Below are 61,763 nucleotides of genomic sequence, written 5' to 3'. Positions count from 1 at the left end.
ACCTTTTCATCCTATGAGTTCAAGCTCATGGGTGCCTTTAATTTGAGTTTAACTTTGCTTTTATTTAGCTATCTCCTACAGTTCTTCTAAGATGAAAGGTGGTACTTACAGACAACACTTAAAACAATATTTATGTCAACCTGTTGTTACACTAAGTTTGAGAGAAACCAGTTCAGGGTGGTGAAGAAAAACATTATGTAATATGGTTCAGCTTAAGTTCAATGGACTAAATTGGTTAGACAGGTCATCATCCCACAAACTAGAGCAAATAATTTGGAACAAGGAAAGTATGGTGGCTGTTTTTGCTAAGGAGTACACTGTTGGATTTTTATTATAAACAGTTAGGTATGTACATAGTGTTAAAAGCTCTGAGGATTTTTTGTCTTAAAACTGTGAATGAATGTGGTTGGTCACAGCACAGTACTAGGATGCAAAATGCTCTTGGGAACTCTTGGAATAATTAAAGAATGGTGACAGGATAACACCCATTCCATTTCTTGGTGAGGAAACAATATGGCTATATATTATAAATTATGGCTAATTATCTCACATCCTGTTTCCTCAGAGCCCTAAACATAGGAAGCCTTTTCTTCTTCCAGATATTCAATATTGCTGTTAATAGCATCTTTCATTTCTACAGTGGGATGTATTCCAGAGAATTACAGTCTATCTCCATGGTGCCCAGTCAAAGTGTGACCAACAACCTGGCATAACAAGAGAAAAATTCCAGTCAAGACCATTATAAAATTCCTCTGATCCTTTACAAAAGGGTTGCTGCTACCCACAAAGAACTGAGAAAGCCTGATGTCCCAAGGCTTTGTCCAAGATCTTCAGCTTCAGAGCTAGAACATACTTTATTTGAACAGGAAACTCCTGGGAACTGACATATTGTACTAAACATAGAATACTGTCAATCTGAAATGTGTGCTATCAAATTTTATCTGATCTGATCCCATCCATCTTTTTAAACTCAGTTTTCTCAAAAATTAGGCCAACAGGGATAATTGTATATACTTTACTAAATGGCAAACGTGGCCAGTTCTAATGTATACAGCAGAACCAGTAGCAACTGAGCAGTACCTTTGAATGAATTAGAAGACAAAGAAAACTCACCAAAAACCAACCAACCAACCAACCAACCAAAATATCAAAGGAGAGGCTTGATAACTTTTTTTCCAACATGGTGGCTAGCACTTGTGACTCTTGGGTTTGTCCTGTGTAGGGCCAGGAGTTGGACTTTGATGATACCTTGGGGATCTCTTCCATCTCAGAATATTCTGTGATTCTGTGATTTACTAAAACAAACAGAAGAAAAGGAAACAGAACAGTTGTCTATACTGTGACTGACTATACTTTCAAAAAAGATTTTTTTTAGGTGTTAGACCATATTTTTATATTACCTTTGGCTAAAAAGAAGTCTGAAATTCCTCACCAGTCTGTGTTAACTCATCCCACTTACTTTTATTTATAGACTATCACACTGTATTTCTAAACAATGACACTTGCAAGCAAACACATACTGCATGTAAATAAAAAACTAGTCTCTGAATCAAAGTTTTTAAAACAAGAAAAAACTAAAAGCTCTATCACTGAAATAATGTTCTCTGTGCAGCCAAGTATTTGAGGCATTTTGACAAGAAAACATACAATCTACTTACTTGGAGATATATATATATAAATATATAGCAGAATTTCAAAATTAAGAATTCCCTAAAAAGAAATGAGAATGCCAGTACCAAAGACAGACACTTCAGAACACCACATTATTGGAACAATTAACTAATCCACTTAGTTTATTTTCCGTTAACTGGGGCTTTTGTTGCATAATATATAAACACAAGACAAATTAAAAACAGAAACAAAAATTTATTGTTGGAAAGAGGGACAGACAGAGTCCCAAAAAAACCTCTCTGAAAAAATTACCAAGCTAACAATTTTTAATTATTTCAAAGTTAAGAAGAAGACAACATCCGACACTAATTTTTCAAGAACAACTGCTGCCAAATCACTCTGGTTTCCTTTTATAGGAAAATATCAAGCCCCTTGAATAGGGCAGACAAAGAAATTACCATATATTTGATTTTAGTTGACCTTTCAATGTTGTTTAACCTAAAAGAGATTGAAAATTAATTAAAAATGTAAAAGCAAGTAAAAATCTGTTTCAAATAGAAAGGGGGCAATCTGATACGAGCACTTATGGTGGACAGGGATAAATGAATGGGCTTCTGATGCAGTAGGAAGGATCACAGATAGGAATCAGTACAGCTTTTCAAAAGTATAAATTTTAAACTAGAGAAATGGCCTGCTTGAGGAAGGAGAGCTCCACCACCAGAGATCTTGAAGTACAGAAGTGTAGGAGCATCATACACATGACTGACCCTGCATGGGGCAGAGAGAGTTAATGAGCTCTGAATAAACTCTCAAAGTCCACCTTTTTATACCATTTGCATATATCTACATTCTTTAAAGCTCAAAATCCAACAGCCCAATAGATGAATATTTTATTAATTAAATGAGCATCTGAAATTGGACAGCAGAAGTATTATATCATAAATAGTTCTTCTGTTTCCTGGGTATAGCATATTTCAGTGGTTTAACTGATGAGTCCCAACAGTGTTACAGCAGGAAAAACAATCCACTATACTGAAGTTTTTTCACTCCTCTCTTCCAGAGACAGAATGTAGTACTGGCAGCTTCAAAACCCCAGAAATACCATTTCAGGTTCATTACATTGAAAAAAGTAATAATAAAAGTAATAATAAAAGTAAAAATAATAATAAAAGTAGTAATAATTATAAAAGTAATAATAATAATAATAGTAATAGTAATAATGTCACTTACCTGTGCCTTCACTGCAATGTTGTGTTAATGGCAAATGGTGTAGGATGGCACAGAATACTTCCAAGTTAAGAATTTAAATTCACACCACAAATAAGCAGTTGTCACTCTTCTTACATTCTGTCCCACAGCCTGCTCTTACTTAATTCAAGCTCCCCTCTGTACTCTGTGACAATTCTAGTTTCTGCTCTCATGGATAACTACCATTTTGTCCTCCAGGTGTCCCATGCTTGACTCATGCCTACTTTCATCAAGCATCACCTCCCCTCCTTTGCTCTACCATATTGTGGTCAAAATCTCTTTGTCAGTTCTGCCATCATCTCCCCCTCTCCCTCACCCTAATACCTGTCTTGTTTCTAGTATCACACTCCCTGCTGCTCCCCTCTCCAGATGACCATACCCTCATTCACACTGTTCTCCCTGCATGTTTTCCAGTTTTTCTCTGGTACCTCTGGCTTCCGATCATACTGAGCTGTGCCACGAATATGGCTTTGCTTGTGCTTCCACACCATGCTGGCATCTGGAAAGAAATGTAAGTTGGTGAGAGGGTCTTTTCAGGGAAGTTTCTAGGTCCCATGGATACTGGAAAACTCTGAAAATGTGGGCAGAGTAAATCTCCCAAACAAAACGCAGGGCATGCACAAAGGGCCTCCAAAGTACCACTAAAAATTGTGTGTCTCCTACAGCCTGAGGTTTACTCATGGTCTTTCAGCAGAAAATTAATATCTAGCTGGAAATGAAGAAACAGCCCTACTCATATCCACCTAGAAAAGACAATAGGCAACAGTAACTGCCTCTACTAGTCCCATCCTTCACCTGCAAAGGATTTATGGTGTGGTGTCTACCTTGACTAAGGATAACCTCTGCCATCAGTCACTTGGAAAAGCTGAAGCCTTCAGAACACATTAAAACAGACTATAATGTTTTTACCACTGTAAAACATGAAACCAAAATTTTATCAAATGTCAAAAATCACAAGATTGGCTCCCAGATATTTAGATTTTGAATTTAAGATTCTTCCTTTCAGCAAAACTGGCTGGTGCTGACAACTCATCCACTATTCAGAAATGTTAACAATTTCTGCATCCATTCCTATCAACTTTGCCCCAACTAATACTTATTTTCCTGCCATCTTCATCTCAATTCCTAATGACATTTCAGCTATCCCTTCAGGTCAAATCATCCTCCTGTCTTGATTTTTGAGAAAAATACTAATGGTTGCATGAACTACCAATAAATTTAGGAAAGTGCCTGTATCACAGGGTTTGCTGAGATTAGTAGAAAATCAGAGTTCATGACCCTCTTTTTCTATACTGCTGTACAAAACCTAAACTCCTCACTTCCCCTTTCAGCAGGCACAGAGCCCACAGAAGGAGAGACACCTCAGGCTCACCTTTGGCAGATCTGACCAGCTGCTCATCCTTGACAGACTGCTTCTGGGAAGAGACATCCAACTGGACAGGACTGTCCTTCAGCCCTGACTGGACTGGAAACATCTGCAGGCTGGAACTTCGTGTACACATAGGAAAACTAAAGACATATTTGCCAGAACTGGCAGGAGGAAAGTCACAGATGTCTGTCACACTTTCCCCCCATCATAAACAGTGTACAGAACACATCCATCTCAAAAGGTGAGTGAGAGAGGGCCAGTTGTGTGAGTAGCCATAAAGGCCAGTGCTGGGATGGATGTGAGACAGACAATCAGAGGATCAAACGAAAGTACAGACAGCACATCAGAGGTGATGAGTGTTTCTCTTTGCATTCCTCCCTCTCACAGATATTTCTCTTCAGCTTGCCTGGCTCTTCTGTGAAACATGATCTGTGCAGCACAAGTGGGTGACAGCAACATCTTCATGACTTTTGGCAGAAACGGTGAAGTCCAGCCCCTCTCTGCACCTGTGAGCCCCAAGTGACTTAGTAAACATTTTAATTAAAAGATTCAACAGTAATAAACAGTAACATACAGTAGCTGTGTACAGTATGCCCTCCTTGTGTAGTCAAAACACAGCACTTGTGTTTGTAACAAAGCTTTCTTTAGTGCCAATTTTCCTAACACCTTATTCCTTTATTTATATAATCCCATTGAAGAATTTGAGGAATTTATTAACCTTAATCATTTTAAAGTCAGACTTACTTTAAACATTTAATCTCCATTCCTAAATCTATGTTTTCCAGTATTTTTCAACTATAGGAGTAGTCTTACTTCTTATTACATTTCCCTGCAGCCTTCCAATAACATGGTCTTTTCCAGCCTTCCTGTCACTCTTCTTACATTCTGTCCCACAGCCTGCTCTTACTTAATTCAAGTTCTTCTGATATGATCCCAAGTTAATACTCTCTCAGCAATCATGCCAACTAATAAGGTATCATAACTCTTGATAAACTGACACATTTTACCCTATTCAGGCCGTGACCTTCATTGTGAACACAAGGAGACACTAAACCAAGCCTGCGTATTTGGGGTGTGAAAAACACCAATCACTTGTTTCTAAAATTTTAAAAGTTTAATAGTAATAAAATGGTTACAAAAATAGTAACACAACTAGAGTAATAATAATTTGGACAATTTGAATTAGGACAATATGAGACAATAGAGTCAAAGAGTTACAGATGTCTGGTACATTTTTCTGGGCAGCACGAGTCTGAAAAAGGACACCCGTTAACAAAGGATTAACCCTTAAGAACAACAGCCTGTTGCATATTCACACACTTCATACATGATACATAAATTCCATTCAAATACAGGATTCTGTCTGGTCATCGTCAACTTCTTCCTCTGAATCCTAACAGCGCCTTTGAGGCGGGAATAAGTTCGTTTCTTCTGATAACAGGGCAATAAATTCTTGTTCTCTGAAAGATTTAGGTGTCCTGTGGCTGCTATCTCGCTGCGAGCTCCTTCTTCAAAAAAAGTATCCTACATAGCATAGTTTCTATTTTAACATGTTTTATAACCTAAAGCTATATTGAACACACTACTTAAAAGAATTAATATAGCATTACTTTCTAACAAAACACAACACATATAATATTCATTTTAATATTTGCGAAAAGCCAATCAGAAAATACAGGCATTTTTCCTGCCGTTTGTGGCTATAGCAGGTGCGCTGCCCTGGGGGTTCAGCTGCGGGCTCTCCGCGGCGCTTCCCACCCTCCGCCGCCTCTGAGCCCGAGCTCCGCTGCTCTGGGCCTGGCAGCGCTGTGATGCAGCCGGAACGGGGCAGCGCAAAGAAGCGGCAGCTGCGCTGAGCTGCTTTCCCGGCTACCATAATGAGGACGTAGGGCACCACGGCAAACTCTTTTAACATAAGTGCCTACGGAAATGTCGGCGGATGAGACGTCACCGTGTCCGTGCGCCCGCAGGCCGCGGCCAGCACGAACCGCCGCTGACTGCGCGGCGCCGTGGGGCCCCGCGTACCGCTTCCACTCCCTGCGGGGCCGGACCGACGCCGCCCGCCACACCCTCTTGTGGTCACGGGGCTCCGTCCAGTGCGCCTGACTGAGTTACAGCGCTGCAATTACTGCTACTCACAAAATAAATTAAATAAATTAACGTTTGGCACTCGGGGACGCCCCGCGTCGCAGAAACATGACGTCACCGGCCGCGCAGCCATGTGTCGGCCGCGCCCGCCGTGCCGCCACCAGAGGGCGCCCCCGCCCGCGGCGCGCGGCCCCGCCCCGCCTCGTCCCCGCCCCCCGCCTCATTGGCGCCCGGCCGGGGCGGGGCCGCCGGTCACGTGCCCTTCCCCCGCCTTCCCCGCCGGGCGGTGCTGGAGGACCTATCCCATAATGCTCCCTGGGGGCGGCGCGGGGCAGGCTGCAGGCGTCTCTCTGTGCCGCCGGGGCGCCGCCTCTGCCGGAGCGGAGCAGCGCCCCCGCCCGGGCCCCGCCGGCGCTGCCGCCGCGCTCCCCGGCCACGCGCGGACATGTGGCGGCGCGGCGGGCGCTGAGCGCGCGGGACCCCGCGAGCCCCGGCAGCCCCGAGGCGGCGGAGGGGGCGCGGGCAGGCGGACTCGCCGCTCTCTGCGGGGCAGAGACCGCGCCGGGGAACGCCGCGGCGCCAGGTGAGCACCGGCGGTTGCTGCCCGCCGCCTCCCTCGGGAATTTCCGCGCGGCGAGGGGAAGTGCTCGGGGCCACGGGCCGGGCGCTGGCGGGCCGGGAGGGGAGGGCAGGCTGGAGGCGGTGCGGTCCCGCTTCGGCCGGGGCCTTCGCCCCCGCGCGGAGCCCGCCGGGCCGGGGCGCTCCCGCCGCTCGGTCGGGCTGGGGCGGAGTTTGCTGCCGGCTCCGGCCGCGTTTTCCCCCCTTCCCTCCCCTCCCCACCCCTCCTCGCCGCCCGCGTCGTGGCGCCGAGCGGGAGCCCGGCCCGGCCCGGTGCTGGCGCTCGGTGGCCGCGGCGAGACGCGGGTCCGGCTGCCGTGCCCGCCGGCCCCCCTGGGGCGGGAGGGAAAACAAAGCGGGGCGGCCGGGGCGATCCGCCGGCCCGCTCCGTGCCGAAAGCTTTTGAGAAGCCGCACCGGGAGGAGCCGCAGCCCTGCCCGCTGACCCGGGAGCCGGGCTGAACAAAGATACGGCCCGCGGAGCGCCGCCGGCCCTCTGCTCCCGGTGGGGTGGGCGCACGACCGGGCGCCTGGAGCTGTGAACACCGGCGGGTTTTGCTGGAGGAGCGGCTCCTGCGAGCTGAGAGTTGCGGAGGAAGTTGCACGGAGAGGCTCAGCTCAAAGCCCAGCTCTGCTTTTGTGCTGCTCTGGGATCGCGACTTAGACATCAGCAAAGTTGCGCAGGGGGAGCGCTGGAGCCTGGAAGCAATTTACCGAGCCACTGAGATAATCTCCAGTTCTTGAATTTTATAGTACATGGTGTCCTAGTTTCTTTTTTTTTTTCCCCTTTGGTGAGTATTAAAGAATATTATTAGCCTGAGCCCAAAATGTAAGTCATCTTTGACAGTCCAACTTCACATTTATAACTTCAAAACAAAGCAGCATTGTTAGGACTAAAATCTGTCCCCGCCCTCTCACGATGTTTTGCTCTTAGACTACTAATTAATTTTAAAGTCTTAGGGAGAATGAGATAACAGAGAGAAAGGCCGGGTAGTTACCGTGTGTTTAGTATCAGTAACTAGGTGCTGTTGGCAAAGAATAATTTATTTAAAATGTCAGGAGACAGTTAAGGCTGTGCCCATCTAAGTAATTATTATATGATGGATTGAAATGTCTGTGATTATTGAATAGCTGTTTTAAGTTTGGAATTTTATAGCTTCAGTAACCTTAAAGGGAAATCTAGCTAACTGAGTGTCCAGTGTGAAGTTTGTAGATCACTGATGTGTTGGGGGCTTTTGATTTTCTTTGCAGTGGATCATAGTTTTAAGTATAATCTGACTTAAATTTTACTATGTAGGTGTTCAGAGCCTTACACAGGGGAGAGTCATTTTGTCATGATTTCATTTGCTCTTAGCAGAAATAAGCTGTAGGCTTCTTGAAATGACAGAGTGACAAAAACTTGCTGTTATTTGGTTGATTATATGTGATAATCCATGTCTCATCTTTTTTAACTGGAAAAGCTGTATTTAGAAACTCATAGTATTAAAAGAAAATGAATAGCATCCTCTTTAGTGGCATGGAAAATACTTGGAAATCATCCCAAGTAGTTTTTCAAGTATTTCCTTTAACAAGGAATACAGTGTTTGATTTTGTGATTGCCTAAGATGAGACGTATTGGAGGTGGGGAGGCTATTTAGGCATTTAGTCAGAACATTACATTTTTTTAAGCTTTCTCTTCAGCAGTTTACATTTGCTGATGTGTCAGCTTTCAGAGTGACAAATTACACAAATAAAAGACTATGACACTTTTTTTTTTGTGTATCACTGACCTTAAAGTCTGCTTTGGAATGAGCAGAGCAGGTAACAGCTTTGTGCCTATGTGAGGAAATCTGTCTCCCAAATGGTCGTGGAAGTGAATGTTGTTTCTGACCTTCTTGCATAGCAGCAATCCTGGGTTGCCTAGTTTTTACCTCATTTTGGGTTGCCTTTGGAAACAACTCTCCAAAGTTGCATGGTATATGGTGAATGTTTTGGCCGTGATTTTATGGTTCTCCATCACATGTGAAGGTTGACTTTGTTGCATATATGCAGATTGTTGAGTTTGACCCAGTGGGCAGTTGTAAGTTTATCTTATTCTCCAGTTAGTCAGCTATTGCCTTGGAAACATCTAGATGAGGAAGAGTTTCTCTGTGCTCTCAACTGGCTGTAGTTTGATGCAGTTGTTGCATGGCTTCCTGCCCCTGGTTTTATAAAACTTGCAGACAGTTCTGCTCATCATACAGGATTGCTCTTTTCAGGTTACATGGTTTTTGGTTTTATCCTGTTACCGGGTTTCTTTGCAGAATCCTCTCAGTCTTCTGCTGTCCCAAGTACTAAAAAACCTGTGCAAAAACTTTAAATTACTTAAATTTGCTTTATATAGTAATTAAAGGGTAATTTATCTTTCAAATAATGATGTATTTAAACATACTTTATATTAATAGAGGTGGAAATACCACTGCTGGTAAAAGCTTGTAGGGTTGACTTGCCATACCTACAGCAAAATTCTTGAAGACTGGCTTTCTGTCAGTCTGCTGTTCAGTGTTCAGATTTTCTTTGCCAACAGTCTAAGGTGAGGGACAAAAACTGTCTTTCCAGGTAATACCTATAAAAAACATGCAGAACAATTCCTCATGATGGCTAAACTGACTATTCAGTGCTGTCAAGCATTGTTATCAGTTTTTCTGAGTGAATTTTTAAATGGTTATAGTTAATGTGCTAAACCCTTTAAAAAGGCTGAAGTAGATTTTATAAATCATGACATTGTCCAGTTTTTCTGCCTTTTTTTAAATTACAGGTTGGAGGTAGAGTATTAAGCATCCTCTGTACTCATCAATGCCAGCGATCTCTAAGTGCACATGCTTTTGAGCGCTTCAAAACAAGGGCTGTTCATGGCTGTTCAGCAATGTAGACACATTTTGTTTCATCTGTTTGTACTAGTCCACCTTGCCCTGAAAGGCAGTGAGCTTGATTGCAGGGTCTGTGTGCAGTGATATTGTATCTTCCCTAGTTGTTTAGTCTTTTCACCCAGCTGGTGAGGATATGGACACAATTTGCAAGAAAGTTGCTTAACTTTGATACCCTGAACCGATTGATTCTCTTCTGTAGCAACATAGCTACAGTCATGAAGTAGCAAAGGGAGGGCCCTAGCTGTAAGATGGAAGGTGAGTGTACCTCTACCTTTCTGTTAGCTAAAGCTGCAGCTCTGCTGTCTCAAACAGCTGTGTTTGAGAGGTTTGTCACCTCTGCATCTGGCTCTGGTGAAGCACCAAAGGCCTGATGAGGGTGATGCCTTGGAAGGGCTCTCAGGTTGAATGTACATAATCTGTAAGTGCCCCACACCACATCCAAAAAGTAGTTTTTTCTCTGCTGGGAGCTTTAAAAAAAAACAACCAACTGTGTGGGTTTAATTCAGCCTGGCTTTTAGTGGAGGCAGAGGAAGCCACAGAGGCTGGTTCTGAGAGAGAAGCTCTGTGAAACTTGTACTATGTCCAGCAGAGCCAAACCCTGAAGGCTCTGATGGTGGCCATAATGGGTGGCCTAATTAGAGAAGCGGGTAACACCTCTGTGATGACATCTTTAAGAAAAGGAAAAGCCATGCAAGGCAGCTGCTGGGGCCATGCTGCCAGGGGCCATCCTGGCACCACAAGTGGCCACACAGCCAGGACCGTGCAGCCAGGGCTGTCTGGGCATGGTCTGTGGTGAGCTGTGCTTGCTTGGCAACTTTTAACCAGCCATGCTGCAGGCAGAAGGGCAGGGGTGGCAGCAGCTTCTCCTTTTTGGTGCCCTGCATGAAAAGAGGTGCTGAATGGAGCCAGCGGCCAGTGCTGCCCATGCAGTGCTGGAGGGGACACATGGCTGACAGCAAGGGGCACAATGGAGCAATTCCCTGATGTGGAGCCCAGATGGGATCAACCTTTCAGCACTACAAAACCCCGTAAGAACTTTTGGATTGGTTGAACTTGAGAGCAAACAAACCTACAAATAACAGTTCTCTCCTGAGTCAGAGAAAAGGAAAAGGTAAAGACACGTGAGGAGAACACAATGGAGACAGTAAGGTCCTTGAAAGGAGGGAGTGGGAGGAGGAGGTGCTCCGGACATCGGAGCTGAGACTTTTCTATAAGCTGAGGTTTTCAACAAACTGTTTCCCTGTAATTCATTAGGTTCATGGAGGGATGTAGAGGTCTGCTTGCAGCCCATGGGAAAAGGTGCTCATGCTGGAGCAAGTAGATGCTGAAAGGCTGTAATCTTGTAGGGAGCTCAAACAGAGAGATAAAGGACCCTTGCTTCCAAAGTAGAGCAGCTCATCCTCAAAAGACTAGCCCCCTTGAACTAATGACCCACGAAAAACAGTTGTGGGAAAACTATTTGCCTGTGGGAGGAACTTGCTTTGCAGCAGGTCAGGCAGGACTGCCACTCGTGAAAATTAAAACCACGCTAGAAAAGTTCACAGAGAACTGTCTCCTGTGAGGAGCACCCCGTGGCACAGCAGATAAAAACCAAACTCCTTTCCCTAATCAAACTGAAGATTCTTTTAAAAAATAACAAACTGACTAAAGACACCCATGTTTTGTCTCTGCTGTTGGTGGGAAGGAAGGAGGGACTGGAGGGAGGAACAAGGTGTTCTAGAGGTTTATCTTAGTTCTCAGTATTCTCTTTTAAGTCTGTTAATAAATTTTCTTTATACTGTTTAAGCCTATTTTGCCCCTTAGTGTTTTCTCCTAATTGTTATCTCAACCTATGAGCTCTTCAGTTTTTCTTTCCCCTTCCTCTTGTCAACTATAGCAGAAGAGAATGAGTGTATAGTTTTTGTGGGTGCTTGGCGTTTAGCCAGTGTCAAATCATGACACTAAAAAAAAAAATTAGGAAAGAGGAAGCTGCCTCTTCTTGAAAGATTTAACTTTCCTATGTCCTTTTATTGCAGTGCATCAAGTTTCCTAAAGCCTTGCAGTTGGAGAAACAAATCAAATATAATTGTGGAAGTTGTCACTTCTAAACTTGGGAAATTGTTAACTGACTTCACAAAGGACTATCAAAATACTGCATTTAATTTATTCAGGAAACAAATACATACACACACCCACCCCTATGTAGGCATTGTACATCTATGTTTTATATTTGTGTTTGTTTTGCTAGGTTGAATATTTTCACCTATTTATTTTTTATTAGCAGGTTATGCTATCTTAAAATTTTATTTTGATGAAATTATAGTATTGTTCTTTCTTTTTTTTCCTCTGTGAGAACACAGAATTGGAATTTGAACTCAAAAGTATTCTGCCATAGCAAAAATGAAAAAGTAACATTTTAATTTTATGGTTCTGTGATTGGTGGTATTTCTTCTTAACTTACTAAGATTTTCAGATTTTGCCTGTGCACATATATATATAAATATAGATGCGTGTGTGAATAAAAGAATATGTAGAGAGAATTGGGAACTAGAAATGTTTTCCAGTAGCTGTTTTCTAAAGCCTAATAAACTGCAGTATCTGAGCACTTTTTCTAAAAGACACTAATAATGTCTCCATGTGTTTTGTAGTTTAAGGATTGGTGAGCTCACTTTAAAATGCAATGGTTAGGGGGGAAATTACTGCTTAACCGTGATCTGCCTTTACAGGTACTATTTATGAGTAAACCTGAGTGATGCATTTAGTGGTATACTTGAAACTTTTTCAAGCAAGTACAAAATTGCTTGGAAATGTCAATTGAGTTAACCCTTGCTGTCTCTGGCTTGCTGCCTGGCTTTTGTTAGACTGCCAGCAGTAATAAAGAACGTGAAATTCCGTGTGATCAGTGTCTGATAAAAGTCTTCATCTCTGTCCATATCAATACAGGCCAAAACTGGAGCAATGAAAACTTGTGCTTTTCTTGCTATGCCACAGGAGAGATGGAGACACTTACATGAAAATGAGTTGAACTGATATTAAAAATCTGGATGTTGAGGTAGAATCTGAAGGTAGGCTTGTGCTCTTAATTGGCCTGCTTGCTATTCAGAGTGAATAACTTCAGCAGTTCTGGACATAGGAGGGGCAATGAAATTCTCCCATGCTTTCCATATAGCTACTGAATAAGCACTTTCTATATGCAGTTTTGCTTATCTAAACCGTTCTTAGTTTATCAATTGTTAGGTAAGAGGTAGTGACCATTGTGGATAGATGGGTGTAACAAAAAGTAATTGCAAGTCCTGTGAAACAGCTGGAGGAAATCAATCTGTTAGGGCTACCTTGAGCTCATTGGAGTTTTGGTTTAGAGATGTTACCAAATAAAGATACTTCTAACGGAAGTAAAATATATTCTTCTCTCTAAAGCTATGCAGTTTTGATTTTTAAGATGCAATTTCATCTAAGCAAGAAAGGTACCTTATGCAAGTCTTGGATAAGTTAGCAGGTTCCAGTGGTTATTTGTGGCTCTTATTCTGGCAAGAAACTTTGAATGACAGTGGAGTTCCTGGCTGTGGGGAACTTCTAGTGTTGTTAACATGGAAAGCTTAAGTTCTTTTTGCAATGGCATAGAATAACAATTGTAATAAAGCCTATGTTGGTCACTTAAGAATTCACTGTAAAGTACTGTTGTGTTATAGATAATTTCTTGATGCCATATATAGGGTGAAGCCAAAAAGGGGATTAGCATGACTGTCTATTAGACTCACTTCACAAATTGGAAGGAAAGGTGATGGAGTTCAGGTTATATTTTCCAGCTCAGATCTGAGGTTGCCATCTTGCATTAGTAGTTTGTTACCTTTCTTTGCATTGATGTTCATATTAAGAAGGACCTTTTCTTACAAACCTGTCTTCTGTTCCTGGCTGGGGTTTTCTAACTTTATTTTAGCTGTCTTGAAAGTTATTGCTGAGTAAGGACTGTGAAAACAAAATCAACAGTAATTGAAACTTCTTACTCCCCATCTATTTGCTACTTCTGAAATGGCATTCAATGCATTGTTATTCTACAGATATTGTTGGAGATTTTGTACAAAATACAATTACGCTTAAAATTATTATAGTAGTAATAAATCCTTCTCAGGCTCTCTTTTTCCACAAATACAGCATTTCTTTTTGTTCACGTTTTGTCAGAGGTTAGCGTAGGTCTTTGACCTGAGCTTATGAAATGCTGTTATTCCAAGCAAGAAGGAGCTCGAGGACTGTGTTTTTGACACCATAGCTTTCATCTAGTGTGGTTTTTTTAAGTGTATGCCTCAGAGAGGCAACATGTGCTTTTAAATGGATATGTTATTTCTTCTCTTTTGTTTGTTTTTGACTCAGTGTCTGTATATTTTACTTGTAATGGTAATTTTTTTTTGCAGAAATGCAATTTTTAAAAATTGTGGACGTGTCATAAACATGATACAAGTCTAAACCCTTGATTTGATGTTTCAAATGAAAGAACAGCATGCTTTTAATGGAGGACTCAAGTTCAGGGTATTTTTATCAAGGCTGTGTCTATCGTTCTATGCAGTCTTCTGTAGTTCTTTTTATTTCCCATGAAAGTTAAACCATAAAGTTATAGGGAGCCCTGTGCATTACATAAATTTTGTTAAAAGAATGTCCTTCATTTTGCAGGGGTTGAACATGCAGAAGCTAAAAAATAGGAGTACTGTGGTTTAGGTAAAAGAAAAAATAGTGGTAGTCTGTAGTTGGACAATTACATTCTGTTTTTCTTCCTTTGCTGCATTTGTCCTTTTTGTCTACAGCTTGAGATGCTTCTCTAATCACCTAACACTCTTATTCTGTTTCCCCATTACTTTTTGCATCTTAAATATGCTTCTTGCTGCTGCCCCAGAGCTTTTAATTTGAGCTCAGTCTTACTCCATCAGTTTTGCCCATCATTTTTCCTTCCCCTCTTAAAAAGTCTCATTCGCTGCTTCTGTCTTTGCAAGGTCTCCTGGTTCAGCTCCTGCATCCCTGATGTTTGAGTCTGGCTATTTGGGTATGATTAGGATGGTATTAAGAAAAATAAAGATAGTCTTTCTAGTTTCTTTAGCATCAGAGAGATGACTGCAACAAGTCCTGCTGTGTTGCCATAGCAGTGGCTGAAGTATGCTCATTCATCTTGTGGGAATGTTGTATGTGCTGTGTAGCAGTGGGATAGGAACTTCAAATTATTTGTGTATGCTTAGCACGGATCAAGATTGTGGGGGGAAAATTAAATGCAACGACTAGCAAAGATTTACTGACTAAATACAAACCTTTTATTCCCCCCAGATCTGTGACATGGCTCTATTTGGAAGGGTTACGTGTGTGGAAATCATGTTCTTACTCTCCGTGACCCACTGCCAAATATTTGCACTTTGGTGGAAAGCATGAAAATGCTAGTGCTTCCAAGTGGCTAGAAAAAAGTACATTAAAAAAACAACCCTGTTCTAGGAAATGGCAGAGCCATTTTTGCTGACTTTGGTATGTAATGCTATCCCTTCCAGCTGCAAAAGTATGCATGTGACTAAGGAGCCTGAACAGCAGAAGGCAAGGTCCTGAGTTTAAGCTGATTGGATTTAGTTGCTTAAACCATGTGCACTTTGAAAATAGTACCTAATGCCTAATGAGTTCCTGTTATTTGTAAATTTCAATTTCACTCAGTTTAGTCACAGACTACTATGAAGAAACACCAAAGTGCTGAATTCTAGATTTTGTGACAGCGTATGTACGTTATTTTCTCTTTAATATTTTTTGTATTATGGTAATTACTACAGTATTTCAGTGATTTGTTGTCAGGATATGAAATGTTGTGACTTAGCCAGTGGCAAACACGTGTTCTTCCTACAGGGTGGTTGTGGTGTAGTGCTTCTTCTGTTGAGCGTCTTATCATACACATGCATGCACAGGAGAGACAGCAGCACAGTGCACATTGCTTTCTCTTCAAAATACTGGCTTGGAAAGAAAAATAAGGTGGGCTTTTAATTTCTGTGAATACATATTTCATCACCTTGTATCAGTATTTAAAAGGTTTTATTCATCCTGTCTTCTGTATAAATGAAGCTGTTTTTTCCCAAGGGACTTAACTACAGCTCCAATGAATGTTTCTTCCTTATGGCTATTATGAGCCCAGCTGTGCACTTCTGTAAGGATTACGTCTGGAATTGACTTGTATAATTCAGAACATGTTTGGGAAGCAGTGTTATCTGTGCAGACTTATTGAGGAATTACCCTCCAAGATTGCCTTAGTTTAGCATGTAGGGAAGCTGCACAGCTTTGCCCTTTTGCATTGTCAAGAGCTGACAGAGGCTTGAGTAACATAATTTGTCCTCTAGCAGAACAGGAAAGAGTTTTCTCACAGACTTGAGAAGTGTCACTAAAGAGGCAGCTGGGACATAAGCATAATTTGATATTACAGGTTAGATTGATCAACTGGGAGCATATACTTTGAATCAAATGAAGCATTGTGACAACTTAACTCCCCTAAGTGCCTTTTTTTGTTTTTATTCTGTTCCTTGCTGACTGGCAAGTTTAGCTTTATCTGGTTTTTTGGTCTGCAAATTGAATTTACCTAAACACAGGGCCATCTTGGTTGTCAGTGGTCACCCTGAAACACACTGATAGTATAGAGGTGCCACATAGTTATACTTTGACATGTAATGCCACATGGTCTTATGAGCTAACCTTACTGCTGCTGCCAGATACTGAAAATCTTGTGGGATAGTTGATGTACAGTGACTTGTGTACTTTAGCAGATTTCTCCACAGTTTATTATCGCCTTTAAAACAAGTTCAGGAGAGATCCTAAACTTCTGCTAACCATTCTACCTTTTTACACTGTCCAGTAAACAGAAGTTCAATCTGATTTGTAGCAGCACTTCAACACCCAACATTCTGTAAAAGACATGGTGTCCTCACAGTTTGTAGAATATTCTCAAATATGTGAGGTCATATTAAATGGCATTTTTCTTACTACTCTTATTTTTTTGCTTAAGTCTTGCAGGTACTCTTTTGTTAAACTTCATTGAGGAGCACTGCCTATTCCACTGATTTGACAAGATCTGTACTGCAGGTTTTTGAAACAGTTTATAAGCATTATATATAGGAAGGAGATTACCATGTGTGTGTTTGTGTGTCCACTGTAAGGTTCTTTCTTAAAACTCTTGATTTTCTGGATGGTCAGATAGGTTGCTGAGGGATAGTCACTGCACCTGAGTCACTGCAGCAGTTCTCAAGCACATTTTGATGGAGTTGTGCCTGCCTTCCCTGTTTAGGAGGCAGTTTATGGTGTTGTCCTGTCTGGTGCTGACTGGACATGAGTGAGTGTTTGCAGCTGCTGTTTGTGTTGTTATTGTTGGTTGGGCCACAAAAAATGAACACATTGATTTTAGTAGGTACATAGCTGTAGCCACAGCATCTGTAATTGAGGTATACATGTCAGTATCTTGCTGCTGGATTGTGGAAAGTCTGAGGATAATATCCACTGTGTTGCTTTGGGTGGGGGTGGCTTTTTTTTGGTTTTTTGTGTAGGGAGGGAGAAGAGCAACAGACAGCAGTGTGCTGTTTAGTATGGTATAGTTCTAGCCATTTGGCTTTGGTAGTTTCCTCCTGTGACTTTACCTTGCATTTTCATGGACCTGGCAGCTGATCTAGCTAGGTATTGCTGTGTCCTTGAAGGGGGTGCAGTTTGACAACAAAATCTGAGCTTTTTTTGCACCTTACTGCTGTCAAAAGGGGCAATGCCTTTTTATGTCTTCCCTGCCTCATTCTGTCACTTGCAATGTCTTTGGACCCCTATGGCTCTTAGTGAGTCTGCTCACCATCACTGGTGGTGAGAAACATAGCTGCTTCTTTGGGTGGCAGCAAGCTGTCAGCTCTCTTGGGTAATTGCATCCTTAGAGGGTCTGGAAAGAGTCTTTAAATCAGCAGTATCTCCTTGCCTGAATAGCAGTGATTCTTTCCAAGACACTGGATCTACATGAATAGGCTTAAACCACCTATAGAAAAAGATTTCTCTCTTTATTCCCCAAGGCAGAGCACTGGTCTTTCTTTCTCTTCATCTTTGTTGGTTCTATTGGATTTGATTTGGGAATGCAGACAAGGTGCAATTTGAGCTTACAAAGAGTAAAGATCCTTTTTAAAAGCTTGCTTTTGAGTGCCACTGTAGGTTTTATTCTCACTAATGTGCTGGACCAAGAGATTTTACTCAAAGAAGAAAATCCAGGATAAGTGCTTCCAGATTCTCAATGTAGCCCTCATTTATTGAAGGGCAAACAACATTACTCAATTGTCACTTGAAGCAAGTCTACCTTCCAGGCCCTTCTGACAAATCAGATGTTTTTCCAAATAAAAAATAAAACAACTGTGAAGGTGCTTGATGTATTTAGACAAATACCCAGTAATGTGGTTTTTTTCCTATTCTGTTTTTTGGTGTATGTGTTACGTTAGACATAGTAATACAAGTAGGTCAAAAGCTTTTCAAATGTTCAACTGCTCTTGGAAATTATAAGTTTTCTCAGCCCATCTCTTAGACAGCATACAAGTTCTGGCAAAATGTTTAAAATTTTTCATCAGCAGCTGAATGTGTTCCCAGTAATGGTCCAGAGATTAGGATGAGCCCGTATGAGGAGCTTCAGAGGATACATGTTCTGTCATTAACTACTAAAACTACAATAACAAAAACCACCACCAACAAAAATCTGGTTTTGTGAATGTGACTAGTTGTTGAGGTTTGTTTTCTTTAAAAACATATTTGCTGAGGGAGTGGCTTAAACATCTTTCCCAGGTTTCTTAATGACCATGAAAATTAATAGGGAGAAACAGTCCTTCCTACTACTGCCCAAGAATTTGATGGGACTAAATGGTGTTATTCTTGTTAATTAAGCAAATAAATTCTGTGGACTAAATATATGTCTGACTGTTGTTTCATAACTGAAACTGATTGTTTCTTGAGTTATTAAAAAATCAAAATACAACTAAGAGTCCCCCAAATCCTTTTAAAAGTAAAATATTTTTAATAGTAACAGAACAGTCTAAGTTAATGCTACTCTGTTAGTGCAACGTGTATCTAAAAAGCCGAAAGTTTGATTACCATTGTTTCTTGAGTTAAATCTGTTGCAGAAATGAGTAAGTGCAAAATGATGTCCAAGATAGCTTTCTCACTGGAGACTTCATTACATGTGTTGATTTCCATCCCCCCTTCCAGCTGAACTGGGGTACTTGTGTGTAGACAAGTCTCTAGACTGTTAGTGTGGTTGAGGAAGAGTGCCTTTAGTTGTTGCATTATATTTACAGGGTATAAAGAATGGTTGTAAAGACTTTGTTTTGTAGTTAGGCAAAAAGGAGGCATGTGCTAATTTCATGCGTCGCTTATAACTAGGCTTCTGTAATTTTTTTAATCCAATGCTTTTTCTATGTCTATTTAAGATTATAATATAATACATCCATTGAGAAATTAAGAGGCATGACTTTGAACAAACCAAGTCTTTTCTTTCCACATGCACAATGAATTAGTGTTGAAATACATCTGTATTTTTAGGTTGTGAGTTGTATGAAGTAGTTTGTGTGAATCACAGTTGTACTTTTATGATACAGGAAATAGTTTAATGTGGGCATGGTACTTAGTCTGCTTTATGGAGCTGTTTAAATTCTTCATGAAGCTGAGTTCCTCAGATGGAGAGGTACAAATTTGTTACCACAATCTACAGTCAACTCTCTTTAAGAACTTTTGTTGGCAGAAGCATTCCATGAAAACAAGAACAGGAATTTAATTTCCTTGGAAGAGTAGCCTGGAAACGTAAACATTTAAGGGAGCAGGGAAATGAGGTAGTATTGTGTACATGTGCTAGTGTTTCTGATCACTCTTCTCAGTTTAATATACTAGAATACCTGTGTCTTTATGCAAATATGAAATAAAGTAAGATATTTCTCTTAGAAAGCAATTCCATTGAGAATGTCCAAGCACCAGAAAAATACCATCTTAGCTGTAATGTTGTCTTTAGACGTTCTTAGGAAGGATTCTCTAGAGTTTGGAGAGGGGTGCGGTTTCTTGGTGGGGTTTTTTGGTTTGATTTTTTTTTTTTTTTTTTTTTTGGGGTCAGCACAGAATTCACAGAATCACTGATCTTGAAGGAGACATTCACGATCGTCAAGTTCAAACCATGTGCTAACACCTCAACTAAACCATGGCACTGAGTGCCACATCCAGTCTTTGTTTTAACACATCCAGGGATGGTGACTCCACCACCTACCACGGCAGGCCATTCCAGTACCTTATCACCCTTTCTGTAAAAAACTTCTTCCTAATATCCAACTTATATTTCCCTTGATGCAGCTTGGGACTGTGTCCTCTGGTTCTGTCAGTTGCTGTCTGGTGAAAGAGACCAACCCCCATCTGACCACAGCCACCTTTCAGGGAATTGTAGAGTGATAAAGTCACCCTGAGTCTCCTTTTCTCCAGGCTAAACACCCCCAGCTCCCTCAGTCGCTCCTCACAGGGTTTGTGTTCCCAGCCCCTCTCCAGCCTCGCTGCCTCCTCTGGACACGCTCAAGCTCTCAAGGTCCTTCCCAAACTGAGGGGCCAGAACTGGACACGGCACTCAAGGTGAGGCCTCACCAGTGCCAGTACAGGGGGAGGATGACCTCCCTGCTCCTGCTGGCCACACTGTTCCTGACACAGGCCAGGATGCCACTGGCCTGTATGGCCACCAGGGCACACTGCTGGCTCATGTCCAGCCGGCTGTCACCAGCACCCCCAGGTCCCTTTCTGCCTGGGCACTGTCCAGCCACACCATCCCCAGCCCAGAGCATTGCAGAGGGTTACTGTGGCCAAAATGCAGGACTGGGCACTTGGCCTGATTAAACTGCATCTTACTGGACTGTGCCCATCCATCCAACCATTCCAGGTCTCTCTGCAGAGCCCTCCTACTTTCCAACAGATCAACACATGATCCTAGCTTAGTGTTGTCTTAAAATTTACTAATGAAATACTCAATCCCCTCATCCATGTCATCAGTAAAGATATTGAACAGAACTGGCCCCAGCACAGACCTCTGAGGGACACCCCTGGTGACAGGCCACCAGCTGGATGCAGCACCATTCACCACCCCTGTCTGGGTCCAGCCATCCAGCCAGTTCCTAACCCAGCACAGAGAGCTCCTGGCCAAGCCCTGGGCTCCAGCTTTTCCAGGAGTGTGCTATGGGAGACAGTGTCAAAGGCATAAACATAGTATAGTGTTTGTTGCTGTCTTATCACATTTTGGGAAAAATAAGTATTCTATTTTTTATGCTGTTTGCTCTTTCTAAATGACCATGTTTTCTTTTACTACTTCTGCTTTTAATCATATAAATGTAGTAACAGTCCAGTGTTAACTCTTCTGCTATTCTAATGCCTGTGATACCCTTTCTAAAATGGTGGAGAAAACAGTCTTTTCAAAGTTAATTTGTTAAATAGTGTGTAAATTTTGATTAAAACTTTTACTTTATTTATGAAAATTTCAGTAGTATTAAATTCCTCTGCTATGTTGTACAAAATGCAGTGTCAAACTGATGAAGTTGTGCTGTGCAAAGTGATCTGTGAAATGCATTAGCAGCACTCAGTATCTGTTTAAATAATAGGCTTGTGAGAAGAATGGGGTAACACCACACAAATGTTTTTGGTTGCTGCATGTCTTGGATTACTGATATTCTGTCAGAATTTTAGGATTTCTGTTTTTCTAATTATGAGTGTGTCAGAATTTATGGGATGTCTGTGTCTAGAAAGAGTACAATGGAGTAAAAGGTTACTTTGTCTGGGGAAAAACAAATTTGAAGAGCTTCTGTGTTCTGTTTCTGCAATCTGTTTTAGTGAATTCCTGACCTGTGTTATAATAAGTGCGAACTCAAAAGCTACTCCTTAATTTGGTATCTAGGTTGTGTATATTTAAATAATTTTCTGTGGATTTATGCAGAGAGCAGAATTCTTGGTCTTGTCTTGAGACTGACTTAGCTATGAGGTGTCCTGGGACTTCTGGGGTTGAAACATGTTTGAGTACAGCTTGTGGAATTTTTGGCTTCTGTAAAGCATTGCTGAGGTGATGTTTGAATGATGTGATGAAGAGAGGACATTCTTATAGTTTGTGTATAAAATCACCTATACTGCACACTACTGCATGATTTGCACTTTCTGAGGCCAAAGCCACTTGTGCAAATCAGAGCAAAAGCAACAGATCACAATCTCCTAAATTCAAATGTGGTTTTCATGGTCTTACCTGTCCTAATTTCACACAGATTTTGCTTGTTGAAGACATTAAATTTTAAAGGAGCAGCTTGACTTGGGTTGGGTTTCCTTTTGCTTAGCTTGCAAAAGGTGGAGGTCTGGACAATGGTTGTTCTGCCAACTGAACTTGCCTATAGCTTACAGCATTGGCTGCAATTTGGTCAGTGTTAGTATTAGTGCTGGTAACCAGCCTACAGTTGATGCCATGTATTGCTGATATCTTTGGAAATAATTTTAGATATAAAAATGCAGTAGCAGTGTAGGGGGGAAATCCCTTACAGCTAGGCTTTTCTTTCCTTGTCCCTTCACTTTCCCCTACCCTCAGCTGGATTGATTGCCATGTTCCCTTTGGGGAATCAAGTAATTTCTAATGGGAATATTGAAGCCAGTTTGAATTCTAATTGCAGATTTCTAATTAGTTTCACAGTTTTGACCATTTCTTTAGCAAACTGTGTTTTGAGACTCATAGATCTGACTCCTGAATTCTTGGGTTGACTAAGAAAACGAGAAGTATATGTGATGGGAATGTGCAGCAGAGTTGCTTTTCTTACTATAAAAAAATGATCATTAAAACACTTCTGCTGCCAAGATCAAGCAATAAAGACTTGATCAGAAGAAAATTCTGGGGAAGCAAATTCTGTGTCTCCCTCTTCTGGATGTCATGGTGGCAAAGTATTGTAGTTTCTAAGTGAAATAGGAGGAAGTTTAGTTGAGGAACGTGATTGTGGCAGTTTCAGCTCTGTCCCACTGCTTTGTCTAGCAAAGGTGTCGCATCTCAGCTGATTTGCTTCAGGTTTGAATATTTAAGTAACAGACATTGGTAATCTCTGATTTCTTCAATGTCTTCTGAAGTTTTAGTTTGTCCTTTTAAATACTAATCATCTTTAAAGCTTCATATAGTTTTGAAGAAAGCTGTTGTTCCCTCTGGGGCTTGGGTTGGGGCTTTAGGTATACCTACTGTCTCTGCTGTGACTACGGGAGTTTTGAAATGCAGGAGATTCAGTCCTTTGTATAGATATTCTTTTTCAAGTGTGTTTCGTTCTACATGTATTAAGTAAGCTTCCAAAGAACATATACTTGCTATTTCTTATGTAGGGTCAGATTCTTTCAACTTTTGTGATGTGAATCACTGGGATGTACTTCATCTGAGCTATCTCTTTCACAGAGCAGTTAAAAAGTGCATCCCCATTCATGGTACTGCACTGCAGTTGTGCTTGTGACCTGTCCCTTGTTTGATATAAATTTCTCTACATGTTTTACTGAGCGCAAATATTTGAATTATTTCCTTCTTGCTTTTGTCATACAAATATAAGCTGCTTTCATTTTTCTCACTTGCCATTACTACAGTGACTCTAGGTTTGTAAAACAACCAGCTCTTCTGGTGCTAGAGTGTTTAAAGTTTGTTGCTTCAACTATTTGCATAGGGCAGTTTGCAGGTGTTAGTTACTGCAGTGTTGCATGGGATCATTTGCATGGAAACTTAGCAATATGTTGCATTTTTAAAAATAAAAGCACCAGTGGTAGTCTTAAAACTCTGCAAAAACTTCTCATCTGTTGAACAAAAGCAAATTTTGAAGTTGGAAACATCAGTTGCTAGACAGCAATAATGATACTTATAAACAATCTCTTAACTTCTAATACCATGTATTTCTACTCTACAATGGAGAATACTCTTAAATTTTTTTAATTTCAAGTTGTAATCTATGTGAACTGTTTCTGTGTTTTCCAGACTACATTTTGTAAGATGAAGAACAGAAAGCAATGTATTCAAGATACTGAGGATCGGACACATGAAGGCATGGAAGGTAAAGTTTGTGTGTGTGAAAAGATTGAAGCATATTATTCAGGTTGAAGCTACGAAGGTTTGATTTTTTTCATTTGCTCTCTCAATTAGTATGCTGCTTGTTTTGAAAGAAGTTGTGTAAATATAACCACTCTCTCATAATATTTGGTGTTGGCCTGTGAGGTCCCCAAATAATTTCCTGCCTCTTCTCTTGTTGTTACTTGTTAACTTCTAGTAGCAAAACAAAATGTTGGTAGCAATTGCTATTCAGAGAAAATGATTATTCAGAGTAAAATTCCTTGAAGAAGAGTTCATACATTTTTGTATTCTGGAAACACTTTCCAACTCTAACAAAATCGGGAGCATTTTTTATTTAATGTACATGATCAGGTAAATATTTGAAGATGTTCAGATTAAGATAATTCTAAGACAGAAATGCTAAAGTGAAGGTAGACCATATGTATATAAGATAGTATAGAATATGCTGGTGTAATTGAAGTCATGGAGAGAGTACAAAAACGCAAGGAGGAAGAGCATAGGAGAATTATGTCTAAATGACTACATAACCAAGAAGAAACACTGTGATACCTGCTTTATTGAAATATCCCTGTAATTAACTTTGTTTTGATGGCAAAGACTGGTACAGTAGTCTATGAAATAAGTTACTTAGCTTTCTTCATCTGAAACACAGTTTTCTGTAGTTACAAGCAAGTTGAATTCAAGTTTTCAGGCCTAATGTAGCCAAGAAGCTGGCCAGAGGAGTACATGAAAGAATTCTTATTTCTCTATTATTCAAATCTAGAAGGACTTTGTTTCAAAAAGTGTCAAAACTTCTCAGTGTCACTGTTAATAATACCAGGTGAAGAAAATGAGGAAAGCTGTTCCTGTTCTACGTTGTTGTATGATGGCAACACGTGCCCCATCTGTCTGAACTGCCTTCTAGAGCAAGAGATTGGGTTTCCTGAGACCTGCAGTCATACCTTCTGCATGACTTGTATTCTTAAATGGGCTGAGGTAAGAATGAGCACCAAGGTGTTTTTGTTTTTCAGTGAAATCTATTGCATCTAATACCTACAGATAATTTTTTTCTAAGGTGTAGACTTTGGCTTTGCACAGAAGTATGCAGTGACCAATTTGTAAATAGATTTTGGAAAACTATGTTCTTAATGCGATAAAGTATTTTGAGTTTTCTTTCACTAGGCAATCTTGCTTACTCTAGTTATTGGTTGCTAGAGATTAGGGATAAGTAAACAGGATGGTGTTGTCTGTTTGGAAGATCAGACAGTATAATATACATGATATAATATTGCGTTGTTAGCTTAATTTTACTTTGTGATGACCCTTAGGCTGTTTGTCATAGTGTCAGCTCAGGGCTGGGACCAATATGTATCCATGTTAGTCTACAAAATGAGTGATACAACCTTAGTTTTCTACCTGTAGAGAGAATTCAGCTAAAAGTTTTACTGCTGTTCTAAAAAAAATCATTTTAATGAGGACTGGTTTTTGTTCTATGTCAGTAACTTAGTAGATAGTTCTGGAACATTAAACAAAAATGACTTGTTGAAGAAATCCTTGATGACCTTGTTCTATTTAGTCTGTTTTCCCTCAGCTATGTTATGCAATCATTGCATTCAGTCTGGTGTCTTTACCTTTCCGGTAACTTTTTCAATTATCAGTATAAAACACCAAATTAATATTGCTTTTTACTGGGATGAGTGGGGGTTGCTGCCTTTTGCCCTGCTTTGATGGACTTCAATTTGTTTGTCACTTTAGTGAGATCACTGTTGGGTTTCTTTGCAGTGTTTGTTTTCTTTCATTCTTTTGAAGTAAAGTATGATTTTGATTGCAATATTCCCTTTAGAACATTGGTATTATTTGGTTGGTATGTATATATGCAATATACTTATTCTTGCTATGTTTTAACCTTAATATTTGTGCTATTTATTACTGAAAGCCAGTGGTAACACAATTTTTGGAAGAATTTATATGAACTTCAGAGTATTAAAAAAAAGGTTATTACATTAAAATTGCTTAGATTTACAAACCAGATAATAAACAAAGTTTCCTGTTGCCAGATTTTCTGTTTTGCATTCAATTCATTGAAGCAATTTGATTTGTAAGGGAAGAGGAAATTCTCACCTGTAATTTTACCCTGAGTGACTAAGCTGGTTGCTACAATGGCAGCTGAAAAGCATTAAATAGTGACATTCCCAGGGAAGCAGTACAGTATATTGGCTTGCTGCAGGATTTGAGTTTATTCTCATTGTCTAAGAGATGCTTTTAAGCCCAACGAGCAAGAGAAATTTTCTTGTTCTAAAAGGGCAGGTGAGTGATACGACATTTTTCTTGTCATGTCTTTTTTTTTTTTTTGTTTTGTTTTTTTTTTTGTTTTGTGGTCTGTGGTGCTATTCAAATAGAATAAAAGCAACTTCTCTTAAAAGTTGAAAGGTAAAGTAGATGTGATGCCATAAAAAAGTTGTGGGGGAGTTTCTAAAGCTACAAAAGGCTGCTGCTGCTTTTCATTAGCGACATCAGATAGGCAAAACCAGCCAGGCTTCCTTTTCTGAGGTTACCTGACAGCCAGGCCTGTTGAGTTCATGGAACTCCACTGCCTAATTTAGTAGTTTTAATTAAAAGTAAAGTGACAAAATAAGTGTTGAAGCCTGGGTGGCAGCTCAGAGGCTTCAGCTGTGAGAAGCAGATGAGGTTCTATAGATTTGAATGATAGAAAAATATTATAAGCATGTCACCATTTAAAACATACTGATGCTGTGTGCTTTTTGCCTGTTACTGATATTTAGTAACTGAATGTGTTCTTTTTTGAGTAGTGTTTCATAAGGGTTAGATTTTTCTGGTTCCTTGATCATAAACATAATTTAATTCATTCTGAGTAATGAAGATATAAAAAAGATACAAAAATTACCTGCTGCTTAAAAAATAGACTACCTGATTCTGGGTAAAGATTAAGTATTTTTTAGGAATATAAACAAATTGCTTTTAGAAATGATATTTTCTTCTTTAAGTGCTGGAGAAAAACAAAATTGAGACTAAAATTATTGAATTAAGTCTTAAAAAAAACCCCTGACTAATATTCACATTATTTGACATGTTCTTTTGTGTATCTTCAGTTCTGCTCCATACACTTAGAGGCTGTGCCAGCAGTCTGTGTTCAAATTGGGTATTTATTTTATTTTTCTGTATAGCATCTGGACAACAAAATATAACAGGGCAAGCTGCTTCTTTTAACCATTGTTTTCAAATTGTACATAATCATTATTCTCCTGAGAGTTTATGGCTTTTTTATATAACTGTGTAGACTCTAATCAAAAACAGGGTAGTTTAGGCAAAAGATTAGAGTTTAACTGTTCTGCTCCCTCTTCAGTCTGCAGGAGATTTTCAACATGACAACTGCAGTAAAGTGTCCTGTACCATCAGATCTTCTGTCTGAAAGAAGCAGTTATAACACTTTGAACAGCTTACTTTTTAAGAAGTGAGAGAATATAGATTTTAAAAAAGCACTTAAAAGCAATAAAAAAGCAATGTATAAAAATTGCCTTTATTCCAAAAGGTAAAGAGAGGTAGGAAACTTGCTGCAGAACAGGTCTAATACATTAGATCCTGTTGGCCAAATCTGAACATTTAGTTTCAGAATTCAATAGCATTACAGTTGAGTCGGTGCTATATTTTCTTTCCCTTCAAAGAAAGATGTCTAAAGCCTAAAAGAAAAGTGAGGGACAGACCAAGAATCCCCACAAAGGAGTTAATCTTCAGAATAACTTTTTAATAAGTCCCTTGAATTGTTCTACTCTCTTTGGCTGTGTTAATTGTGGCATTTGAGAGCATTGCTATGCACAAAATCAGTTGCCTATACTATTAAACTCTTCTGTACTATTAGACTGTTGACTTGTGTGCTTTTGGCCGTGCTAAGTAGTGCTCGCCCAGTCACTGCCGGGGGCTGTTCTCAGTAGGCACACGAAGATTAACATAAATGTTTGTCATCCTGTGCCAGCTGTCAACCACTTCTGTAAACCAACGTGGTGTAATTTACTAATGAAGACTCTCAAGCTTGAGGCTTTGTATTTCAGTGAGTTTGTGCTGGAAGATCATAAAAAAGTAGAAGGTGCTAAATCAGGAGCTGAGGTTACTGGACACACCCTTCAGTGGGAATGTAGAAGGACAGTGTAAGTGAAGGGTTGCTTTCAGTGTAAAGAGCATGCATGTGGTAACATTATTCTGGCCACATAAAAAAAGGGGGAAGGGTCTAGGCAACAACAAAAACCCCCTGTCTAGAGTCTTTAAATACCACCAGTAATGTCGTGTTACACCAAAGGAAGCAATTACATTAATATGTTTCTGTCATCTGTAATACTATTAATATATTTAAAAATTTCGTTTTGACCCAAGTAGTTTAAACTTTTTTTCTGATAAACTTGTATTTTGTATTTTCATTGGTAAGCACATGTTTTAGTTTATAATAATTGGTTCTGAAAGGATTTAAGTGAAACTGATACAAACAAAAGTTAACTAAGCATCTGTGGCAAGCATGCACAAAGTAGTTAACACCATCTCAGCTAAGACAACTGCTTTAGCAGCTGTGGTATTGTGCCTGTATGCATTAGAGAAAAATCTTTGTTTTTCTATTTTATTCAAAGAAAACAGTCTTAGAAACAATAAATATTTACTTTAGTGTAGGCTTTTTAACTTCCTTTCTGTTCTTCAGAGTGCTAAGAGATCTACTGGAGATTTCTATATCTGTTCTTCTGTTATTTGCTCTTATGAACTGTCATGAGAGATGAGTGTTGAAGAAAAGATTCAGTGTGTTGTCTGCATTATTACAATGTTTGTGTAACAGACATTGATTTCAGTGACCCTCACCTACCAAGCTTTTTTATCTCATGCTCTAATCCTGGTTTCCCGCATTATTTTTTCCCCATCTGGAGAATTTGAAAGTGGAGTATGTACAGTCATAAATTCTCCAAAGCCTTGGGGCATATTCAGGTGGGCCCTGTACAGGATCTGTGGTTGACTAAATAACACTAAGCAGTTGGCACAAAGAGCTGTCTTGCAGTATGTTTCTAGTGGATGTTCTTAGGTGTTTTATTCATAGATTTTGATGTTCAGTTCTTAGAGTAGTCATTGCCTTTGTGCTCATACAAGGTTTGGATTATTGTGTATGTGGATTATACTACTGCACAGGTATATTCTTCTGAGGTTAAGGAGAGTTACCTGTATGATAACTGGGATTCTTAATGTGTTTTCTGATCTTTCTGATCTGGATTCTTTTTTTCTGAAGGATACAGGAAGGAATCAGCTTAAGTGACAACAACATTCACAGAGATCTTCAGTACAGAGAATTATGGGCAAGATTTAAGATGACACTAATGAACAAAACATAGATTGTGTTCAAAGAAACACCACCTAAAACCCCAAAAATAACAGTGGAAAAAACCTTATTGTTCAAGTATACCCAAAGTGATCTATACGTAGACAGTTCATCTGAGAACTGATGTTCAGAAAAACTGTATTAATCAAATTGTTTTGGGAAGTGTAGATTTTAAATACCTTTTTGCAAATTACATGTTTGCTTTGTAGTATACAGTTGTTCTTGGCTGTTTCCCCACTTAAGCAGGGGGATTGGGCAAGATGACTTCCAGAGATCTCTTCCAACCTCAGCCGCTTTGTGATTTTGCAAGAACATTTGTGTAGCAACTTATGAATGTTAATACTGTTGAAGGCCAGTGCGAAAGTCTGAGTGGTTTTCATTTTACTCCAGTTCTTCCAATAGTGTCAATACAATTAAACTTAATTTGTCAACACTTTATGGCAATTTTGAGTTGGAACTTAAGAACTGGCCAGCTGTGTCATGTAGGTAGAGAGAAGAGAGCTGTTTAGATTTGTAACTAAGTAGTCTACTGATTAGCTGTTAAAACTGTAATCTGTTCTTTTGCACTCTGTATCATTACTATCAGTGATTTTTCCCTCCAAAAAAGACTTGTCAGAAATCGTGCTTTCTTAAAGTATAACTGTAAAACTTTTAAATGTACTTACTTTTTGAAAGTAGACTGAAAAAAAGGTAATGGTAAGGTTTTGCATGCTTCTAGAAAATAGTGCGTTTTCTGATGTGTTCCTACTTTCATTAAAATGTGGAGAGGGTGTCTCTCACTACATGTGGTGTAATGGTCTCCCTGTTCACTGAAGCTGGAGGTGTTACTGTGGGCTTTTTGCTGTACTGTTATTACAAGGTGAAGTGAATTATACAGACATAGCTTTAATAGTCTAAATCTCACTTTAAGTCTGAATTTATTTAGGAGAATCTGGTATTATTTGTGTTTAACAGATTTTCTAAGATTGCAGGGTCGTGTTTCTTTTTGTATCATCTTTTCAATACAAAATTTGGAGAACAGACTTTATTATGAGCCACTTGAAGAAAAAAAAATTGGTGGAGGGATTTACTGCAGCAACTTGAATTCTGTACTTGCATCTTGTTACTGCTTGTTATGAAACCTCTTAACATGGAACCTGATGAGATGGGGGTATCTGTCAAAGTTATTTTATCAGCCAAATATGTTTTAGGGTTAGCTTGCACCTGTTGGTATAGCTTTCTGAAAATTCCTGGCTGGAATATAGTAACTGCTTCATCCTTTTGCCTACCTCACTTAGTTCAAATGCTGTTTGAAGTGATGCAGTTAAAACTGGGGACTACTGCTCCTTGAGTTTAGAGAGCACAGTTCTGTGTCACTCTAGCAGTTACAGGAATATAGAAATTAAGTTATGCCTGTGAAGCTAAAGTAAGATTTTTCTAGAGTGTCATAAAAAACAAATAAAATACAATTTATTTTTTTAAAATCTGAAAATGAAACACATTGCTTGTGGATAACTTTCCAGGGCTTGCAGGTTTTTGTGAATGCTTATGTATTTCATGAAGCGAATCCTTCAGCTATCACAGGATGGGTGAAAGAATAAATCACTGTGGAGTTATCAGGTTTAACAGGAAAACTCTCAATAGTTTCATGTGGAGAATAAAACAATCAAAGATATTTTGAAGTCTGCTAAACTACTAGTGTGTGATTTTCTAAAGAAAGAACTGTTCGGAAGCAAAGCAAGCAGGCCACAAATACCTGTGCTGAGGTTCTAATGATGTTGATGTGCTGCATGTTCTGATTTTTAAAGCTATGGTAAAGAAAGGTATTGTAACAATCTGTGGTTCTTCTAAGGTTTTGATGCATTTCACATACCTTCTCCCTTGTGCACAATAAAAGTGGTAACTGCACCTCAGACTTGCTCCATCTCAGCATCTTCTTTCTTGTTTTAAATATTCTTTATTAAAAAGTACAGTGTACATTCTCTATTACTTACAATGCTCCCTGAATGGAAACTTCAGAGGAGTAGAATTGCTAACCTGCATTTGATGAAAGAAGACTCAACACCTTTGTTACCTGAACCAGGTTCTCAAAAAACAGGAGAGATGAGTTAAAGGTCACCACTCCTCATAATTGCATCTTCTAATGAATGTTGACTTTTTCTACCTTTATTCCTTTCTGTAGCATATAAATCCTGTCTTGCTGTTGGGAAAAGGGACAGGGGAGGAACTTTGGGTTTTTTCTTCCATTTTTCCAACATTTTAAAGGTTTGCTTTTATTTGTTAGCAAACAGGTGAGAACTGATGCATGTTTATAGACAGAAGTAACTTCTAGTTTCCCTCAGGGTACTCAAAACTGTACTCCACCTGGGGATATACAACCAAATGTCCTGAGTTTATTGGAATTTCTTGTCAGCTTACAGAAAATGCTAAGGCCACAAAAAGCAACTGAGTAGGAGTGGAAAGAGCATCCGCTGTTTCTGAACATATCTGAACCTAATGGTAGTTTTTGACTTCCAGAATGTTCTCCTCCCTTTTTACTACTGTATAAAACTGTATTAAGTTGTTAAACACTTGTTCAGAAGAATTGAACATCTTTCTAGTGAAGCAGAACCAGCTGTTATTTGGATTGCTGCTAGTAACACTTAGATTCTGTGATAGTTTATTCCAGTGAATAAATGGAACTTGCAGTGACTTAAACTTGGGAAGATAACTTGACATTCATGTGTAAATTTAATGTAGGAAGAGACTGTATTGGATAAACATTTCAGCTAAGGTAGATCCTGAAATGAGAATAAAAATGACTAAGAAAAATAACTTCCTCCTACCTATCTTTTACAATCTGGCATATCTAAGAATGAAAGTATGTACCTTGATGTTTGCAGTGGATTCAGAAGCTGCAGTGCATTGCATGCTATCAAATATCCTGATGGAACTTTGCACTACTGTGTTACTGTGGGTTAGCTGCACCTTGACTACAGGACAAGAACTGTCTTCATTATCTGAGTCCTTAGGGAACAGGCTTAATTACCCAATATGCTTTTCTTGTCTGGGGCCATGACACTGCAGAGAACAATGGTATCCCCCAAAAGAGGAAGTTTTTAGTTAGGACAAAATACCAGAGCATCAAAGGGTAGGTGATGGCTTTAACTTACATTCTTGTTCAACAGCTTATACCTGAAACTACCCCTGGGGATTTTTTTAAAATCAGTCTTGTTTGGTTTTATCTACTTCAGTTGAAATCAAGCTCAAAAACTTCCTGAATGCTCCATGTTTGGGGGCTGGTATGTGAAAATGAAGCTGAGCACTCCTTGAAATTGAGAAAAGAACAGAATTAACTGAAAAATTAGAAAGCCTGATGAAAAAACAGCAATGAAGTTCACAACTGGATTTTGGGGCAGAGTTCTTATGCAGGTTTTTCCTAGCTTCTTATGTAATTCTAGTATGGCATCTTGCTTGCATATATACCCTGTAGCTCTCTAAATTGCAGAAATTATATACCTCTTCAGGGCATGCAGTTCCTGTACTGGATCTTGTTCTGTGAATGAACTAGGGCTGGAGACTGGGGTGTGTTTTGGTTTTTTATTTTGTTTTACAGGTGTTGAACTGAGCCTCTGAAGGCCAGTGGAATTTAGGTGGGTGTGGAGGGTGTAATGATGACAAAACCCCCAAACCAAACAAAGAACCACACCCCCACAGCAAACATGTCTGGAATTAAAAGGGATAAAGGGTTCTCTTACAGCAAAAGTTAATATCTAATGTGGATTTTTCTTAAAGCTGATTGACTACGTGATCCACTTACCTGGCACTTCAGTTGAAATTTCCCATTTCCATGCTTAATAATGTGTTATTGTTCTGTGGGTGTATGTTTTATCTGATGTAGTGCAGCCTCAATAAGAGAGCATTTAGATGATCAGGGAAAAACAATAAATGGCTATTTCCATCAAACAGTAAGGTAAAATAGCCTTCAGTTCCCTTTTCTTGAAAATTGATTCGTAAAACTTTGGATGTACTACATGTGGGAATCTGTTGTCTGCTGACTGCAACAAAAGAGATGTGTTATAACCAGTGTTTGCTTTATGTATTACCAGTTTTATGTTTTGAGGGAGACACAATGCAGCCCACTTCCTGTTGAAAATAAAATGTTAGAACAATATGAAATGTAGAGGACATTTGCATATTGTTATGCTTTTCAGTGTGTTATCAACATTAATCTGGTAAAGCAGTGTACCAGCTACTAAGAAAAATTAGCTTTATCCCAGCCGAAATCGAGACACATTGGTATAAAATCAGTTACCTAAAAGGAATTAAAAGACCAGAAAATGAAGGTAACTTGATGTAAAATGCTTTAAATGCTTTTCCTTTTCTAAACACAACTTCTGGCTTATATTCTGGTTTCCTTTAAATTTTTCCCTGAAAGAGCTATCTGCTTATATAAAACAAAATACTGAGTGTATGAATAATGTGTCCAAATGCATCCTCACTGTGAACAAATTGGGACTTTGTATGCTTCTCTAAGATACTATAATAGTGAATAAAAGTTTAGAAAATTCCAGGGCTTCTCTTAACTCATTACCAAGTTTGTAATAAGAAAAATAATTTTTCAGACGCAGGCTTCGTGTCCTATTGATCGCAGACCATTTCAAGCAGTGTGCAGGCTGGATGCACTGGATAACCAGATAAAGGTATGTTCCAGACTTATTTTCTTAAATAAGTCCCCTTGTAGGAATGTCCCAGTTCCTTTCCTGCAGCCTTTCATTCATATAAAATGAAATGTGTTGTGTTAAATAAGCTTTCTTAACAAACTAATAGCTGTTTCAATGTTTCTATTACATATTTGAAGCTAGGAATTATTCTTAATTATTTTTTCAGAGCAAGTCTTTTACCATAGTAATAATAATCATAAAGCTGCTGTTGCTACTTTGTAGTATCTCTGAGCATTCATGATCTATCCAAGAATAGAAGTATAGTAATTGGTCTCAAAGTGTTTTTTAAACTAGGTTTTGTAAACAACTACTATACCAATTATCCTGCAATACTGCCTTTTTTTTTAGCTGAGGTGAATCTTCTGGGTTCACAGCCTCCAATTCCCAGACAAAAACACAAGAGGATCAATTAATGTTAAATTTTGTTCAAACAAAATCTGAATTTTTTTTCAGTTCTGAATTGTTATTAAAAATACTGATACAGAGATTAGTTTATCAAGTAGGAAAAAACCTCTTCTGATAGTTGATCTTGAAAATGCATATAGAAAGATCCTGGTAATTCCATGTTCAATTTGAAAATTTTGTGATGAAATTATGCTTATAAGTAGTTCATAAGCTGCTGGTCTTGCACTTCATGACATTTAGAAAACAGGCTTCCACTACTCATTTCTTGTATTTCTGGAGACCCAGGCAGTCACCTGTAAAGGAGCCATGCTGCCAACTAGAGGTGCTTCCTTCTCATAGAAAACCATGCTTGTGTATTTTGTCTTCTTTATTTCTGAAGAATCAAGGAAGTAGTTGAAATGGGATAAACTGAAGTTTACATTTGGAAAAGTATAAAGGCTGTATCAAAATATAATTTGAAAGATTGTCTGTTCACAGAATTGCAGTGTAAACAGGTGGGCAGAGAAAAATGTCCTTCCCTGAAAAAGAGCCACTGGAGCTGTAGGAATAGGTGGAATGTGTACCAAGATATGCAGACACAGTGGTCAGCATCATCAGTGGTGCTCTCAGGAGACTGGCAGCTTTCTTTGTGATATTCACAATTAGCATGCTAATATGTTAGGAGGCTGCATGAAAAGCCAGATTTTGGGGGTGAGGAAATACAAAATTTCTAATGCAAGCAATTGCAGTGTAGCCATTGAAGCAACTTCACAGTGTGAAATAAAAGTTGTATTGCTCTCAGTGTTTTTGAGATGTGAAAAAAAACCTCAGTCATTTTACTCTAGAAGAACATTGTGTGTGTTTGAATTATGAGGAAGCATATTAATTTGAGTGGTAGTTCAGCATTTTCCCAAGGTGAAACTTGTGTATTCTGAACAAACAACTTAGTTTTAAAAACTTAGCTTATAGATTCTTAATGGAAACTAGTGCATAGCTCTGAGACACTTGCCATGGCAGTTGGAATGTCCGGGATTTTTTTGTTCTGTGGTATGCATCTCAGACATTGTCAATAGCATATCAAGGTGTAGGTTTTTCTATGTTATGGAAAAAAAAATGAAATCTCCAAACTGTGAAATCAAAGTCATGTCTGCTTTAAAAGAAGTAGGATTTGAAATGTTTTCTAGTCCTTCTGTTTGAGTTTAATTTCTGTACAGACCTGAAGAGACTTTGTATGAATTTAAAGCCCAAGTGTCATGACATTCTAGATTGGGTTGATTCTATTTTACAACACAGGTTCAGGTTACAAAACAACTAAGAAGGAAGGAGGAAGAGGAAAACTGTGCCTGCAATAAGAAAACTTACAGCCATGTGAAGATGAGAAGTTTTGTGAGGTTGGTCAGCCGTGTAATTTCAAACGTTGGAATTGGAATATTCAAAAGAAATAAAATCAATTGGTTTTACATGTACAGCCTGAAAATTTTGTAAAATTATTTTTATTTTAAAATATGTTTGTTTTCATGAGTAATAGTTTAATTTTACTTTTGTCATTGCTGTAATTCCCACTTAAATAGTTAAAATAGCAGGGAAGAAGTAAAGGGCAATGTATTTCTTGCATTGATCTCTGTGAAAGTTGCATTTTTCCAGCAATTCTGAAAAATTTTACAATCCTTTGAAGTATGGCTACATCAAATTCTAACAATATAAATATTTTTTGTTTGTTTCTCTAAACAAAGATCCACTTTTCTTGCATATTATCATAAGCACTGGTGATGTTCCTCTTCTGTAAAACATAGTTGTAGTCAAGAACTGATTTTATTCTAGTAAGCTTGAGAGGGAACATTTCTGTTGTTATATAGAAATAACCTTTCTGTTTTAGTAAACATTATCTTGTAACATTTGCTGCATTGTATAAAGGGAAGCTGAGGATTACACAGATTAATTTTGCTAAATAGTGCTTATCTAAAGTCAGTGTTTATTGGAATGTATGAAAACTACAGAGTTCTTGAAGTTTAATGTGAAGCAGACTTCATTACAGCAAAGATAACTGGAGGTAAATTACCTTTTTTAACTCATAAGAAAATAAGATTCACCATTCTGAATCAACACTGACTGATATTCTTAAAGGGAAGTAGGTTATAACATCTTTCACATGTTGCCATGAAATCAAACAAATCTCAGCATTCTGATTTAGTACAGGATATTAACTTTTGTGTAAATTGGTTTTCTTTTTTTTTCTAAGCTGTTTGAAACACTATGGCTTTTGAAATACAAAAGATGATATGCAAGTTCAGATTTTAATAGTAGTTAGAACTTGATTTATGTGCAAAGAATAAAATTACCTTCAAATAGGAGAATATTTTGTTTGGATGCCTAGAAATGGCTTTTTTAATGTCTTTTTTTGGTCTTGCAGAAGAGCTGTATGTCCAGACAGAGGGCCGGTAACAATAAAATTAAGCAGAATTGTGAAGAAAAAATACAGTAAGTTGGTATTTGCCAGAATTGCTGTGTTTTATTAAGGAACTCTAGACTATCTTTCTTGATGACCCAATTTAATTCTTTAAAATTGCTTACATTTTTATATGAAACTGAAAATCCAAGTAGTAGAAATGTGGAACTTCTAGAGCAGAATTGCAGTATGTGAAACTCCTGTTCTTATATTACTGGAAAACTGCCTCTTCAATTTCAGTCACAACTCAAATGGATGTGGTTTCAGCCTCAAGTAATTTTCTGCATCAGGCAGCTGGGGAACTGCTAATGACTAGCTTTTACTCACAGAAGATTTTTTTGGTGGGAGTTCAAACACAAGCAACATTTAGGTGTGTTTTGAGATTGCTGTTCTTAGGGGTGTATTCAATAAAAGTTGTTTGATAAGTCTGTTCATAACTTAGGAAATAAAGAAAATAACTGAAGAGGTAAAAACTGCTTGGTATCTAAAAAGCTATTGTAAAGGTGTGTGCATTTTCATTTTACTCAATTGTACGTAAACATTGTAAATGTACTCAAGATACACATTTTATTAACCTCCTATTGCATTAATGATTTTGATGAACAATCAAGAATATGTTAAAGTTAAGATGAAAGTTTTGTTCCTTGTTTCACAGGTAATATTTTGCATGACAAACAAAACAAGAAAGCTTTCTCTGTGAAGATGAACAAGGTTGGTTCTGAAAAGGAAACATTTGTAAATGCTTTCTTTTATTAGAGCATTTTTAAGACTACCTTCCTGCCTTTTTTTGAGGTCAACTTCTTCTCCAAAATTTGTTCATTTTGGTATGATTAAAACTTTTTTATTTTGTCTCTTTTTGTCTTGAAGTAATTAGAATATAGTGCCGGGTTATATGAGCTTCTTTCTCAGATTAAAATTAGTTTTGTGGTGGTAAATATTTTCATTTAGATTAGGCTGTTACATTATAAGATCCTGAACCCTGTTTTCATTCGTCTCCTTTCATCCAAAGGAAGATGTTTTCATCTTCCTTTGGGAAGATTTTAGCCAAGCACCATTATATGAAGGTTTTCATTATTTTCAATAAAATATATAGATGTAATCAACCAAGTAATTTATGTGAATCTGATGTAGACATTATGGTTTGCATCAAATTGGGATTTGTTTAAATGTGACATTTCTGTCAAGAAGGTTTTTGTTTCCAGGTTTCTTGTTTATAAATCTTGGCCTATAAACACAGGATCACCAGATGCCAGATTTATAAGGAGCTGTAAAGGCTTTCGTTTGATTTCTACCATCCCTCCTTTCAAAAATACTTTGTGTCTCTGAGACACAAATTTTTGATCAGTGCTTTCTTACTCATAGTTGTAGCTGTAAATGAATGTGCAAGTTTTAGGCCATAAATTTAATTCTGCAGTGTAAATGCCATAATTTGCCATCATTCTATCTTACCTGAAGTTTGAATATTTGGAGGAAAAGCTTTTTGTTGTTTCATGTAGTATGGGGCACATCCTGTGTATTTTCAGCAGCAGATGGCCTGAATTGTGACTTCTGTTTGGTGCTCATTACACCATAGTTGTCAGGGATATTGTTACTTCCAGTCTGCCCCTTCTAAGTCAGGTATTTGGAAATTTGGGTTCTGTTGCCCTGTAAACTTAGAGTATATTTCACTGCGTTGAGGGGGTTTTGATCTGGAAAGACAGGGTTTAACGGTAGATCAGCCACTAATGTGACTTCGTGGCTGGGGAATGCTTTAATTTTTAGTTTTACTGATTTATGGTGAAGTGTCTAATAGCATTAATGTCTCAAATAGTACCTGTAGCAAAAAAAAAAGGTGCATAAACAAAAGTAGAACCATTAAAAACCTTCAGGAGGAAGCACGGGACTCTTTTAATTTCTTTTAAATTTTGAACATTATCCAAGAAATGTTCAAAATTTAAAAGAAAGCCATGGTGTACTAGCAACTACTACAAAAGGATATTTGTGGAACATCTGGATAGCTCTTTTAATTGGAGGGAGAAAGGTTAATATTAAAAAATTATATTATTCTTAAAATTAAATTTAAACACAACAGTTTTTTAAGCAAAACTTGAAATTTTTACACTGATAAAATAGGGCATTTTCCCTGCAGAAGCAGCTCTGTGTGCCAAAGTTTGATGGAGCATATGGATAATTTCTGCATATTGAGACATGTATTCTTATACATCCCACTCCAAAGTTTATTTTTCATTTTTCTGAATTAAAATTACAGGAGTATTCTAAGTTCCTGTACTAAAATACCACCCTAGGGAATGAACAGGAAAGTTTTAGTCAGATTTGAGGTGGTATGAGCCCCTTAGGTGCTGTGACAAACATGGATCAGTGTAGGTATATATTAGTGTGGGAAGGGTACCTGGAGGACTGTTGATGGTTTGTTGTTGGGGTTTGGTTTTTCCCCTGCAGCCGGTGCAGTGCCCAGAGCAGAGCTCCCTGCAAATGGCAGCAGCACACAGCGCATGGCTGGGCCTTGTTAGCAATGTGAATTGCTGGTGCTGCTGGTATCTTTTGAAATACAAAGTGGATTCTGAGTGTTGTGCCTCTGTGTGAGGGCTCAGTAACTAGACACACTAGACAATCTTCATGTTCCATAATCCTACCTGAGGGCAAAGGAGAATCCCAGCTATCCTCGTTAGGTTTTCTTGTTATTTGAAACAAAATATTTGGTGAATTGCTGTGAAGGTGCTTGAGCTGTGCTTACTGTGGTGCATTAGGTAGCAGAATTGTGAAAGAGTGAGGATCAGGGTTATTTATTCATAATGTCTGTTTGGAGCATGAAAGATTTTGCTTTATATAAAATATGAAGTTTATCTGCAAAGAGCAGTTGTTGAAAACTTAGAGACTGAATAGAGAAAATTTGTTTGCTTTAACTGCAAATATCTACATATACTTATGGGGCTATTATGGTGTCTGCTTTTTATGAACTAAATTCTTGCTGACCTAATTTAATTTCAGTGTATCTTCATGTATTTTGTGTTAATTATTTTATTTTGGGTGCCTTTAATTCATAATTTATTTTTTGTGTAGCCCAGAAGACAGACCTGCTGGAATGAGCGCATGAGAACTAATTTCTTCAGCACACTTCTGGCTGGTGGTAGCAGTGAAGAATCCTTTTTTAGCTGTAGAAATGACTGGTTAGTGTGTACTAGTGCTTCATATAAATTGATGGGTAACTGAATTGTGGATTCTTAACTTCCTTCTGCTCCTACCTGTATATATACTGCTTTGAAATCTTTTGAAGATTGGCAGAGTATTTATTCATTGATAAAGAGCAGTTAAAGGACAAACACAAATATTTTAATATGAGTACTGTTAAAAGGCACACCCCAATTTCTGTCATGTGTTCAGCATCAGAAGCACACACTTGAGTATTTTAACCTCATTGATTTCACAAGAGTTTTAATTTTAGTTCATGTTTATTTCCTTGCTGAATTGAAGCCTTGGATAGGAAAGGCTTAGCCCTGTTACTACAACAGCAGTTACCAAAAAAGTTAATGGTAAATATCCTGGTTTGTATCAGAAACAATTTTCTTTGTTGTTGTTGTTTGATTCCAGGAGGAATACTTTAAACATCCATGAAGCAATTTTGCATTAAGCAAAATACTCAATTAAGTCTTTAACTTAAGAATGGGTGTATAAATAAATTGTTCATTGAATAAATGGAAGAAAAAGAACAGTCTAAAAGCATGTTATTTGAATAATATGGCCTAATTAAAAAAAAAAAGTACTATATATGTTTTTGACAGTCTGTAAAAGATGAACTTTTTGCCATGCATGCAACAGAATTAATTAGTCAAGGATGCAAAGTTTCTCCATCCTTCAACTTTCCAACAGACACATTTCATCTCCTGTTTTCCATTCCATCTGCTTTATTTGTTTAGGACTTCTTTTGTGTTTGCTGAGACTGTATTTTTCCTCTAAGCAATAACCAATGCATAGTTTAATCATGACTGTTGAAAGTTCTAATGCAGTTAAATTAAAGTAATTGGTAGGAGTAGTTACTGAAATACAAAATTATCATAGTGCAAAGTTACTTTTTATAACTTCTTTTATGAAATTTGTCTTTCAGTACAGAATTCACAGAAGTCAATTCAGGGATCAGACAGAAGAGACAAGAACTGGAATTGTCCTGTTCATCTCTGATTGCTAGAGTTGAAAGGTCTGTGTTTTGGACTCGTAGTGGATGTTTATACTTCTGGTTTGGAGTTTGATTAATTCAAATTGGTCTTTAGATAGAATATTATTTTCATGAGACTATGTTTGCATTTAACTTGTTAATTTTTTGTGTATTTGCTGCTGGGTGATTTTATGTCAATAGATTCTTTTTTGTATGTCTTAATAATTTTTTGGTACTTGTGACAAACACAGTAACTCCACTGACTTGTGCCTCTTAATATGTCACCTTTTCACAGAAATGTGTGTTTGAATATGTTTTCTATTTGGAAGCTAATATTTAATGAGCTTTTAAAATTATCTCTGTCCCTAGATATCAGACTATGCTTGCTTTAACATCAATCTGATTCTGATTCTCCAGAGCACCCTCTACCCTACTTTCATGGGTTGGTTCTATCACTTTTTCTGTAATCATTTATAAAAAAATCCTTTATAAATCATTTATAAAAAATAATTTATAAAAAAATAAAAAAATTTGCCTCTAAAAAGAGCTAACAGGAGTTGTATCAAGTGAAACAGAGAACATAAAGTAATTCTATGGGTTTTTTTGTCAGAGAGCAGATGTGTGTTAAAAGCATGCCCTAAGGATATTTTTTGTGACTGTGAAGCAGAACCATAAAAATAACTGATTTTAAAATAACACAATAAGAAATTGGTTCTATGATCTTAATTTCATTACATATCTCTTTGCTCTTTTTGGTATTAAAAAAAAGATTAAAGTTAAAATTGCAAGTGAAGAGTTTTAAAATTACAATAAAAATTGCATCTAGGATTGAAATAATAAATTTATTACATTTGCATTTTCTTAGGAGAAGTTTCATTCCAACTCAGCCACAATGCAAAAATTGTAGATCCCTAACTAAACTCTGTTTTTGCCCAAGGTTTTCTGAAGGAGTCTGAATAAATATATATTTTTTGTTTGTATGAAGAAAAAAAATAAAGGAGTATTTTCTAAATTCTCATGTAGACAGTTTCTCCTTTTTCTGCAGAAATGGTTGCTGTTCTGCTGAAGTACTGAATCAGCACTCATTCCCTTATTTCCAGTGCTATAACCTGCTACTTTGGACTGGGCTGTTGCTGTTCTATATTTGACTATAAAGAAAGCCAGATGTACGTTGCTTTAACATAACATACCTTGTTCAAACAGTTTTGATAGATTAGGCAGTAAAATAAATCTGAAATTAAATATGACAAGGAAAGTTTTGTTCACTGCCAGCTATGTGTTTCTCTCCAGCTATGATGAAGTTTAAAGGATTGTAGTTGCCTAATGTGTTTTGGTTTTGTGCATTGTTTCTAAGACTTGCTGCAAACAGCCAAAACAACTTATGTCACTGCTTTTGCTTTTACTTTGCAGTGCTCCTTTAATATCTTGTGGAGTTGAAGCTGAGACCTGTCTTCTCACTTCTTCTGCAGTGGCTGGAAGAGTTTTTCCAACAAATATCAGGCCTTTGGAAAACTTTGGTAAACTTTTTTTTTGTAAGTTTTCTTTATAGCTCATGTGGAGCATTGTTAAAATATGATTATTAGAAATCAAACATAGTTAGTTACACTTAATGGGGAAAAAAATCTCTTTTGATGCAGTTTGGTACTATTTCAAAGTCAGCTACCTAATTTCTGAATTTGGAGTACAGAGCATTAATCATCCACCTCAAAGCTGGTATAACTTATTCTTTTGAAGATTAAATTAATAAGTATTTATGTAACTTCATTCCATTTCTAATTGCAACATTTCGTGCTCTTCTTTCATCATTTCCTATTGTTCGAGGATAAATCTTATTTTGATGCATTATGAATGGCATATTTCAGAGGTATATTGTGTGCTATGACAAACAAACCTTTCTAGCAGAGAAGAACATTAGTCAGGAAGCAGGGAAGTGTATGGATCTCTTTCAGTTTGCCTACAAGCTCTACTGGGCAAAACCTTGCAAAAGTGCTGGAGCTCCATGGTCTGTCAGGAAAGCAGCAGAAGACAAGACATGGAAGGAATTGCCTTCTTCCAGTTACTTTAACAGCCTCTGTCTCCATGCTCAGCAAGAATGTAGTTTCTCTTCCAAAAAGCTGCACAAGTTCAAAGAAGTGGAAACAAAGGAGTTGTCTTTTATAAGGCTTGAGTTAATACCTTCTTTGAATTGGGAATCACACCACTTTCACTTGTCTAGTAGGCAGATAGGACAGATTTGGGTCTCCTGGCTTATGAAAATTGTGTCAAAATAAATTACTGGAAGGAATTAAGTAGTAGTAGGATGATGAAAAAGTTGCATTCATATTCTTTATTCTTTTTAAAAGTATGTGTTTCACCTCCACATTTCCCAGTGAAAAATGGATAGGTTGCTTCCTCAGGTCTCTGATGTTTGGCAGTGCATTGTAGCTGATCCTTAACCATTTTGCTTCTAGTAATATACATGTCAGCTCATACCTCTTGACTTCCCTGTCTACTTTTCCACTTCTATAGTCAAGCTTTTTTGTTAGGATGTCCCAGAAGCATGAAAAAAATTATATTTAGAACAGAATCTTATCGTTTGTCTTGATTAGCATTTTGATGCTTTTACTGTGGACAAAGATTGAATTATAAGATTAGTGCCAACATACTACGGTGTTTTAAGATTCAGAGTTTTAAGTCATCTTCACATTTTATTTAAATACTTTCTATTGAGAAGGAGCATGCAGGAATTAAGAGTCTTAAAATTTCCTAGTAAAACAAGGGGATGGTGGACATGAAGATGTCCCTTGAGGATTTTAGTCACATTCTGTTGAGTGAGTGTTGCTACCCCATTTCATTTTTATATAGCATCTGAGTAAAAGGACAGCATGCATAAGAAAAGGCAAAGACAAAGGCAAAGAGGAACCTAATCTGAATATTGTTAGAGATGCACAGCAAGTGTATATATATATATATAAAAGGACACAGACCTTTAAAAAGGTGAAGAAAAGGAGAATGAAGACAATGAATACATTTTAAAAAAGATGCAAACTGGTTATTTCATTTCTTACTAAATTGTGCCTGAAACAGCATAGCATAAGCATTTTTTATTTTCCTTTTATGCTTCTCTCAACTTTTGGTCTCACCTAAAGTATACAGTTTTGCAGCAGAGTAACAGCTGACTCTGGCTTCCAGAGTTGTACAAGGAGGCATACAAATATCAATAATGACCATATAACTATAGTGTCTGAATCATGCCTGTAGCTGCTGCAGTTTTAGTAGTCTGCTACCATTAAATAGTCTGCTTTAATAACTTGACCTGAAAATGCTTTAGTGTATCTACAAATACCACTAAGATTTATGTTGGCATTATGCAGTTTTTGTGTGATTAAAATATTTTTCAGTAAAGAGTTATTGAGCTGGAATGCCTTTTATTTGGTGCAAGTCCAAATCTTGTGAAGCTTTTCTGTTAAAATTTTACAAGTAGTAGGACATGCTAAAAAAGGATTTGTGCTTCACATGTAGATTTTGAATGTGCTAGAAAAATAACTCCCCTTTAAGTTCTGTCCAGATTCCCACATCCCACTGGTATTCTGCTGGAGTTTTTTTTAATTATTGCAAGATTTCTTCTCCCTTGAAGAAAATAATCACAGATATTAAAATTTGAAATGTCATGTAACATCTGACTTGATTTCCTGGCTATTGTAATAGGTTTGAAGACATAATTAGTCTGAAACAGCCACCTGTTGCTAAGTGCTACTTAACCGCTGCAAAGTCACTTTGTAACAAAATGATTGGTGAGACTGTTAGAGTAGATACACGAAATAGTGTCAGTCACCTGAAATTCCCTGGAAGTTCTTTACCGTCATGTTATTTTCTTTTAAATACATGGTACCTTCTATACAGTTGATGTTGGGGGGTTTTCATTTTCTCAAGTGATTATTTGATCATTGGACATGCAAAATCCAGAACCAGTCCTTTTTTTTTTCATGTTCAGGCAAATTACTGTGTTTGAGAGGAAGGTCAGAGCATGTGATTGTAGTCCTGTGCTCTTTTAAAAGCGAGCAAGGTGGTTATGGAATTAATTCTCTTGAAATTATTGTTTGCATTTAATACAGTGATAGGCATTTTTGGTTCTGCTAACAAAGTAGTAAGTGGTAGAAAGAGGCTTTTTTGCAGTTACTTAGTTTTCTTATTCCAATCTTACTTTTCTAAAATATGTTTGTGAATACAGTAGCCAAATTTTTGCTGTAGCAGAAGCATGGGAAATAATGTGCAGAGTTAAAATCACACGTTTGTGATGTGAGAGATTTATTGCAAAATCTATAGCAATTAATCTTTCTTAGTTTGCACTGTTCGTGTATGAAATTGAAGCCATGAAAAAATGCATTTTAGCACCACATCCTTGATGCTTCCTGAAATCTGCACAAAGTGTGAAACAAATTAATGGACATCCCAAGAAATTAATTTAGTTCTGAAGTATTACATTCAAGTATATTTTCTTAATTATCATTAACCTTTAATTCCTGAGCTGTCCACCAGAAGCTTTCATAGCTGACAGTGCAGTCTTCCCTGTGCAGTGAACCCTTAGCTTCCCTACCTAGACTTTTGTCAAATGGTAGATGGCATGAAATAAATTAGTGCAGTATCAACACAAGAGCTGAGCTGCTTGCTAGGTGTGCCTTTGTCATTCTTTGTAGAGCTTTTGTTTTTTTAATGCACTGTAGGCTGCACACTGTATGTGCTGCTGGCACCTTGGGTGTCTTGTGGCAGAGTTTGCCCTATAACTGAATAAGTTTGCACTGTCATTGCTGTACCTGATCAACTGCTGCACATGTGATCATCCACTGGTGGCCACTGGAAGATGTCCCATTCTCTAGTACTGTGCTTCATAACAACAAGCCTGTGTTATAGTGACAGGAACTGCTATATGCTAACACTGCTGTGTGGTTAATTAATAACTTTTCTAACAGCTTAAATGCTGGCTATCTTTGAGCAGCCATTTCAATAGCAGTTTCACTATGCATGCTGTCACTGTCCATGTAGCCATGCCAGCACTGCTTCTAAACTGTGTGTTCAGATGTCTGGTGTGTCACTTTACCTTGTTTCTGTTCTTTAAAACAACCAGTTTTCATTTAAAAAAGAAAAAAAGCTGTGGCAGTATTACATCTAAATCTTAAATTGTATTATTGGAGGATATCTGTTGTGCTGCAGAAGGCCCTTTTATGTTCTTAAATATGTTCAGATAAATGATTATTATCAAATCTTAATGTCTTCTGTTTTTATTAGAATCTTTAGGCAAAGGATATGCTGTTGCATGTACCCAAGAAGGAGAAGAGAAAAAGGAAGCTTCTGGTTCATCTGGTACTAGAGGAAGTAGGAGGAAATCAGTTGCTACTACTCCTACGCGAAGGTCTGCACGGAACAGCAAAAATGAGGCTCTGACTCAGTCTCGGAGCTCCCCCCGATCAAGCAGTTCTGCTTGCAGTGCCCCTGAAAGCAATAACCCATCTCTGAATAAAACTCACTCAGAAGCAGAGAATGCTCCTCCAAAACGCAAGTCTAAAAGAGCAGTTAAACAACAAACACCTGCAGTTAAAAAGAAACTGAGACGTTCTGCACGTTCTGAAAAATCACCCTGTGGCTCAGTGGAAGATGATGACATTGCTGAGCCTGAAGCAGTCTTAACTTTAGATAAGGACCACCAGTCAGATAATGAAAGCAATAATGCAAGCTTCCCACAGAAGAATAATGTAGAAACAGAATCTGCTAATGGATTGGAAAGCTGTAGTGAGCATGCAGAAATTGAGGAAACTACAGGAGAATGTGACAGAGATGAAGACAATTCAGGCAATGCAGATGTTAGTCTTTCTCTTCAAGAACTCCCAATACTGACTTTAGGAAGTGAAAGTCAGGAATTTAAAGTAAAAGATGTTATTGAAAAAAATGCAGATCTTGACAGTCAGGACAATTGTGAAAATAGTCTTGAACAAGTGGAAAGAGTAGCTAGTCCCAAAGATGATGTATGTGACCATGCAACTTCTGAAAAAGTAGATCAGACATCATGTAGTCCTCAGAAAGAATTAATGGAGAACACAGAAACTTTGACAGAAGTAGATCAACCCATAGCTAGTCCAGAAAATGAATTGTTGGAACATTTGGATCCTCTGGGAAAAGATCAGCCATTGGAGAGCCCTGGAAGTGAGTTGCCTGAGCATCCCGAAGCCATGGAAACAGATAATTCTGAGACTGAACTAAAACCAGTAGGAGACTGTGCAGATACAAAACCTGTTCAAGATGAAGAACCAGCTGCATTAATACACAGTATTTCTATGGACAGTACCTCAGAACAGCCCTCAAAAGAAAACACCATTTCAGAAATTGAAGAGTGTGGAACGTCAGAGTCTCCACCAGTAAATGCTGAACATAAACATTTTGGTGAAGATAACAATGAAATGATACCAATGGACTGTGACTCGTTTTGCAGTGACCAGAATGAACCTAAGATTGAGCAGTTAGTGCCACCTGAGAGTACAGAGCAAGAAGTGAACTCCTTACAGTGTGATGTGGGAAACTCTCTGTCAGGTTCTGATGAAAAAGATGAAACTGTTCCTCAAGCAAGAGAGTCCCAGCCAGAGCTCAAAAAAGAGAAAAAGGCTCGAACTAGAAGATCTAGATTTCACTCTCCATCGACAACTTGGTCTCCTTCTGGGAGAGAGGGCAGGCAATCTCAATCACCATCCCCTAAAAGGGAGACAACTGGAGACAGGGGCTCACGATCACCCAAGAAGGTAGTTGTGAAAGAGGGAAGGAGATCCTTATCTTGTTCTCCAAAGAGAGACACACTCAAAGATGAGAAAAAACCACCATCTCGATCTCCCAAAAGGGAAACTGTCAGGGAAAGCAGGAGATCGTCTTCTCGATCACGAATTAAGGATTCATCTCCAAGGCGAAAATCTAGGTCTCGAAGCAGTGACAGAGATAATCAAAGAAGAGATCGTGACAGAGAAAGAAGAAATAGGAGGTGGTCTAGGTCACGGTCACGCTCTAGATCAAGATCACGATCTAGGACTAGAAATAAAGGTTCTTCATTCACTAGAAATGAGAGGGAAAGTCATTCACCTCGATGGAAAGATAGATGGGCAAATGACAGCTGGAGAAGTCCCAGAGGAAATGATCGATACAGGAGAAATGATCAAGAGAAACAGAATGAAAATCTTAAAAAAGAGAAGGACAATAATACAGAAAAAAGCAACGATGATCAGTGTTCTTCAGATAAGCAAAGGAATGATTGTCCAGACTGGGTAATGGAGAGGATAAACTCTGTTCCTGAGGCCAGGAACAGAGAGAGAGAGAAACCACATTGGGAAGAGAGCAGGCATGATAATGCAGGACAGTCTTGGAATAAAAACTTTGGTTCAGGTTGGATTCCTAATCGAGGGAGAGGTCAGCATGGCCGAGGTGGCCGTGGCCGAAGTGGTTTCATGTATGGAGACCAGAGTGAAAGTCACTGGCAAAACAGAAAACCTCTCTCAGGGAACTCAGATGGTTCTGGGAATGAAGCTTCGAGGTTCTCGGAACAGCAGCCATGCAAGCGTAAGAATGAGCAAGAGTTTTCGTTCGAAACGCCTGCTGACAGGTCTGGGTGGACATCTGCATCCAGCTGGGCTGTGAGGAAGACTTTACCTGCTGATGTGCAGAATTATTATTCAAGAAGGGGACGCAATTCATCAAGCCCACAGTCTGGATGGGGAATGAGACAAGAAGAGGAGACACCTGAACAAGGTATTAATGGTTTTGAAGTATGATATCTTTGTCACAGATGCAATAGCTGAACAAAATCCTGTCACATTGTCCTGTGATCTGATCTGCTGATAAGTTCTTTAAAAAATTATTTTGGGTGAATCCATACTCTTTTTGCAATATGGAGAGGTAAAGGTGGAATTTGGTGATTTCTTGTGTTTTGATGGCTTCTTGGTTTTGCATAAAGCCCAAGTTCAGGTTTAAGGACTGCATCTGAAGAGTGCTGCTGAAGTAAATTGATTTGGCTGAAGAGAAAGCATATCTTCATAGTTGCTTTTAGCATCTGCAAAACTTTAAAAAGGCTAATTTGTTTCAAAAATACATTAATTTGCCTGTGCAGACCCACATGGCAGATTTTGGAGATGACCAAGCAGCATATTGATATTTATCTTGCTCCTAGATAAGTAGTCCAGTTTAAATGCTTTTAAAAAATTTAGGGTAATTTATAAATACAAAACCAGTGCCTTTACTGTATTTCAGTTTTAAAATTCCTCCAAAATGTTAATACCAGTCTAAATCAGTTTTGGAGGGGTTTTTATATCTAAAAGACAACTGCCCTGACAGAAATAAACTTTTTGGTAGAAAGTAAGTTAACTGAACTGTGGATGAGATTGATTCTGAGTAGTTAAGAAGTCATCCACAGATTATTAATGCCCTGATAAATAATCTTTAAAGATAGATGTGGATTGACTTCAAGAACTATGAAATCCATTTCTGAAGACACTGAAGACTTGCACTCTTGCACTCTCTCCTTGTTCTGCCTTTCATTTTTATGCATTTTCATCCCATATGCAAGCAGTTTTCTCCCTCTTGTGAGAGTTAACTGCATCAGTGCCTTCCTAGTTTTGAGGCAACATTGTCACCCTTCTATCTGCTGGAGGGAAAACCTACCAAACCTGTAACTGAAAGCATTTTGTGATTCAGAGACTTTTGAATGTAGTTCAGGAGCAGTCATGCTGTTATTCACTTTTAGAAGCTGAGAATAGTACAACCATCTCTGATAACTGGATAAAACAAGCTAAGTTGCCATCATGACATGGTCCTCCAGGGCAACCTGCTTTTGCTGACCCTGCTTGAGCAGGGAGGCTGAACCAGAGAGTCTCAGTAGGTCCCTTCCAACCTCAGTGATTCTGTTATCCCATTATCTTTACAAATGAGGGTTTGGGCTGACATGTAAGGCCTTAGATTGCAATCCCTGTGAATTAGATGACAGAGTTCCTCAAGGAAGGGACTCTAAGGAAGGACATCTAAATTGCAGCATATCAATCATTTCTCCAAACTAAGTTATTGACTTCTGGAAGTCTTGGTGCTTGTATCTAGATTTTAACTTTTTGGCTTCTGTTGAAGAGAAGATGGGATATCAAAGTAATTCATTTAAGAAGTGCTACCTGCTACCCCAAGAGGTTATTTTTACTTCTGGGTTTTACTTGTTGTACCATGATGGGGTTTTTGAACAACTCTTTCTGAATATGAATATCTGTTAAATGGTTTGAGGATGACTTATTGCTCAGTGTGAAAAATCCCAGCAGAGTATTTCTGTAATTACCAGAAGTGTACAGTGAGCGTGTGTGAATCAGGAGCAGAGACTTGCTGATGTGGTAATGTGTGACTAACATTCTGCAATTGCAGAAGATAAATTTACTGGGTTAATTATGTTGTCTTCCTGCTCTTTGGTGAAAAATTGCAGTTTCATTGTGATGAAATAATTTATTGGATTTGTTATGGCAACCAGTATAGAAAAAAAATTCAAAATGCAGGCTTTCATAGTAACCTACATTTTTTAAACTTTGAAACTAGCATTTGGTTTCATGGCACGCGTGGTGGTGAGTGCTGTGCAATATCTTGAAAATACTCAGATTATAGAAAGCTTTTTGATAATCCATTCCTAATTAAGAGTTTACACACCTGGCTCCCACTTTGCTTTATGAAGTACAGAATTTCTTCTTGATATACAATCTGTTTTTTTGTTTTGTCAGATCCAAACCTCAAAGACCAAGGCAACCAGCAAAATGATGGCTCTCAGTTAGCAATAAGTATGATGCAACAACAAATGAATGTAATGCCACAAGTGAATGCACAGCACCAACCTATGAATATCTTCCCATATCCAGTGGGTGTCCATCCTCCCTTGATGAATATGCAACGAAATCCTTTCAACATGCACCCTCCAATGGCCATGCATCTCCCTGCTGGAGTGCCTCTCATACAGGTAGCTGCTCCCACAAATATTTCTCAGGGATTACCTCCGCCTCCACCTCCACCCCCACCATCTCAACAAGTCAACTACATTGCTTCACAGCAAGATGGAAAACAATTGCAGGTATGCTTTATCAGAAGCCATGGCAAGAACAGTGGTGAAATAATACCAGTTAAGGATTCTTTATCTTGAATACCATAAATTTATACTTGCAGTTTCTTTCTCTCTTGCCTGCTTACCAAATTTGAAGTGGAAGCATCCATGAGCATATGGGCTGTAGCTTTTAAAAAGTAACAACATACAGCATCATAACCAGGTTTTTGTGGTAATGAAACACTGAAAAATTTCATCAGTGTTGTCCATTATCTTTTTTATCTTAGAAGTGACCTGCTTCCAAAACTAAATTGTCCCCTTTCAAATCTGATATTTAAACATTTTAGGAAATGCTTGAATGCCGTTTCAGCAGCATGTAGGAAGTGATCTAACCTTCTGTGTTGCAGTTCTCATCCCATGGGGGGGTCTATCAACAGAGGAAAATTGCCAAGTACTACATGGCACCCATTTCTTCCTCACTTCCATACTCCAGCTGTCACCATCTCAGTGGCTTCCCTATTATTCTGCTTAATCTTTTGAGCTTTTTAATTAATAATTTCTGAGGTCTCTTTGGTGTTTTTTACTTCTACCTTCTTACCTGATTTTCCTGGTTTTGCATGCCCTGTTTGAGATCTAACTCCCACTTTATTTCTCCAGTTTCAAAAAGACTCTGCCATGCTTAGGGCAGGTCAGACCATCTTTTTGTGACTCTCAAGATATCTTTAAAACAACTCTTATGTATGTGAGCTCCTCCTGTAGCTGGCTGTTTACATTAAGAGCTTTTGTATCAAGGAAAAGAATATGAACAACTTGGAGGAGAACCCATGGCCCTGCAAGAACATGTAATACTGCATTTATGATAAGTAAAGGGCTCTTCAGGAGCTGACTGGGGTTTGTGCTTTTCTTTTGCTGCTGCCTGTTTTAACCTAAACCACTTTCCCCTACATTCCAGGTTGAAAAAGTGAGCAAACGATTTCTAGCCCTCTGTTCATGCATCACCTGTAAAGATCTGAAGTGAACTGATAAATGGCCTGCATTATTCTCACTTTTCACTGCTGTCATCTGTTTATAGTCATTAACTTACAACAAGGAGAGTTGAGTGCTGTGGGAAATACTGAGTGGGGTTACAGGCCATATGAAATAACTTTATACACTGCAAATTAAACCAACAAGGTACTGCTGGAACTAAAATGCTGGTAGATTGCTTGTTGATTTAATTAATGCCTCATGTCTTAATTAAAATATTTTCACGATTGGAAATCTAGTATATTTAACCTCCAAAAATGTAAGTAGTCAGAACATAGGCCTCAAACCTCTGAAATGAGTATCTAGTGTAGCAATAAATAAATTCCAGTAAAGATTGTGTATTGCTGCAAAATGCAGCTTTACCTATTGTAAAGTCCATGTTACACTTGTTGCTCTTACCTGCTTTTGTGTACTGGTGTCCATGAACCTGAATGCTCTTGCAGCTGCTGCTGCTTTTTCTTTGAGCTTTCATTCAACAACCCCTCAGTGGTGGCACAATAGAAATGACTGAATACTGCAGGACACCACCTGTCCTTCCTGCTGAAAGGAAAATGAAGACAGCACGCTGGTGAGCGTTAGCATGCTGACTATAACAGCTCCATTTCTGTGTCCTTTCCAAAGAGCTCAGATTCCTGTTTCATTATTTTCCATGTGGATAAATGCAGATGTGTAAAGAGTAACGGTGATGACCTGCAAAAAAGCAACGTTTAGTGTAGCCTGCCAGAAACATGCCAGGAGGATGTTCTGGGCTTTTGCTAAAAACGGTCTCTATCTGAAGTCTGAGAGCTACTTAATTTCTCAGTTCCAAAGTATGTGCAGTGCCTTTTGGTGATGTTTGGAAATGGCCAGAAAATGGCTTTTCCTGAAAAACAGATCCTGGTACTTCAGCCAGCGTTTCATCTCTTGCCTATGTATTTATATTTGCAAGTTCAAGCTGATAACAAACGTGAAAATAGATGTTTTCAAAGCAGCATCAGTATGATGCAGGAATGCAAGTGTGGCTTTGGGTGATACCTTTTGCAGGTGTGTTTAGGTGCTGACTTTTTTTAAAAAATGTCAATTTATCACAGCCTTGTTTTGTAAATCAGGTTGATTCTGCAGCCATAAACTTCCTTCCCCTTGTTCTAACACCCTCTGTGCCTGTTTGCAGGGTATTTTATTACTGGGATCAGAGCTGGAAAATGGCAGCCATTGTGGTGACATGGAAGATGCTTTACTTTTCAAGCTTTTCTTTTTGTTTTCTCTTTGAGTCAATCTAATGTATTGTGTGTAGCTTCCATAATAATGAGCAGTGTGGAAGTTAGGTAATGAACCAAAGCATGCAGTATTTGTGCTCGTTCTGGAGCAGCTGAGACTCCTAGAAAGGCCCATTGCCATATAGAAGAATGATGTATTAACTGCTGATAACTTTTTAAAACAGGGTATTCCAAATGCTTCTCATGTAAGTAACAGCATGAGTGCTCCAGCTTTGCCTGCTCCAGCAGCAGTCCTGGGAAACGTGGGAACAGTTCAGGGACCAAATTCGGGTAATGCAACGTCATCAGGTCACATGAAGAGCTCTAGTGCAGCTGTAAAATTGGGAGAAAACAAAGCAAGTGTAACAGTGGAAGCCAGTGCAGACAGCTCGAAGAAGGACCAGGCAAGTTCAAAGTTCAGCATATATTTTATATACACTGTTTATAGATTTACATTAAAACATAAAATTTAATTTTTATATAAATGCATTTTGATGTACTAAAAAATAGCAAGTTATGACAATAACCCCTCAGTGTAATGTACTCCATACCATCATGTATGTAATATTTTTGTGGCCATCATAGAACGCAGATTAGCCTCTGACTCTTTTTAATGTAATCTTCTTTAAATCAGCACTATTATAGATGTCACTTGAATTGCTATGGGAAAACGTTCTGTGCTTAGCAGAGCACGGGCAGCTCCCATGAGAGCTGAAATGTGTGTGTGGGGGGGGTGGTTTTCTCATCTTCTGTAGCAACCTTTTCCTGTTAAGTTTTAACTTGGGATTGATAAAGATACATAGGCAGTGAAATATAACACTCAAGTTTGTTTTCTCTTCAGAAATTGTTAATTCAAGAAAAAGCAGCACAAGAAGTCAAGCTGGCGATCAAACCTTTCTACCAAAACAAAGATATCACCAAGGAGGAATACAAAGAAATTGTGCGGAAAGCTGTAGATAAAGTAAGTGGGTCCAGTAATCCAAGCTGCACGCATTTCAGCTTGGGGCAAGCTCTGGGGTGGGTTTCTCGTTTTTCTGGGAACAGCCCTTTGGTGCTGGAAAGGGGGAAGAGGGAGAAGCAAAAATACCTTTCTTCTTTCTCTATCCACAAGAGCTTTCTTTGGCTTCTCAAAACAGAACCTGGTTATTGTGTGGAAGAATTGAATGGGAATCCAGAGGTATTTAGGGGAGCAATTGGAAAGTATTAGGAGTTTTAAAATATGTTTTGCCTGGGATGGAAGAATCAGAAGTGTTGGGAAATAAATGAATAATGAGGGATTGTGGCAAATCAAGGGAAATGTTTCAGATGTTTTTGTTCTTTAAACTGTTGCAGGTTTGTCATAGCAAGAGCGGAGAAGTTAATTCTGCAAAAGTGGCAAATCTAGTTAAAGCGTATGTAGACAAATACAAGCATTCACGGAAGAAAAATCCTGAAGAGGCAGTCTCCTGTGAAAGGAAATAGAATATGTTTTCATTTTTTAGTTTTATTCTATCTGCAAAGTGCAATTTCAATGTGAACTGTTAACTGAAAATTGTACATGACAGTGATTTGAATTTGGTTTTGATAAAACTATTTTTCAAGGTAGTGTATGATGTTTTGTTCTAAAGAAATATAGATCTGCAGGGCAACTTCTTTATTCCTTTTTAAAAACAGATTTCTAAAAAGAATAAAGGTGTAAAGAAGAATCATTAGGAATGTACGGTTGTGTGGATACTTAGATGTACAGCATTTTGACTTGAATAAGAGAGTGCATTAACTTAGAAACTTGGAGTACGTTGGGTTTGGAACAGGTATGTACAGTACATGTGATCAGTCAGATTAAAGTAAATTTTTTCTTTTGATTGCTCCCTAATTATAGCAAAGATGAAATAATTAATAGCCTTGAGAAATATTTCTAGTGTTAACTGGACAGGCTGAATGCAGGGGTCACAGTGTGTATATTAAAAAAGCACATAGAGTTGTCTGAACACAACTGTTTAGATTTCAAAAAGAAAAGTCATAAACAGTAAAATGTGGTGCCCAAAAGCATGGGTGCTGCACAGCTGTTGTAACACCAAATAAAAATTATGCTGCTTGGTATTGTTTGTGATGTTTTTTAATTTGTTTCAAGATAGTGGGATAACTTGAATAATTTTTATATGTTGAAAGCCCTCAGTCACCACACACTGAGAACCTCAGTTTAGGTTATGCCCTTAGGCTAGCAGGAAATTAGTGTACCAAAGCTAGATGTTCAGAAACAGAAAAGTTTCTTCTTCAAGTGAAATCAAGAAAGCTGGAATTTATTGTTAGGTTCCCAATCGACCAGATTGCCAGTTGTGCCAATCTCAGCTGCATGATACCTTTCTCCTTTAATTAGGGACTGTGGCATGAATCACCAGACTGGTATTGGTGAGCCCATGCCGTTGGAAGCCAAGTGTCTTCCTGCTTCCCTGAGCACTGGAGACAAGTTATTAGAGGTACCACAAAGCTAAAACAGCTGTCAGGTCACTGGATGTGCCTGGGGAAAGCTTACAGCTCAGGTAAAACCAGTTTTACTGAGGCAGCAGCAGGGAGGGTTGCTGGAATACTGCAATCACCATGTGCTCCTTAGCAAAAGAACAGCTTGAGATCCTTCTCCAAGGAGCCTTACTCTGATTTGTTCCCTTACTCTTACACAGTGCTGTTAAAATCTTGTCACTAACCCTCCGGTCCTGTTGTGCCATAACAGTCTTTGGTGTTGGATCACCCTGGCTTCCGCTCCAGCCCAAAGCCTCCTGGCCCAGAAGCAGGAAAAAACATTTTAACAGAAAGTATCAGTTGAGATTTCTGAGGAATTATCTCTGTGTAGCCACTAGTTCCCAAATTACCTGGTTTTGGCAGAAAACAGTTTCACCTTTTAAGTAACTTTTGCAGAAGCCTAAGGATGACATAAGGGATATCCATGTACATGTGTGGTGTAGAGACAGAGGTGTAAAAGCATGATGTTTGTCACAACAGTTGATTGCTTGGTTTTAACTGTAACTTTCTGCAGACTTAATGAAACATTTGACTGTCTATATTTATTTTTGTGTGCCTAAGTACAAATGCTATGTAAATTAGAAACAGATATAATACATTTTCTACAGTCAAGTCAGGTTTTAGGCTTTTCAATATACTCAGTTTTACACTATGATAGCAATTTGTAAGATCTCTTGAATTATTTTAAGCTAAAATTGGTTAGCACTTTTTGAAAAATGTAGCAAATTGCTATGTGTATCCTGGTTTATCACGCCATGCGTACTTATTACATTTTCCTTCTCTGAATTTTTGGATTTTAATCACTTTTATATCTTTTTCTAGTCTATACAGTTGAGCCTTGCTATAAAGCTCCTTTCAGGAGTCAGATAAATATTTCATGGGTTTTTTTTCCTCTTTTGGAAGAGAGGTGGAGGTGGAAGAAACCAGGGAGGATTTGAACTGGGAGAAGGGAGGGGTGATTGGTTTCATGTTTTGTAGCTCCTGGGTGGAAGAGAAGCTGTCACTGGCTTCCACATTGTTGGGGCAGTGACTATAGTGATGCTCCACTGTATTTCAAAACCTAATGAAGAATACCAAATAGAGTAGCGTGTGAGTAGCGACTTTATTTTTTACAATTAAATACTTCAGAATGTATCAGAAAATATGGAGTTTGTTACAATTTCTATGTTGAATTACAGAAATGCATTGCCTTAATCTGTAGACTCTGCTCCTGTTTCCACTGAAAAGCAGCAAGGTCTCTGCTGGTCTCTGTGTGAGAAGGGGAGTTTGGCAACCTCAGAGTCCTGGTTGTGTTCCAGTAGGATGAAAGGTGTAATTCTCTTTATTGAAACACCCTCTACTGAAACCTCCCAACGTGCACCAGCACTGAGAGCAGAGCTGGGGAGCTGAGCCCCCTTGCTGCCTCTGGGGTAGTGGTGATTCCTTCAATCCAAACTACCTTGTGGGAAACAATTACAAAAGTGTACCTTCTGTGAACTTACGCAAATCAAGAGGGTTTCCCTTGCACCCCTTTCCCTTTCTCACTGTGCATGCTGCTTGAATGTCTCATCCTAAAGATATACCTTACCAGCACGGTGGCTGTCCAAAGTCCACAGTACTGTGTATGTAGGCTGGAGTGCTGTCTACTGAAAAAAATACTCTAAAATTTAGTTTTGTGTAGTGTTTAACAGTTTCTAATAAATTCTTTTCTCTCAGCTGGCAGTGTTTGGTTTTAAATGACTCTGGCTCAAGTGGTGTGGTTTGGAAAGCAAGGTAGCTCCTGTTCCTTCTGTGCACATGCATTTATCTTGTTCTGTGCTGCCTGGGCGCCCCCTCCTTTACATCTCATTTGTTTTAAGTTAGCCTTCACCCTACCTTGCCCATCTGCAGGTGCTCCAAGCTAGAAACAAACAAGTGCAGGTGGCAAAGAGCCCATTCACCCGGGACTTGAACAACATGGAGGGGTTCAGGGCGGGAGTGGAATCCTGCTGCAGGAAGCCAACAGGGCAGCAGCCAAACCCTGGGCGTGCCCTAGGAACAAGCAGCTTCACTGAAATACCCTCGGGGGCTTTTAATGCAGGAGAGCTGCCCTGCCTTGGGAACGCAATTCCAGGCATCTCTTTGCTTCCAAGAGTCACCTCCACTGTACCCTCATGAGGTAGCTCCATAGGTAAGGCTGGCACGGGTGTCAGTTAAGGAGCTATGCTGGCAACATTTTTCTATTTCAACATTACTATACCTTATAATATTCACATTGGTCAATACTTGATAAATAGCAGAGGTGACAGTAAAGACAATAAACTGTATCACCAATTTCAGTAATTGAAGAGTACTAATTATTACTAATAGTACTAATTATTACTAATGGAGTATCTATGACTTTTTTTTAAAGTTTTTAATCACTAGGTTGGTAAGAAAACCACTAAGAGCACAAGTAACTACTTGTATAGAAGGAGATAAAGCTCTGGAAAAGCACAGGCTGGGATCTGGAACTTGACTTAAACTTGACACTTCCTATGTCACTCACAACTCCCAGACTCACCCACCAACAATAAAGCTCAACCCGATTTTCATTGTCTTGCACTGTGCAGTAAGTACAGGGGCTGACAGCAAGGAAGTCGATGCCCATTACACATGGTAAACATGCAAACCCAGAGTGTAATCCAACACAAACTACTGCAGGAGCCAAACATGAGATTTTGGCAGCAGGTTGTCATAGGATTAGTCCTAAAGTTTTGAAGAAATTTAATACCCACTGAGTATTATAAGGAATATCAATCAAAAATAGCCAGGCATTTCTTGATCCTTTGGTGCAGTAGCAAGTGTTATGACAGAAAATAACTCATGGAAATCAGAATTCACTGTAAATTCCAGAGCCCTTTACCAAAATTCAGGGATTTTGAGGACCAGGAATGTAGCTTACACATGGTCTTGGTCAAGGCCTGAACCTGGAATCGCAGGGCTTTTCCTAGAGGACTATTTGAACCAACATTTCTAATAGCAGTAGAGCAGGTACAGGGGCAATAGAACACACAGCCCTGCAGAGCAGGCACTGCAGTTATGTGGGTCAGGGCAGGGATTCCATCTTTGGTGTGCTCTGGGTCAACTACGAGTTTAGCTCTACGTCAGTTGCCTCAAACTTCACAAGAGCCCACTAAGGCCAGCAGGAAAACTGGAATGAGGGTGCAAGCCTGTGTCCTGTCCAAAGGTCAGGACAAGCAGACATTGGTGTAAAAGACAACTTTACAGTTTGCCAGGACAGCAACTTTCCTGTGGACATGCAGGCTGAAAACCCCCAAAGAACAAAACCTACAAATCCACTCAGATTGTAGTTTGCAGGAAATCCACTGTAGACCAGTTGTCCAACAGCCACCCAATATCACAGCCTTTACCATGGTTCACCTTTATGAGATTTTTGTTACTCAAATATTGCATTTCTATTCACATGCAGTAAATCAGTTTTTTTCTAAGGTATGGGCTCAGATTTATTCCTGGTTATCTTACCACAGACAGGGAGAAGCCAAGATCCAAGTGATGATTCTAATACAAACAGGTGAAAACCAGCAGGCTTCTAAAACCAAGATGGCTTTGAAGTAGTGATAGTTTAAGAAGATACCACCATCCCACCACAAACAAACTGGTGATAACTTTACTTATTAGAGTCAGCCTTGAATTGTCTGCCACTTGAAAATGATTCATGAATTCAAACCCCTCTGTGAAATCCCCCACATTAATTCCCTTAGGAATGCTAGTTTTGCATTAATTGATATTTGGTGAGGAGGGAAGAAATTAATGAACCAATCCAGCTCCAGGCAGCTGCTCTGGCCCTGCAGAGCTGCAGCTCATGTGCTGCAGGTGCAGCTTCTGCTACACAGACACTGAGCAACCTTTTGGCTCCCTCAGCTCCTGCCCCTGCCACACTCTGCAGCCTGCACACACATCCCCTGATCCAGCAAGCCAAGGGACATCAGCCATGGAGTTCTCTGCACCCACTCATGCAAGGAATGTCCAACAGCCCAGTAACTACCTGGTAGAAAAGGCAGAGGAGGGAGGAAACAATGGGACAAGTACGTGTGTCCACAGCTGTTGCACGTCAGCAGATCCTGGGCCGTGATGGGAACTGAACTCACACCTCACTACATGCTCGGGCTTCTCCCTCCAGGCTACCCCCCCTTGAAAGTAGCAAGAAAAAAACGAGAACAGTGGATTTTTAGTAGTAACAAAATGGTTCAAATCCAGAAGTGCTTTGCTCCAGACTGTAGGCAGGCAAGCAGTAATGAACACCCCTGTCTGTGCAGTTCTGCCCTGCCATCGTGCTCTACACAGGGAACAGCAGGAACTGCATCATCCAGCACAGCTGAGCATAAAGGAATGGAAATAAAGGGCTGATCTAGAGGTGATCAACTGCAGCACATTTCCTCCTTCCAGGCAAGGGTGCTGCAACAGCTTTCAGTGGAGTTAGACCACTGGCCAACAAAGTGCTGTGTTACTGTGCTGACAGCTTCACAACTCCTAGAAGATTCAGGCTGACGATTGAGGAATAATGTTCACTACAGCAAGAGATGCTTTCAGCATCCTTACTATGCTGCAAAACACTTTGAAGGAAGAAATGTAACTGTACATACAAGAGAATTCCTCATTTAAAAAATACAGCTAATCTGGAATCAGAGTAATATAGCTTTGCTTTGTTTTTTTTTTTTTTTCTCCAAAGAAATTTAAACTTGTCTTCAAGAAGATGCTGTAGAGCCAAGCCACAACAAAGATTCTTTATGACTGTGCTCCAGTGAGATGATGCTCACTGGAGAGCACAGAACATTTTCCATCAGTTGTAATGAGCAGTGGTAACACTAAAGTAATCCATAATAAAGAAAATACATGTAAGAGAAATTTTGCAATTACCTGTTTTCAAAAACATCTGAAAGGGTCGTACACTGTGTATCGTGTAACATGAAACGTGTGTTGCCAGTTGCTCCCTCCCCTCAACGAGCTTTCAAAAACTGCATTTGTCACAAACTTGGAGCTGTGAAGAATTAAGTGACAACAACTTTGCATCAAACTCCCCCATATCACTGTTAAACTAACAAGCACAGAAATACAGATGACTTGGAGCTGAGCCATCACACCACAGGAAGGGCAGTGGCCCCTCACTGAGGTAAATTTTGCCTTCTGGCACCTGTGTTCTGAACTGGGGCACTCCCCTGGGGTGCCAGGACGTAATTCCAGTGAAGCAATGCCTGCACACAAACCCGGAGTGCAGACAGGGCTCCCCCCCACAGACAGCCATGGGCACCGGGCCCCGTTCCTCACCCAGGAAATGCCCCTGGACACCAGGGCAGGATTGCAGCCGTGGCTGCAGCGTGAGCTGGGCTGAACTCTGCAAAGCCCTGCAACAGAAACTGGCTGGGAAAGGTCCTGCTCTGCACCATACATCCCTGCAACCTCACATGGAAAACTGCTTTGCTTGTCAGATAGCAATCCCAACTAAAGGGACTTCACAGCTTCCTTCCAAACAGTGCTCTCTACCTCATTTTCTCCATCTATCATTCCACTATTCCATACTCTTATTTCCTGAGCTATTAGAATTATTTTCTGTATCTGTAAGATAACATTATGTAATCCAGTAAATATTTTGCCCTCTCAGTCACCATGGAAAATTATTCAGTCCATAAATCCATTAGATAACAGCCAATGCAACAGAACTTTAAATTACTCTGTTTTCCAGAGAAACCCTAATTATTTCTGTATTTGGAGCAGACTCTTTAAGGGGAGATTTGGTTCTCACCTCAGTCAGCAGTCAGGTTGTGATCTCACAGAAGCAGGAAAGTGGTTGTTTATCTGGAGGTGAGGTGAAGAGGTACTTACACCAAAGACAGCAAACACAAACATGACATCTGCTCATCTGACACCTGCTTACAAACTCCTGCCCAGCTCAGGCTGGCCATACAGACCCTGCCTGAATCCAAGCAACAGCTCTGAATTCCACCCTCCTGACACTGGGTGAGAAGGCTGTCATGTTCTGAGTGCAAACATTTACAAAGTGCCACATAAATGTTATTTTAA

The 61,763-nt window shown here is 39.0% G+C and overlaps 1 protein-coding gene across 3 annotated transcripts; it reads left to right on the top strand.

Annotated features, from left to right (window-relative positions):
• The first annotated feature begins 6,721 nt into the window (after positions 1-6,721).
• Positions 6,722-55,307, top strand: SCAF11 (SR-related CTD associated factor 11). 3 transcript variants are annotated; one of them, XM_059471619.1, is made up of 16 exons: positions 15,676-15,788; positions 23,800-23,875; positions 24,713-24,867; positions 33,820-33,897; positions 35,596-35,693; positions 36,713-36,780; positions 37,404-37,459; positions 39,809-39,915; positions 40,851-40,940; positions 42,309-42,415; positions 46,164-48,659; positions 50,654-50,710; positions 50,789-50,997; positions 53,414-53,632; positions 54,070-54,189; positions 54,561-55,307. In XM_059471619.1, the coding sequence occupies exons 1-16, from the start codon at positions 15,717-15,719 to the stop codon at positions 54,687-54,689; spliced, it is 4,137 nt and encodes a 1,378-aa protein (XP_059327602.1). In that variant the 5' UTR covers positions 15,676-15,716; the 3' UTR covers positions 54,690-55,307. The 3 variants fall into 3 exon arrangements, with proteins under 3 accessions (XP_059327603.1, XP_059327602.1, XP_059327600.1); XM_059471620.1 differs by lacking the exon at positions 15,676-15,788 and adding an exon at positions 6,722-6,899 and having other exon boundaries at positions 50,654-50,997; XM_059471617.1 differs by having other exon boundaries at positions 15,678-15,788; positions 50,654-50,997.
• Positions 55,308-61,763: the final 6,456 nt, after the last annotated feature.

Source organism: Ammospiza nelsoni, chromosome 5 (assembly GCF_027579445.1).
Source record: "Ammospiza nelsoni isolate bAmmNel1 chromosome 5, bAmmNel1.pri, whole genome shotgun sequence".
Taxonomy (NCBI): domain Eukaryota; kingdom Metazoa; phylum Chordata; class Aves; order Passeriformes; family Passerellidae; genus Ammospiza; species Ammospiza nelsoni.
This window is presented reverse-complemented; position numbering and strand designations above follow the sequence as displayed.

Excerpts from the sequence above, each read along its gene's own strand:
- SCAF11 (XM_059471617.1), top strand. The coding sequence starts at position 15,717 with ATGCACAGGAGAGACAGCAGCACAGTGCACATTGCTTTCTCTTCAAAA. Across the intron at positions 36,781-37,403 it reads AATTGTGAAGAAAAAATACA|GTAATATTTTGCATGACAAA; the intron begins GTAAGTTGGTAT and ends CTTGTTTCACAG. Across the intron at positions 37,460-39,808 it reads TCTCTGTGAAGATGAACAAG|CCCAGAAGACAGACCTGCTG; the intron begins GTTGGTTCTGAA and ends TTTTTTGTGTAG.